This window comes from Scyliorhinus torazame, chromosome 1 (genome assembly GCF_047496885.1).
Source record: "Scyliorhinus torazame isolate Kashiwa2021f chromosome 1, sScyTor2.1, whole genome shotgun sequence".
Classification (NCBI taxonomy): Eukaryota; Metazoa; Chordata; class Chondrichthyes; order Carcharhiniformes; family Scyliorhinidae; genus Scyliorhinus; species Scyliorhinus torazame.
The window spans coordinates 184453095-184525183 of NC_092707.1; the positions used below are offsets into that span (position 1 = coordinate 184453095).

Consider the following 72089-nt stretch of genomic DNA (forward strand, 5'->3'; position numbering starts at 1 on the left):
GTTTTTAGCATTCTCATTCAAAATTCTTTTGAAATACAAGCAAATACAGTTTTCTCAGAGATTCACTTCTACTCTGCAATTGCACCATTATTTTGTTACAAATAACATAGACAGCCTCAATGATGATCTTCTCTTTTTCTTTTAGAGTGACTTTGTTGTCTCTAGTTTCATAAAAAATTAACATTCTGTGTCTTGTAAACTTCTCATCATCAGAGTGACATATATTTTTGTTAAAGTTAGTGCCTCTGATTTCACCAAGCTATAGTTATTTTGAACGTAATTAACAAAAATTTTAACTAAGGCTAACAATTGTATAGCATTCAATAAAATTGTCTCAAAATGTTGCAGTGACCTGCTGGTGGCAGTAATTCTTTGAAACAAATAGTTCCACAAAAGAGTAAAAATAACAATATCGTCCTTCTCAAACTTTGCTGCTTCAACTTTCAAACGTGGCTTTTTTGAATTTAATCCAGCTATGACTGATAAGGTTTCCTTTATATCAACAAAGTTCATTTTCAAAGCTAAAACAGCATGTGATCGAGCAGGTCACCTGGTGTCACAAATTCTTTTGACCGTCATTTTCTGGCTCCAAGTATGATTGCAATATGGTCCACCGATGCGGCTGTAGAGTCTCTTTAGGCTGAGCCGGCTGGAACCTTTGACACGTTGGGCAATTGAGGACCGTGTTGGCGATATCCTGACTGATGCCTGGCCAATATACTACCTCTCGGACTCGACCCTCATGGATTTGGCCGAGGACCAGCTCTCGCGTGCTCTGTGGGATTACTATCCTGTCCAGCTTCATTAATATGCCGTCCACTACCGCTAGATCGTCCTTTATATTATAAAACTGGGGACACTGCCCCTTTTGCCAACCATCCGTGAGATGTCACATCACCCACTGGAGTAAAGGATCCCTGGCCGTCTCCTGACGAATTTGCATGACCCTTTCATCAGTGGCCGGAAAGTTGGATGCACAAAACTTCACTTGAGCGTCTATCTGACAGAGAAAGTCCGACTGCTCACACGGCGTAGTGATGGATCTAGAGAGTGCGTCGGCCACAATGAGCTCTTTGCCCGTGGTGTAGACCAGGTCAAAATCGTAGCGGCGGTGTTTGAGGAGGATACGTTGTAGCCGTGGTGTCATATCATTAAGGTCTTTTTGGATGATGTGGACCAATGGCCTGTGGTCTGTCTCGACCGTGAATTTGGGGAGTCCAGACACGTAATCATGGAATTTGTCAATCCCTGTGAGGAGGCCTAGGAATTCTTTTTCAATCTGAGCGTATCGTTGCTCAGTAGGCGTCATGGCTCTAGAGGCATATGCGACTGGGGCCCAGGAGGAGGAATCGTCCCGCTGGAGGAGTACTGCCCCAATGTCAGTCTGACTCGCGTCAGTGGACATCTTCGTCTCCTTGGCGGAGTCGAAAAATGCCAGTACCGGGGCCTTGGTGAGTTTCGCCTCGAGCTCACGCCACTCTCGCTCATGAGCGGGGAGCCATTGGAAGTCAGTAGTTTTTTTAACAAGATTGCGGAGAGCTGTGGTGTGTGATGCAAGGTTGGGGATAAACTTCCCAATTGACCATCCCTCGGAAGCGGAGGACCGCCTTCTTGTCCTCCGGGGTCTTCATGGCGTTGATCGCCGCCACCTTGTCTGCAGCTGGCCGCACACCGAACTGCGAAATATGGTTGCCAAGGAACTTTATTTCTGCTTGACCGAACGGGCATTTGGCTCTATTGAGTCGGAGGCCATGCTCATGGATCCTGTGGAACACTCGCTTGAGGCGATCGATGTGCTCCTGAGGAGTTGTGGACCAGATAATAATATCATCGAAGTACACTCGCACCCCCTCGATGCCCTCCATTATTTGCTCCATTATGCGGTGGAACACTTCCGAGGCGGAGATGATGCCAAAGGGCATCCGGTTGTAACAGTAGCGACCGAACGGAGTGTTAAATGTACACAACTTTTGACTGGACGCATCCAGCTGTATTTGCCAAAACCCCTTGGAGGCATCCAGCTTCGTGAAAAGCTTGGCTTGAGCCATTTCGCTGGTGAGCTCTTCTCGTTTAGGTATAGGGTAGTGTTCCCTCATGATGTTACTGTTCAAATCTTTGGGGTCGATGCAAATACAAAGTTCCCCTGACGGCTTTTTGACACAGACCATGGAACTAACCCAGTTCGTGGGTTCAGTGACCTTAGAAATGACGCCCTGGTCCTGGAGGTCTTGCAGCTGCTGCTTGAGGCGGTCCTTGAGGGGTGCCGGCACCCGACGCGGTGCATGAACCACAGGTGTGGCATTCGGCTTCAGGAGTATCTTGTATCGGTAAGGTAGTGTACCCATACCTTCGAAGACGCTGTGGTATTGTGATATGATGTCATCTAATTGGGCTTGGAAGTTGACATCTGGCGAGGCCGTTGCCTCTACGGACGACATGGTGTGAACCCGTTGCACAAGATTCAGGATTTTGCAGGCCCGAGCACCGAGCAGTGAAGCTCTGTTGGTTCCTACAATTTCAAAACACAGGGTTGCTTCTGAAAAACGATGGGATACCGCAAGCTGGCATGAGCCACTGGCAGCAATGGCATTGCCATTGTAGTCGATGAGCTGACAGGCCGGTGGAAGAATGCTTGGCTTGATGCGGATGGTGTCAAGGTCAGACTTTGAAATGTGGTTCGCTGAAGCGCCGGTGTCCAGCCTGAAGCGTATGCGAGCCTTGTTGACCGTGAGGGTGGCACACCACTCATCGTCCGGATCAATGCTCATCACTGGGAGTTGTTTCACCTTCTTCGCTGAAAGCATCGTATGCTTGCTGATGATGCCCACCCGGAATGGGGATGTGAGGCCCTCGGCGTCGGAATCTGGAACCATGTCGGAGTCGGAGTTTGCAACGGGTTGCTGTACTGACCGGACGTTCCTGCGCTGCGACTGGGATCGCTGTGTATTGGGCAGTTGAGCAGATCTGCACAGGGCTGCGTAGTGGCCAAGCTTGCCACACTGGAGACAGCGTTGAGATTTCGCAGGACATTGCCACTTTAAATGGGCGGAGCCACTGTTGTTGGACATCATGGCGCCGACGTCAGGACGCTCCGTGCGTCACCGCGCATGCGAGGTGCGATCGAACGATGTGCGCACCTGCGCAGTTCGGTCGTCGGCCTCGCCGTCTCCTTGGTCGTGGCGCGCATGCGCAGGAGCCCGGGAAAAGCGCGCAAAATGGCTGCCCTCATCCAGACTCATGCTCTGGAGCTGTTTTATGGCCTGCACCCACTCCGCATCGTGGGGGCCTTGCCGCGCCATCTCTGCCGCCTTGATATGGGAGTACCGGTTGTTAGCTTGCTCGTGGAGAATGCAGGTTTCAATGGCAATGGTAAGAGTGAGCTGCTTAACTTTAACTGCTTAACTGCTGGCGAAGGGGATCGGAGTGGACCCCGAAAACGAACTGGTTGCGGACCATGGAGTCGGAAGTGGAGCCGTAGTTGCAGGACTGCGCGAGGATACGGAGATGGATTAAGAAGGACTGGAAAGGGTCATCCTTACCCTGCAGCCTCTGCTGGAGCACAGAGCGTTCAAAGCTCTCGTTGACTTCGATGTCACAGTGGCTGTCGAACTTCAGCAGGACTGTTTTAAACTTTGTCTTGTCCTCGCCTTCATCAAAGGTGAGGGAGTTGAAGATGTGGATAGCGTGGACCCCGGTTGTAGAGAGGAAGAGAACGATCTTCCTGGCATCCAATGCGATTTCCAGGTCGGTGGCGTCAAGATACAGCTGGAACTTCTGCTTGAATATCCTCCAGTTAGCATCGATGTTGCCAGCGATGCGGAGCTGCGGGGGAGGGCGGATGCTGTCCATGTTACCGGGTGGCTGATCGCTGGTCAAAGGCAGACTATCTCAAGATAGGTCCGTCAAACTCGAGCATAACTCACTGGTACCATGATGTGTTGGGTATGCCGGGTCTGTGAGGACTGCGTTTCCTGCAGCAGTGAGAGAGACAGGCTTCCAACACTTGAAGAAACGCAATTCGATTTTATTGAACTCTTTTTTAAAAATATATATTTTATTCAAAATTTTTGGCCAACCATAACAGTACATTGTGTATCTTTTACACAGTAATATAACAATATAAATAACAATGGCCAGTTTTTTAAACAAGAAATAAATAATATATAAACAACATCAAAATTAAAAAACAAAACTAAATGGCAACTGCCTTGTCCCAAATAAATACTCTCCAAAAATACAATTCAGCAGTCCAGTATACAATTACCTATAACAACAACCTATACATATTATACTTATACACTAACATCCCTGAGAGTCCTTCTGGTTCCTCCCCCTGCCCCCCCTCCCCTCCCCCCCCCCCCCGGGTTGCTGTTGCTGTCTTCTTCTTTTCCATTCCTTCTATCTTTCTGTGAGGTATTCGACGAACGGTTGCCACCGCCTGGTGAACCCTTGAGCCGATCCCCTTAGGACGAACTTAATCCGTTCCAGCTTTATAAACCCTGCCATGTCATTTATCCAGGTCTCCACACCCGGGGGCTTGGCTTCCTTCCACATCAACAGTATCCTGCGCCGGGCTACTAGGGACGCAAAGGCCAAAACATCAGCCTCTTTCGCCTCCTGCACTCCCGGCTCTTCTGCAACCCCGAATATAGCCAACCCCCAGCTTGGTTCAACCTGGACCCCCACCACCTTCGAAAGCACCTTTGTCACCCCCACCCAAAACCCCTGTAGTGCTGGACATGACCAGAATATGTGGGTGTGATTCGCTGGGCTTCTCGAGCATCTCGCACACCTATCCTCTACTCCCAAAAATTTACTGAGCCGTGCTCCAGTCATATGCGCCCTGTGTAACACCTTAACTTGTATCAGGCTTAGCCTGGCACACGAGGACGATGAGTTTACCCTACTTAGGGCATCAGCCCACAGCCCCTCCTCAATCTCCTCCCCCAGCTCCTCTTCCCATTTCCCTTTCAGCTCATCTACCATAATCTCCCCCTCGTCCCTCATTTCCCTATATATGTCTGATACCTTACCGACCCCCACCCCTGTCTTTGAGATCACTCTGTCCTGCACCTCCTGCGTTGGGAGCTGCGGGAATTCCCTCACCTGTTGCCTCGCAAAAGCCCTCAGTTGCATATACCGGAATGCATTCCCTTGGGGCAACCCATATTTTTCGGTCAGCGCTCCCAGACTTGCAAACGTCCCATCTACAAACAGATCTCTCAATTGTGCTACTCCTGCTCTTTGCCATGTTCCAAATCCCCCATCCATTCTCCCCGGAGCAAACCTATGGTTATTTCTTATCGGGGACCAAACCGAGGCTCCCGTATTTCCCCTATGCCGCCTCCACTGCCTCTAAATTTTCAGAGTAGCCACCACCACCGGGCTTGTGGTGTATTTCTTCGGTGAGAACGGCAACGGCGCCGTCACCATAGCTTGTAGGCTAGTCCCCCTGCAGGACGCCCTCTCCAATCTCTTCCACGCTGCTCCCTCCTCTTCTCCCATCCACTTACATACCATTGAGATATTGGCGGCCCAGTAGTACTCACTTAGGCTCGGTAGTGCCAGCCCCACCCTATCCCTACTACGCTGCAAAAATCCCTTCCTCACTCTCGGGGTCTTCCTGGCCCACACAAAACTCATGATACTCTTCTCAATCCTTTTGAAAAAAGCCTTCGTGATCACCACCGGGAGGCACTGAAACACAAAGAGGAATCTCGGGAGGACCACCATTTTAACCGCCTGCACCCTCCTTGCCAGTGACAGGGATACCATGTCCCATCTCTTGAAGTCCTCCTCCATCTGTTCCACCAACCGCGTTAAATTTAACCTATGCAATGTACCCCAAGAATCTTAGCGTCTACGTTCAGGAGAGAAATAGGCCTATAGGACCCGCATTGCAGCGGGTCTTTTTCCTTCTTTAGGAGAAGCGATATCGTTGACTCTGACATAGTCGGGGGCAGCTGTCCCCTTTCCCTTGCCTCATTAAAGGTTCTCATCAGTAGCGGGGCGAGCAAGTCCACATATTTCCTGTAAAATTCAACTGGGAATCCATCCGGTCCCGGGGCCTTCCCCGCCTGCATGCTCCTAATTCCTTTCACTACTTCCTCCATTTCGATCTGTGCTCCCAGTCCCACCCTCTCCTGCTCCTCCACCTTGGTAAATTCCAGCTGGTCCAGAAAACACATCATTCTCTCCTTCCCATCCGGGGGCTGAGCTTCATATAATCTTTCATAGAATGCCTTGAACACTCCATTCACTCTCTCCGCTCCCCGCTCCATCTCTCCCTCCTCATCCCTCACTCCCCCTATTTCCCTCGCTGCTCCCCTTTTCCTCAATTGGTGGGCCAGCAACCTGCTCGCCTTCTCCCCATATTCGTACTGTACACCCTGTGCCTTCCTCCACTGTGCCTCTACAGTACCCGTTGTCAACAAATCAAATTCTACGTGTAGCCTTTGCCTTTCCCTGTACAGTCCCTCCTCCGGTGCCTCCGCATATTGCCTGTCCACCCTCAGAAGTTCTTGCAGCAACCGCTCCCGTTCCCTACTCTCCTGCTTTCCTTTATGTGCCCTGATTGATATCAGCTCCCCTTTAACCACTGCCTTCAGCGCCTCCCAGACCACTCCCACCTGGTCTCCCCATTATCATTGAGTTCCAAGTACTTTTCAATACACCCCCTCACCCTTAGACACACCCCCTCATCCGCCATTAGTCCCATGTCCATTCTCCAGGGTGGACGCCGTTCTTTTTCCTCCCCTATCTCCAAGTCCACCCAGTGTGGAGCGTGATCCGAAATAGCTATAGCCGTATACTCCGTCCCCCTCACCTTCGGGATCAACGCCCTTCCCAAAACAAAATAGTCTATTCGCGAATACACTTTGTGGACATCGGAGAAAAACGAAAACTCCTTACTCCTGGGTCTGCTAAATCTCCATGGGTCTACTCCTCCCATCTGCTCCATAAAATCTTTAAGCACCTTGGCTGCTGCCGGCCTCCTTCCAGTCCTGGACCTCGATCTGTCCAGCCCTGGTTCCAGCACCGTGTTAAAATCTCCACCCATTACCAACTTCCCCACCTCTAGGTCCGGGATACGTCCTAACATGCGCCTCATAAAGTTGGCATCATCCCAGTTCGGGGCATATACGTTCACTAAGACCACCGCCTCCCCCTGTAATTTGCCACTCACCATCACGTATCTTCCCCCACTATCCGCCACTATAGTCTTTGCCTCAAACATTACCCGCTTCCTCACTAGTATAGCCACCCCCCTGTTTTTCGCATCTAGCCCCGAATGAAACACCTGCCCCACCCATCCTTTGCGTAGTCTAACCTGGTCTATCAGTTTCAAATGCGTCTCCTGTAACATAACCACATCTGCCTTAAGTTTCTTAAGGTGTGCGAGTACCCGTGCCCTCTTTATCGGCCCGTTCAGCCCTCTCACATTCCACGTGATCAGCCGGGTTGGGGGGCTCTTTACCCCCCCCCCCCTCCCCCCTTGTCGATTAGCCATCCCCTTTTATCCAGCTCCTCACCCGGTTCCCACGCAGCTGTGTACCCCCCAGGCGGTGCCCTCCCGCCCCGCCCACCCCACCCCATACCAGCTCCCCCTTCTCCCCAGCAGCAGCAACCCAGTAAATCCCCCCCTCCCACCACCCCCCGCTAGATCCCCCACTAGCGTAGTTACACCCCCCATGTTGCTCCCAGAAGTCAGAAGTCAGCAAACTCTGGCCGACCTCGGCTTCCCCCCGTGACCTCGGCTCGCACCGTGCGACGCCCCCTCCTTCCTGCTTCCCTCTTCCCGCCATAATTATCATAGCGCGGGAACAAAGCCCGCGCTTCCCTTTTGGCCCCGTCCCCAATGGCCAACGCCCCCAGCTCCTCCACCTCCCTTCCTCCCTCCCCCACACCCTGTGGAAGAGAGAAAAGTTACCGGGTCGTAGGATTAACAACATAAAAATCATCTCTCCCCCCTTTTTCCCCCCTCATATTCGCCCCACCACTTTGTCTCAAACGTTCTTTTTTAATAACCCGCTTATTCCAATTTCTCTTCAACAATAAATGTCCACGCCTCATCCGCCGTTTCAAAGTAGTGGTGCTTCCCTTGATATGTGACCCACAGTCTTGCCGGCTGCAGCATTCCAAATTTAATCTTCTTTTTATGAAGCACCGCCTTGGCCCGATTAAAGCTCGCCCTCCTTCTCGCCACCTCCGCACTCCAGTCTTGATATACGCGGATCACTGCGTTCTCCCACCTACTGCTCCAAGTTTTCTTTGCCCATCTGAGGACCATCTCTCTGTCCTTAAAACGGAGGAATCTCACCATTATGGCTCTGGGAATTTCTCCTGCTCTCGGTCCTCGCGCCATCACTCGGTATGCTCCCTCCACCTCCAACGGACCCGCCGGGGCCTCCGCTCCCATTAACGAGTGCAGCATCGTGCTCACATATGCCCCGACGTCCGCCCCTTCTGCACCTTCAGGAAGACCAAGAATCCTTAAATTCTTCCTCCTCGCATTATTCTCCAGCACCTCCAGCCTTTCCACACATCGTTTATGGTGTGCCTCGTGCATCTCCGTCTTCACCACCAGGCCCTGTATATTGTCCTCGTTCTCGGCAGCCTTTGCCTTCATGACCCGAAGCTCCCGCTCCTGGGTCTTTTGCTCATCTTTTAGCCCTTCAATCGCCTGTAATATCGGGGCCAACAGCTCCTTCTTCATCTCCTTTTTAAGCTCTTCCACGCAGCGTTTCAAAAACTCGTGTTGTTCAGGGCCCCATATTAAACTGCCACCTTCCGACGCCATCTTGGTTTTTGCTTGCCTTCCTTGCCGCTGCTCTAAAGGATCCACCGCAATCCGGCCACTTTCCTCTCCTTTTTCCATCCGTATCCAGGGGGGATTCCCTTCTGGTTTACCGCACAGTGCTTTTAGCCATTAAAATTGCCGTTGGGGCTCTTATTAAGAGCCCAAAAGTCCGTTCCACCGGGAGCTGCCGAAACGTGCGACTTAGCTGGTCATCGCCGCACCCGGAAGTCATTTTATTGAACTCTTAACTATCATACATACTTTAACTGTGGGTTGACACTATGCTGACTTGACTGGAGACTCAAGTCTAACCTGACCAGACTATCTTACGACCACATGCTGTATGTTCTAGTTGCTGCTCATGGGCTCTGACTGTCTCAGAGGCTGGATGCCAAGAGAGCGGGAAAATTAGTGCCCTCTGGCTTTATAGTGGTCGTGTCCTGTCTGGTGATTGGCTGCTGTGTTCTGTGAGTTCACTGGTCATCCTGTGTGTCAATCACTGCCTGCCTGTGCACCATCATATGCCTGTGAGTATATTATGACAAGTGGGATCCTATTTTAAACAACAAAATCATGATATGAGCTGGACACAGTTTTTTTAAGCCAAAGGTTGGTGGAATTGCGGATAGCGATGAGGACTGTCTGAGGATACAGCAGGATTTAGATTGTCTGGAGACTTGGGCGGAGAGATGGCAGATGGAGTTTAACCTGGACAAATGTGAGGTAATGCATTTTGGAAGGGCTAATGCAGGTAGGGAATATACAGTGAATGGTAGAACCCTCAAGAGTATTGAAAGTCAAAGAGATCTAGGAGTACAGGTCCACAGATCACTGAAAGGGGCTACACAGGTGGAGAAGGTAGTCAAGAAGGCATACGGCATGCTTGCCTTCATTGGCCGGGGCATTGAGTATAAGAATTGGCAAGTCATGTTGCAGCTGTATAGAACCTTAGTTAGGCCACACTTGGAGTATAGTGTTCAATTCTGGTCGCCACACTACCAGAAGGATGTGGAGGCTTTAGAGAGGGTGCAGAAGAGATTTACCAGAATGTTGCCTGGTATGGAGGGCATAAGCTATGAGGAGCGATTGAATAAACTCGGTTTGTTCTCACTGGAACGAAGGAGGTTGAGGGGCGACCTGATAGAGGTATACAAAATTATGAGGGGCATAGACAGAGTGGATAGTCAGAGGTTTTTCCCCAGGGTAGAGGGGTTAATTACTAGGGGGCATAGGTTTAAGGTGAGAGGGGCAAAGTTTAGAGTAGATGTACGAGGCAAGTTTTTTACGCAGAGGGTAGTGGGTGCCTGGAACTCACTACCGGAGGAGGTAGTGGAGGCAGGGACGATAGGGACATTTAAGGGGCATCTTGACAAATATATGAATAGGATGGGAATAGAAGGATACGGACCCAGGAAGTGTAGAAGATTGTAGTTTAGTCGGGCAGTATGGTCGGCGCGGGCTTGGAGGGCCGAAGGGCCTGTTCCTGTGCTGTACATTTCTTTGTTCTTTGTTGTTTGTATATCTAAGACTTGTAACATGCCAGCAAAAGCTGATCGCAGCAAATACCATAGCTAAAGGAGGCCAAGGTAAGTGACGTTTAAATATTTTTATTGGGATCTCGCAGATAAGGAGGAACAAAGCGATACTTTGTCCCCAGTTTGTTTGTCTCCCCTTCCCCGCGAACTGCACCACCACCCTTGTTAATCATGAACTTGTTAACCCCCCTTGCCCAAATCTTATATGCATTGTAAATGTGAGGTTATTCACTTTGAAGGCAAAAACAGAAAGGCAGATTATTATCTGAATGGTGGCAGTTTAGGAAAAGGGGAAGTGTAATAAGACCTGGATGTCACGGAGGAACAGTCACTGAAGGTTGGCATGCAGGTACAGCAGGCGGTCAGGAAAGTTAATGGCATGCTAGCCTTAATAGCGAGACGACTTGAATATCGGAGCAGGGATGTCCTTCTGCAGTTATACAGGGCCTTGGTGAGGCCACACCATGAGTATTATGTGCAGTTGTGGTCTCCTCATTTGAGGAAGGACATTCTTGCTATTGAGGGTGCCCAGTGAAGGTTCCTCAGACTAATTCCTGGGATGGCAGGACTGACATATGAAGAAAGACTGGATCGACTGGGTTTGTATTCACTGGAGGTTAGAAGAATGAGAGGGCATCTCATAGAAATACATAAAATCTTAATGGGACTGGACTGACTAGATGTGGGAAGAATGTTTCCGATGTTGGGGACCTCCAGAACTCGGGGTCACATCCTAAGAGTTAGGGGTAAGCCATTCAGGACTGAGATGAGGAAGAACAACTTCTCTCAGAGAGTTGTGACTTGTTGAATTCTCTACCACAGAAAGTAGTTGGGGCCAGTGCGTTGGATATATTCAAGATGGAGCTGGACACGATCCTTCCTTGCAGCTAAAAGGATCAAGGGGAATGGAGAGAAAGCGGGAGTGGGATGCTGAATTTGCATGATCAGCCATGATCATATTGAATGGTGGTTCAGGCTCAAAGAGCCAAATGGCCTACTCCCGCACCTATTTTCTACATTTATATGTTTGCCAGGAACCGTCTCTGTGAGTCTTTGGTGACAGCCTTACCTTGCACCAATTTGGATTTTTGCCCACTAGTGATGGCCTTTGGATGTGACTCAATGTTGTGACAGGAAAATGAGGCTTGATACTACCGGTGGCCGAATGGTTCAACAGCCACTTTGAACACTGGACTCCTGCTTTCCACTCTGAGAGGGACTCAGTCAAAACAAATGCAAATTGAAGAGCTTGGAAAGTAAAAAGATTTTGCTTGTCATGTCTAATGTCTTTGCTGTTTCCAATTAAGAACAGAAATGGAAACCCATAGTCACTTTAGGACTCTATGTTCCCAGTATTTCGAAATATGTAGACACAGATGTAATGTCCATTCACTTGACACAGATGTTTCCATTCTACTTCTTGGTACACATCCATATATTCTGAGTTCCGAAGAAGAGTTATATTTGACTCCAAACATTTTGTTTCTCTCTCCACAGCTGCTGCCAGACCTGATGTGTTTTTCCATCACTTTCTGTTTTTATTCCACATTTTCTGAGCAGGCCTGATTTCTTTGATTGACAGTCCAGCGTTGCCATTGGGAAAAACAAAACATTAATTAATATAGGCTGTATTTCATATGTGATGTTCTTGACACTTGGAAATGCAAGCCTTACTTGGTCTCCAAGCACATTAGGACATGTTTGTTTGCAAAATTGAACTCTAATTGGATTGTAGTTTTGACATGATGGTTGCCATTTTGGTTCCAAAATGGTGTCTGCGTCTCACTCGTTGGTGCTTGCCAAACAACATCTTCGTGGTGACGTGAGTGCAGGTATAAGTGCACTGTGGAAGTACACCGATTGTGACATCACTCAGGGTTGCCATTTTTGGTCTCACTATCCCAGCTAACATAACACATATCACTAACTGCGCATTCAGCAGCAGGAAGAACCCCATACCTATTAAAAGGGATCATCTTTCAGGCTAGTTGCTAATTAATTTCTGCTGGCTCTGCTTGAGGTTGTGGAAGTGTTTCAATGACTTGGTTAAAGTTAACAAAGTCAGCAGGGAATGGTGTTGCATGTGGAGAAGGCCTTGGTAGTGACCAGAAGGGTTATGGTGACCACTTGCTCCCAGCAATAGGTGCCACCATTGCAATTCTCGTTGGACTGCTGGAGAGGGAGATGAAGCAGAGCCAACAAAGAACAGGGCAAGCAACTGATAAAATGTTTAAAAAATTATTAAGGGGCAATTTAGCATGGCCAATTTAGCATGGCCAATCCATTTACCCTGCACATCCTTGGGTTGTGGGGGTGAGACCCACGCAGACAAGGGGAGAATGTGCAAACTCCACATGGACTGTGACCCGGGGCTGGGATCGAACCCGGATCCTTGGTGCTGTGAGGCAACAGTGCTAACCACTGTGCCACCGTGCCGCCCAGCAACTGACAAAGTTAGGAGTAGAAGGAAGAAGAAGGGAGCATAGAGGGAAGCCTTGTTCAACATGCAGGAGCATTTCTTTTAGCTCCACAGAAGCCAGGAGCAGTGTGAGTGTGTGCACATGAAAAAGGGCAAAAGCCAATGCAGCCAGTGGCTCGGATGATGGTGTCCTGAATTCCCTCACAGTTGGAGCAGGCAACATGTGTAACATCTCCCAGTTCATTGTCCACTGTTGGATCACAGAGATGACAGACTGTCTTTATGCCAGAAAAGTTAGTTCATTATGTCCTTTCTGAACAAAGAAACAAACAAAGAGAGCACGTGGCCTTGCCAGGATAACTGGCGCAGGGTGCCACTGCTTGCCAGATATGAATTTGTGGGTGTCGAATCTCAATGCTGAGACGTACCCCAACTGAAAAGGTTAAAGCAAAGGGCAGCATGGTGGCACAGTGATTAGCCTGCTGCCGCACAGCACCAGGGACACAGGTTCAATTCAGCCTTGGGTGACTGTGTGGACTTCAAACTCTCTTCCTGTGTCTGTGGGTTTCCTCCGGGTGCTCTGCTTTCCTTCCACAGTCTAAAGATGTACAGGTTTGGTGGATTGACCATACTAAATTGTCCCTATAGGTGTGCAGATTTGGTGGGGTTATGGGGTTATGAGGATAGGGCAGGGATTGGTTCTAGATCGGGTGCTCTTTGAGAGGATACAGACTCAATGGGCTGAATGGTCTCCCATTGTCTGAATTCTATGGTTCTATGGTCACCATTTGTTCAAAGTGAAATTGGTGTGCACGCATATGTTGGTGAATGCTGGTGAATGCCACTATCCTGGCAGCAGTCATGATGCTTTCATCCTACCTCACTGTCAAATGACTAGGGTTTTCCATGAAACGCACAAAGTGTGTTAGTGGGCATAGAAAATGTCATTCCACTCATCAGCCACAACGTATTGTGTGATTCGAACTTCATTACTTATCCATCCATCCATCCATCCACGAGGATCACGCTATTTTGCTGACAGGTGGCATCTGATTTATCCGCATTGCCATGACCTCAGCACTTCCTAACTCTGAGCACCATACTTAAATGGCAGCCAGGCATAGCATTCGCAGCCCAAGGCAGCTCCAGTGAAGACATGGTTTCCAAAGGTAGAAAGCATGCTGAATCGAAATGCTGGGCCCAATCGAGGCCAGCCACAATTTTCCCAGCAGCCACCCTCCCTCTGATTTGACAATGTGGCTAAAAACACTCACATTGCGTCAGATTAGGATCATACCCTGTGATTGCATTCTATTCCGTGACTTCTCAAGATCTTATTTATATATGACCCACACTCTTTGTGTGCTTTTAATGATCTGTCTGGCAATATCCCAGAATATTTTCCTCTGCTGTATTCAGTTAACACCATTTTGTTTCTAATTCCAATGCCTATTTTTAATAATCCTTCACATATGACTGTCTTGATGTCACAGAGAGTGAATTGAATTGGCTGAAGACTCGAATCCATGGTGGTTGGGACAACAGGAGAATGCCAACATGCATCATTCACTCAGCATTTCAAGCTGAAGATAGTTATAAATACATTATTTCTGCCTTTCCCAAATTGGGAGGTGTTGGCCAAATCCATGAGAATATTCACAAGTCCAACGATGATGCAACATCTGATAGTAGATGTTTTAGCCTTCATTAAGGATGCGGCTGTATTTCGAAGCCACCTCTTCTGGAGAGTTAATTTTCCATCACCGTTCATGGCTGGTTGTGGCAGTGCTGTAGAGCCTTTGACTTGATTTGTTAGTTGTGTGATTGTTTAGCTCTTGTCCATAACACATGACACATTGTTTGGCATGTATGCGGTCCTGTGTTGTAGCTTCGTAGGCACCTTTTATGAATGCCTTGTGCTGCTCCTGCCTTGCTCCGCAATACTCTTCATTGAATTAGGATTGGCCTCCTGATTGGACGGTAAAGCTAGAATGAGGTTGTGCTGGGCCATGAGATTACAGATTGTGGTTAAACGCATTTCTCTTACGTAGCGTAGCTCCTCATGGTTGCCTGGGTTTGAGCTGTTACTTTTGCCCTGATTCTATCCCATTCAACGTAGTAGTAGTGCCACATAGCATGAAGGTGGGCTTCCTTAGTGTGAAGATGACAGAGTCGCCACAAGGACTGTGCAGTGGTCAGCCCTACAAATACTGTCATTAACAATGCACCTTTGAAAAATAGATTGATAAGGACAAGGTCAGGTAGGTTTTTCCCTCTTGGTGGTTCTCTCACCACGTGCCACAGGCCCATTCTGGACTCAACGAGCTTGGTCAATCAACATTGGTGCTACTGAACTACTTTTGGTGATGGGCATTAAAATCCCTCACCCAGTATACATTCCAAGCCCTTGCTATCCTTGGTGCCTCTTCCACGTTATGTTCAATATGGAGGAGTTCATCAGCTGAGGAGGGAAGAGCATTAGGTAGCAATCAGCAGGAGGTTTCCTTGTCTATGTTTGATCTAATACCATGAGACATAATGGGATTTGGAGTCAATGTTGAAGATTCCCAGGGCCACTTCCTCCTGATGGTATGCCACTGTGCCACCACCACCTCTATTGGATCTGTCTTGTCGGTGGGACAGGACATACCAAGGGTGGGGGTTGCGGTGATGGTAGTACCTAGGACCATAGTTGTAAGGTATAATTCAGGCTGAAGGACAAACCTCCCAATTTTGTCGTAACTCAGTAAATGCCAATGAGGAGATTTGCAGTGAGCACCTTTATCATTTTCAGTGCTGAGGTCAATGTCGGGTGGTCTGTCTGCTGTTCTTCTTATTTGACTCTTCTGTAGAAAGTGGATACATCCGAATGGCTTGTTAGGCCATTTCAGAGGGCAGTTAAGAGTCTGTGGGTCTGGAGTCACATGTAGGCTAGACAAGGTAAAGGTCGTAGATTTCTGGCAAAATGAACCAGACGCACTTTTACGACAATCTGGTACTTCCATGATCATCGTCAATGAGGTGTGGCTTTCTTTTCTGTTATGTTCTGCACCCTTAGCACAAAACATTGAGAAGTTGTAGCACATGGGGTTGAATGCAAATAACAATGCAGGTTTATTGAATAGCAGTCAAAGGCTTGATCTAGACTGAGGCAAAGTCCGCGAAACAGCTGATGATGTCACGCTCGATACATATGACTCGACTCTTAAAATGACCACAAAACAACACAAGCCCAAATATATAACGTTTTCAGATTTATAAATTAACTGGATTTAAGTTCCACAGCTGCTGTGCTGAGATTTGCACTCATGACTCCAGGCCTCTGGAATACTGTTCCAGCAGCATCACCACTATGCTACTGTCCCCAGCATGGTCAACACTTTTAGTTTCATCATTTTATCCTTGTCACCTTTGCTATGTTTTCCATTACTCAACTCGTTATGTCAGGACTTGATGAACCTGTTTGCTTGCCGCCATCGCCACCTCGCAGACTTTAGCCATTTTTGACAGATTTGCCTTGAACCCTACCTTTTAATCATTAAATAGCAAATCACTGAGCACTAATCTCATTGGAGTCAACTGCCACCCTTGACACATCTCCATAAGCAACCATCCTTTTCATCTTCTTTGAAGCATCCAATACTTTTTAAAAGAACCTTCACATTGTATCAAACAAAATCACTCTCACGTAATTCCATGCTGATTTGTCCTGACCTCTAATCTACCCCATATGTTGTTCATGCAGTTAGCTGTGCGCTTTGGTTTCAAAATTCAACATACCTTATTTTCCGCTGGTTTGGATGCTAACCAATTGCTCCTCATCATTCTTTACCGCACTGAATGATTCATCAGCGTACAAATAACTTAGAAACCATTTATTATAGAAAGGTTGCTTTCTTTCACCAGCAAGTTTTTAATTAGACCTTTCTACTAACAGTTGGCTTACTTTACGAATAAATTGAATAACTAAATGCAGGGAGTAGGAAATGGTCAATGTGATGGATCACTAATCTCAGTTATGGGTACAGAAGCTTTCTCCAGAGCAGTTGGAGAGAAAAGATAGGGGCTAAATCAACCTAGACAACTTTTCCATATGCCTTGGCATCTCCTCTGTTGAGTGGAATGGGCAGAAGTCTGGGATAAAGTCACAAGTTCCATCTTTTTGTCAGCTATCTGCCTCAAACTGACAACCTGAAGAGCAATATCATTTATCTAAAGGAAGAAAGAATCATGCTCATTCTTAGATGAAATAAAGGAATTGTGTCACTTGTAAATCACTTGAAAATATTTATTTAATGAATGATTCACTTTATTCCAAAATATGTACAATATAAATATGGGAAAATGTACAGTACACGGTCATTCAAGAACAAGAAAACTGCGGAAAATTTGATGAATATGCATCCAGTGACAGCATTTCCATAGGAAAGTAATACATTCAGTGTTGCGGGTAAAATGTTTGATCCACATAAACCAGCAGAATGGGAATATAAATCATTACATGGAGAATGCTTTTAAAAGATTTCTTCCCCTAGCATGTGAAAAACAAGCCATAATTCCTCGTCTAACGTTTCCTAATTGTTTTCTTATGTTACACAGGATTGCTTGGAGGTAAGGCTTCCATAGTCTATGGCTCAAAGGAATGCAATGGACAAATAGGCAACCAGTATCCTTCAGAAACAGTGAGTGAAACTTTTAGCTTGAATGGGGTGTAAAATTTGCAGGAACCTATTGGCCGCCCAATATCCATCTGCCTGATTTACCTTTCAATTGACTTCAATAGAACAGACGATTGGGCGATATGTATAATGAGCAGTTGATCCATTACTACCAAAGCTGATGCTTCTGTCCAATTTGACACTATTACTCAAGAAATGCAGCAGATGATTTTCAGCTTGTCACTCGGGGGTGCAGCTGCCATTGTGAAACAGTTGTCTTGTCGGAAATTAAAATCAAGTGTTTACTATAAACAGCAATTTTATACCTGGGCGTCAAATCAAACATTGATCTGCCATACCATTTACTTTTTTCTTCATCGCAATCTTACATCCTCGATTGTGGTTTAAGCAATATCTTCCAACTCCAACTTTCAACACTGGCATTAGGCATAAAGAAATAGCAGCATGCTTCATCATTTACTCAGCCCACATTGAAACCACATGTCTATTTAAAAGTCTTTGAGAAACATTAGTAATTATCAAAGTCAAGTTGCTGTTTTAACTATTAACTCCTGTCTACTTTTGTCAAAGCTTTTACTGGTGTGCAGTCTTATCGATCCTCTTTAAATTCATGCAACATCCCTAGTAAAGTACAAAGCTAATTAAGCAAACCTCTCCAGTGGCAAAGGATATAAGGTAATTCATTAGCATAGCCCAGGGAAGTGGGATGTCTATTCCCTCTCCAGAATTACTATAAATCAGTATTTCTGAGAAGCATTGTTAATATGATACACATTGATGTCAAAAACATAAATATACATTTGAGCTATGTAAACAGTTTAGAGAAATCACAAACACTGATACTTTGTTGATTCTATCAACATTGAATTGAATCAACGAAAATTATACATTTACTGAGACTTGTAATTAAGTCATAACAAATGGTATGGCAGTATTTGATTATGATGTGCGACAGACACAAGTTTGTAGAAGATAGAGTGAGCGGCAATCATTCAAAGCTATACTCTTATGCCTCTCGGCAACATGCTTTACAAGTGCACGGTTTGGTCACGAAATACATCAGGTCTTAAGAGGATGAACAGTGAATGCCTGCATTCCCCAAAACCATTTTTCTTCAAAGTATCAAGTATAGTCATCAGAAATAGTTAAATTAACCTATTCTAACTCTGGGGTTAGGATAGCTATAAAGTTCTAGCTTTCCCGCTTCTTGACATTCCCTATCAGCATCTAGAATTCAATGCTCTGTATCCCTTGACATGCCTTCTACACTGATTGATTCTCTTCATATTTCATATGTTGTGAAATGAGCAATTATTGCTTTTTAATGTGGGAGATTAGTTTGCCATGCATGTGCATGCTAAGACCTAGGCAGATTTACCTCTCTGAATTGTTCCATAAAGGAGCTTTAGAATATTGGAAGAATCAAACTGCAATCTGTGCTGTTTAATATTTCAGCCTCTCATTTCTTCTGAAAAAATAAACTTTATTCTAAAATGTTTGAACCAACTTCATATGGTCCCTTCGGGTTCTCTTTGTTCAAGAGTATGTGCAAAATTCTGCATGCCAATTATCTTGCTTATATGTGTGGTTAGTAACAGTAGAGATCGTCACAATTGGTTTACTCTATTAAACCAATAATCAAAACTTTTATCCCTTTTATTTTTACAACACTATCCTGCTTGACTGTTTTGAAATGCTGCTCATGCATAAAGTTGCTGAGGAATGATTGTAAATGATCTTGATTTAATAAATGAATCTTGATGACATTATCAGGGCTATTGATGGAGTGGTGATAATGTATTGGAGTTTTAATACGATTACTGAATACAAAGTAATTTCAACACTATTTCAGTCACATGTATTCAAATTAATCTTCGGATTTTTGACTTTGTAGCTAATTGTTTAATTGGTGTGTTCCCCAACATTCAGAATCACCAGAAATCGATTGATGAAATGTTTAAAACCAACGGTAATATTAATTTCAAAAGTTGATACTGGAAATTAACTTTCCTTTAGCACTGTTCAGGGAACTTTTGCTTTTGTTTGCTGATGAAGATAGAAGGAAATTGTAATAAAGCAACTTTCATTCATTGCCTGAAATATTTCCTTTTCCCTCTTGTCCTCCCAGGTACCTTCCTACACGGTTGTGGGCTGCTTAACCTTCCTGAGCATGAGAATGCAACAGTCCAGTCCATGGATTTGTATGTCATTCTCCAGCCAAGCCACACTTTGGCTGCTCACCGAGAGGCCCAGATCCCTGGTATTCAAGGTTTATATCTCTCCCTCTCTGCCTCTGAGACCCGTACTAGTTTGCCCAATGCTTGTAGAAAATCCAGCCAGGTTGGGAAGAAAAATTGCACTACTTATTTGTCTGAGGAAGCGTACATTCAAATGTTGCAAAGGTTGCTATTTGATCTGATGTATCTTTGGTTAAAAAGTTCACTGTTGTGTTGTCACTTGCAAGTCACCACACCGAGAAATAGGAGAAGCACATTACATTGCGGAAAGGTTAGGAGCAGAAGCATGAATGTAGTCCAGTGACTTGCCATTAGGCAAATAATTTGTATGAGTGAGCACATGGGCATGATAGTCAGCCTTGACTTCGGACAGTACTGATTTTCTTTTCCTACAATGCAACATACAGCACCTGAAACACCTTTTGAAGATCAAGTAGATCATTTCAGTTATACTTATAACAATGCAAAGAGCTGAAGCCCCAACCATAAAATAGGTGAAAACCCTTTTCTCAGTTGGTCTGGCAATGTAACAATCTACTACATTGGGGCAAGGGTCTACCTCACATTTGACCAGGCGAGGCATATCAAAACTGTCATAAATCCGATGAAGGATGTACAAGAAAGCAATTTCAATCACAGTTTTAAAAAATAGACTGAGCAAATAGGTCCACCAGAGCCCACCATGTTTTCTTCCAGCATCCTCATATAGTTTGGTGTCGGTATCTGGGTGTTTCATATGGTACTTTTTCTCTTTGTCTTTTCTGTAGGCCACGTGCATGACGACCAGTAGGGAAGGTGTAGAGATGAAGATCAATTGCAAAGCCCAGAGCCTGATGTGGGAGATGGGAAAGAAGAAATCAAAGCACACGTTGGTGCACCCAGGTTGCTTGGTGTTACAGTCAAAGTCTTTCTGGTCATCACCCCATACTTTCTCTGCTGCTACCACATACACTAGCACGCGGAAGATGAAGACTACTGACAGCCAAATCCGTCCAAACCCTGTAGAATATTTATTTACGCCGCTAAGGACCCCTTGTAGTGTCTTCCAGTCCATGGTACCTGGAGGTATCAACCTTCAACCTATAACAAAAATAAAACTACGTAATGATTCATCTCTTACAGTTAGAATATAATAATGTCATTTCAGGCAATACACTGCATGTACATTTCCCATTTGAATGATATAAAGAGATTGAGGGTTTGACCTAGAAACAGAGAATGGCTGATTCTATTGTCGTTAACATGCCTCTGTTGAAATCTACTTCTCAGATCAGATTATTTCATCTGGTGGACAACAGATTACTTAAGGAGCATATGATACATTTTATGATGTATGTTTCATTGTTCACAGTGTCGCTATGAAAAGCAGAGTGCTTGGTCCCACTGCCAATACACTCACCCACCACCATTTCCGTTGAGGTCCACAGCATCAGGTTGGGTGCCTCATTGAAGTATGTGAATCAGGATCCTATGATATCAACTGGAACCTAAATATTCTTTCCATCCTTTTAACTCAGTTTTGGATTCACCAATTACTGTTGGGCAATACTGAGTGGAAACAGCCAAATCACTGGTGTCTGGCAAGTTGAAGGAGCTTTTAGATGAGTGTTCTCGGAGCAAACATTCTGTTTTTTCTTTGACATTTTAACAACTTGCTTCAATGAAGGATGTAATTGCTATTGGCTGTTCTTTTAGGCTTCAGGAAGTGGAAGAACAGGAGCACCAGCAACTAATGTTGGGGGGTCTACTAGGAACTGCTCATGCAAGGAGCCCAGGAAGCAAGTGGTCTTATCTATAGACTCAGAGCTACTTGGGTCTCAGTGAGGACACTGTCTTCATCTGAGAAATCAACTTGGACATCTGCAGAGCCCTGTGACGAAAACAGGAGCCCACTGTTAGTGCTGGCACTACAGTTCCCATGGTGGTTAACATGATCACTACCCTCCTCGACTTTCTATGCATCAGGGTCATGTTAGGCATGCAGCTGGAGACTGGCTTTTGACAGCACAATAAATATCCAATCTGGGTCAGACTGCACTTCATTCATGCATAAGACAAGTCATAGGTGAGCTATGGGTTGCTAAATTAATCTTGCTCCCCATGGGAAGGTTTGTTGATTTTGTTAGCACTGCAGGAATCCCGCAAGTAAATCTTTGGTCCCCTTTATCCAAACTGTAATTGACAGTGAGACATTCGTAGTGCTAACTGTTGCAACAGCAGCTTGTACTTATATCGCTCTTTTGACATCGTAAAACATTCCAAAGTGCTTAATCAGACAAGGTGTGATGCCAAGCCACGATCAGATACTAAGAATGGTGACCAATAGCTTGGTCAAAGAGTTAGGGCGAGATTTTCTGGCCTCCCCACGTTGTGTTTCTCAGCAGTGGGAGGCGGCTTGGCTTTCGCCGGTGGTGGGATCATTTGGTCCCACTGCTGTCAATGGGATTTCCCATTGAATCCACCCATGCCGCTGGGAAACCCGCGCCGGGGGTGTGCTGTCAGTGGAACCAGAGGATCCCGCCGGTGTGAACAGCCGGAAGATCTCTCCCAGAGCTTTTAAGGAGATTCTTAAAGGAGGAAAGAGCTGCGGAGAGGCAGAGAGATATGGGAGGGAATTGCGAGGCAGCCGAGACAGCTGAAGGCAATGATGGAGCCAAGGATATCGGGGAGTCAGGAGAGGTTCTCTTTAACTTTTTTAAAATAATCTTTATTGTCACAAATAGGCTTACATTAACACTGCAAAGAAGTTGCTGTGAAAAGCCCCCAGTCGCCACATTCCGGTGCCTGTTCGGGTACACAGAGGGAGAATTCAGAATGTCCAAATTACCTAACAAGCGCATCTTTCGGGACCTGTGGGAGGAAACCAGAGCATCTGGAGGAAACCTGTGCAGACACGGGGAGATTGTGCAGACTCCACACAGACAGTGACCCAAGCCGGGAATCGAACTTGGGATCCTGGAGCTGTGATGCAACAGTGCTAACCAGTGTGCTACCGTGCCACCCTACATTTCTGAGTCCCCATTCTACAGTAATTGGTTTGAACAGGCCTTTGTCCAATAAGGTGACTCACAGCGATTTTTCTGCTTCTCACATTGTATGTTCCTTGGTTGGAAGAACAGGCAATGCAATGTAATCTTTGAATCAGTTTTCTTCCTGCTCCTCGGAGAAGCAGCTGTACTATGCTTGGCAGCTGCCCATGATGGCACAGGCCTTAACTGGAAAGTTGCTGCATGGAGTATTTCGGAGGAAAACCCAAGCTGGCTGTGAATGTTGCAGCACAAACAGATTGCGCTGCTTCATTTTTTCCAATTAAGGGGCAATTTAGCATGGTCAATCCACCTATCCTGCACATCTTTGGGTTGTAGGAGTGAGACCCATGATGACACAGGGAGAATGTGCAAACTCCACACGGACAATGACCTGGGGTCGGGATCGACGCCGGGTCCTCGGGACCATGAGGCAGTAGTGCTAACCACTGTTCCACCATGCCGCCCAAACTGCTCTGCTTCGTAATATCATTACAGAAAATAGATGAAATTGAGTGACAGTGATAAGATAAAGCAGCAGTGTTTACCTCTTAACAATTTATCATGCATGCAACTGGAGCCACACAAAATGGTTGCATTAAGTCGTATTCCAACACAGCCACATTTTTATCTGTGCAATGTTGTGCATCAATGAGAAAATTTGGCTTTTGACAGCAAGATAAATATTGATATGTTATATGGTGTACACACGTGTCCTGCACTACATATTTGTTTAACAAAATTCCCTAAGCACACAGTGTAATTGTGTCAGACTAGATAAGGACGCTGTTTAAATTTTAGCTGCTGATTTCTCAGACTGAGATTATATTTCTTTTTTATTTGGCTCACGGGATGTGATTTTTATAATGTCGCTATTGTACGTCTAATCAGCTCAAATGCATGGATGGAGGGGTCTTGAGAAAGTCAGCATCTGCTTACATGCTTTGTCTCACACATTTGAAGGGAGGGAGACAGAAGATACAAAACTATAGGCCGGCTACCCTGACTTCGGTCATTGGTAAGAGTTTAGAGTGCATTATGAAAGATGAAATCACTGAGTACTTGGAAGTGCATGATAAAATAGGACTGAGGCAGCACGGCTTCGTCAGGGGGAGGTCATATCTGACAAATCTGTTAGAGTTCTTTGAGGAAGTATCAAGGAGGTTAGACAAAGGAGAACCAGTGGACGTGATCTATTTAGATTTCCAAAGGCCTTTGACAAGGTGCAGCACAGGAGGCTGTTAAACAAGTTAAGAGCCCATGTGTTAAGGGTAAGATACTGGCATGGATAAAGGATTGGCTGACTAGCAAGAGGCCGAGTGTGGGGATAAAGGGATCTTTTTCAGATGGCAGACGGTGACTAGTGGTGTGCCTCAGGTCGGTGTTGGGACCACAACCTTTCGCAATATACATTAACGTTCTGGAAGAAGAAACTGAGGGCACTGTTGCAAGGTTTGCAGATGATACAAATATTTGGAGAAGGACAGGTCGTATTGAGGAAGCAGGGGCTACAGAAGGACTTGGACAGACTAGGAGAGTGGGCAAAGAAGTGGCAGGTGGAATACATTGTGCACTTTGGCAGGAAGAATGGAACGGTAGACTATTTTCTGAATGGAAAACGGTTCAAGAAATCAGAAGGTCAAAGTGACTTAGCAGTCCTAGTTCAAGATTCTCTTAAGGTTAACATGCAGGTTCAGGGCTAAAGAGAGGGCTAAAATACAAGTGCAGGGATGTACTTCTGAAGCTGTATAAGGCTCTGGTCAGACCCCATTTGGAGTATTGTGAGCAGTTTTGGGTCCCTTATCTAACGAAGGATGTTCTGGTCTTGAAAAGGGTCCAGAGGCGGTTCACAAGAATGATCCCTTGAATGAAGAGATTGTCATATGAGGTGCGGTTGTAGACTCTGGGTCTGTACTCGGAGTTTAGAAGGATGAAGGAGGATCTTATTGAAACTTACAGGATACTGAGAGGCCCAGTTAGAGTGGAGGAGGAGAGGATGTTTCCACTGGTAGGAAAAACTAGAATCCGAGGCCACAGCCTCAGACTGAGGTGAGGAGGAATTTCTTCAGCTAGAGGGTGTTGAATCAATGGAATTTATTGCCACAGAAGGCTGCGGAGGCCAAATCACTGAGTGTCTTTAAGACAGAGATAGATAGGTTCTTGATTGAGAAGGGGATCAAGGTTTATGGGGAGAAAACAGGCGAATGGGGATGAGTAAAGTATCAGCCATGATTGAATGGCGGAGCAGACTCGATGGGCCGAGTGGTCTAATTCTGCTCCTATGTCTTATGGTCTTAAACTGCTAAAAGAGAGGAAAACATGTCAACAGCTCACAGATAAAGAGCATGCTCCAATAAGTGAAATGTCCATGGTATGCCAACGGTTAAGTTAAAGGGAAATTTCAAGGTACAAGCAGGTGATACAGAGGCATTTGTGACACTTCTGCAATCTAGTTCTTGCATTGAGTCATGTTTTAATATTTCATCACTGCGGGGAAACTGGGGCGAAATTCTCCCCCAACGGCGCGATGTCCGCCGACTGGCGCCAAAAACGGCGCCAATCAGACGGGCATCGCGCCGGCCCAAAGGTGCGGAATGCTCCGCATCTTTGGGGGCCGAGCCCCAACATTGAGGGGCTAGGCCGGCGCCGGTGGGATTTCCGCCCCACCAGCTGGCGGAAATGGCGTTTGTTGCCCCGCCAGCTGGCGGAAATGGCGTTTGGTGCCCCGCCAGCTGGCGCGGAAATGCGGCGCATGCGCGGGAGCATCAGCGGCCGCCGACAGTTTCCCGCGCATGCGCAGTGGGGAAATCAGGTCCCGCCGGTAAATACCAGCTTTGATTTACGCCGGCGGGACAGGCAATTTCTGGGCGGGACTTCGGCCCATTCGGGCCGGAGAATTGAGCGGGGGGTCCTGCCAACCGGCGTGGCACGATTCCCGCCCCCGCCCAATCTCCGGTACCGGAGACTTCGGCGGGGGCGGGGGCGGGATTCACGGCGGCCAACGGCCATTCTCCGACCCGGCGGGGGGTCGGAGAATGACGCCCCTGGTTTCAAAATAAATATTTCCCACCCACTAAGATTGATTGCTGAGGCAAGATCGATAAAAGATTTCTGTCACCATTGCTCATTATTGCTGCTCATTATTGAGGGCTAACATGCATGGCAACACTACAAGTGTCAAAGAAAGACAAATTTTAACGAAGATATTTGTAAAGTTACCAGGTTTTTGGCAGCAATGAGAAAGTGGAAGTGTGTGTCACTGACTCGTCTAATGCAAAAGGAAAATGCACTTTTTCCATTCATGATGGCCCGATTTTGCTGTAATTCCATCGAACATCATGCTTAAGTTAAAAAGAATTGCAAAACATCCATTTGCCTCTGTTAATGACAGCACTTAAAAATGGAGAAAGCATTTAGAGTGTAAACAAAATTCTAAAATGCTGGAACTCGATCCGAGAGAAGAGTAACATAAACAGATGGAAAGCTGGCAACACACAGCATCTGAAAAAAAAACCATGGGCGTCATTCTCCGCCGGCGGGAGTCTCCGTTTTGCCGGCGCCCAGGGGTTTCCCGACGGCGTGGGGCTGCCCCACAATGGGAAACCCCATTGACCGGCCGGTGTTACGGAGACTCCCGCCGGCCGGTCGGGGCAGAAATGTGGCGGGGCGGGTAGGAGAATTTCGCCCCTGATTCATAAAATCCTTACAGTGCAGAATAAGGTCATTCAGCCCATCAAGCCTGCACTGGCCCTCTGAAAGAGCACCCTACCTAGGCCCATACTCCGCCCTATCCCCATAACCCCACCTAACTTGCACATTTCTGAACACTAAGGGGCAATTTTAGTATGGCCCACCCACCAAATCTGCACATTTCAGAGAATTCAGAATGTCCAATTCACCCACAAGCACATCTTTCGGGGCATGTGGGAGGAAACCGGAGCACCCGGAGGAAACCCACGCAGACACATGCAAACTCCGCACAGACAGTGACCCAAGCGGGAATCGAACCCAGGACCCTAGTGCTGTGAAGCAACAGTGCTAACTACTGTACTACCGTGCAGCCAAATAGTCCAGTGACAATGGCATCCACATTCATTTCCAGATTGTTACTTCTAGACTGTAGGAGGAAACTGGAGCACCTGGAGAAAATCCATTGAGACACGGGGAGAAAGTTCAAACTATATATAGACACCTAAGGCCGGAATTGAACCTGGGTCCCTGGTGCTTTGAGGCAACAGTGCTAACCACTGGGTTACCATGCCACCTATGTTTGGGGTGCCACAGTTAAACAGAACCTAAAGGAGGCCAGGGAGGAGATAGCAGATGCTCTAAGGATCATTTTCCAATCCTCACCAAATACAGGGGAGGTACCGGAGGACTGGAGAAATGCAAACGTGGTTCCAATGTTTAAAAAGAGATCGAAGGAAATGCCAAACAATTATAGGCCAGTCGGTGGTGGGCAAATTAGTAGAATCAGTCCTGAGAGATAGGATTAACTGTCACATAGAAAGGCATGGACTATTCAGGGATAGTCAGCATGGATTTGTTAAAGGAAGGTCTTGCCTCACAAATTTGAATGAATTCTTTGAGGAAGTGACAGGAAGAGTTGACAAAGATAGTGCAATGGATGTGATGTACATGGATTTTAGCAAAGCATTTGGCAAAGTACTGCATGGCAGATTGGTCAAGAAAGTGAAAGCCCATGGGATACAGGGACAAACTGGACAAAAAGTTGACTTTGTAACAGGAAAGGGTAATGATTGATGGCTTCCCTTGCAATTTAAAAGTTGTTTCAAGTGGTGTTTCACAGGGCTCAGTGTTGGGACCCTTACTATTTGTGTTATATATTAACGATTTGGACATACAACTGGGAAATTTGCAGATGACACAAAGATTGGCCGAGTCGTGGACAGTGTAGAGGATAGCTGTAATCTCTATAATGATATAGATAGATTGGTGGAGTGGGCGATAAGGTGGCAGATGGAATTTAACACAGAGAATTGTGAGGTCATGCATTTAGGGAGGTCAAACAGTCGTAGGGAGTACACAATAAATGGGAATATACTAAGAAGGGTAGATAAAGTAAGAGATCTTGGTGTACAAATACATAGGTGATTAAAGGCAGCAGATCAAGAGACAAGGCTCTTAAGAAAGCATACGGAATGCTCTCCTTCACTGGCAGAGGTATAGAATATACAAGTAAGGATATAATGTTAGAATTGTTTAAAACACTGGTGAGGCCACAACTGTGGTATTGTGCGCAGTTCTGGTCACCACATTACAGGAAGAATTAAATTGCTCTGGAGAGAGTGCAGAGGAGGTTTACAAGAATGTTGCCAGGGCTAGAAAAGTGTAGCTGCGAAGAGAGATTAAATAGGTTGGATTTATTTTGCTTGGAACAAAGAAGGCTGAAAGGTACTTAATTGAGGTGTAAAGAATTATCAGGGGAAGAGATGGAGTGGACAGAATAAAATTGTTACCCTTGGTGGAGAATTCTAGAACCAGGGGACATAGACTCAAGATAGGTGGTAGATGGTGCAGAGGGGACATGAGGAAGAACTTTTTCACGCAGAGGGTAGTGTGAGTCTAGAAATCGCTGCCCGCGTTGGTGTTGCAGGCAGAGACCCTAAACCTTTTTAAAAAGTACCTGGACCTGCGCCTTAAGTGCTGTATGATACAGGGCTATGGATCGGGTACAGGAAGGTGGGATTAGATACCTGGGTGTCCTCGGGCTGATATGGACAAGGTGGGCTGAATGGCCTCCCATTTGGAAGCAAGTGGACGTATCAGTGAGAGGCAGCATGGTTTTGTGAAGGGGAGGTCGTGTCTCACTTACTTGATTGAGTTTTTTGAGGAAGTGACAAAGATGATTGATGAAGGTAGGGCAGTGGATGTTGTCTACACAGCCTTCAGTAAAGCCTTTGACAAGGTCCCTCATGGCAGACTGGTACAGAAGATGAAGTCACACGGGATAAGAAGTGAGCTAGCAAAATGGATACAGAACTAGCTCGGCAACGGAGGACAGTGGAAGGGTGCTTTTCTGAATGGGGGCTGTGACTAGTGGTGTTCCTCAGGGATCAATGCTTAGACCTTTTCTGTTTGTAGTATATATAAATAATTTGGAGGAAAATGTAACTGGTCTGATTAGTAATTTTGCAGACGACACACAGGTTGATGGAATTGCTGATAGCGATGAGAATACAAAGGATATAGATTGTTTGGAGACTTGGGCGGAGGGGTGGGAGATGGAGCTTAATCCGAACAAATGTGAGGTAATGCATTTTGGAAGGTCTAATACAGATGGAAAATATACAATAAATGGCAGAACCCTTCAGAGTATTGTAGGCAGAGGGACCTGGGTGTACAAGTCCACAGGTCACTGAAAGTGTCAATGCAAGTGGAGAAGGTAGTCAAGAAGGCACATGGCATGCTTGCCTTCATGAGTCGGGTCATTGAGCATAAAAATTGGCAAGTCATGCTGCAGCTGTATGGAACCTTAGTTAGACCACAATTGAATAGTGTTCAATTCTGGATGCCACACTACCAGAAGCATATGGAGGCTTTGGAGAGGGTACAGAAGAGGTTTACCGGGATGTTGCTTGATATGGAGGGCATTAGCTGTGGGGAGAGGTTGGATAAACTTGGTTTGTTCTCACTGGAACGACAGAGGTTGAGGGGCAACCTGATAGAAGTCTTCAAAATTATGAGAGGCATGGACTGAGTGGATAGTTAGAAGCTTTTTCCCAGAGTGGAAGAGTCAATTACTGGGGGACATAGGTTTAAGGTGTGAGGGGCAAAGTTTAGAGGAGATATGTGAGGGAAGTTTTTTACACAGAGGGTACTGGGTGTCTGGAGCACACTGCTGGAGGAGGTGGTGGAAGCAGGTAAGATTATGACGTTTAAGGATCGTATTGACAAATACATCATAGGATGGGAATAGAGGGATGCAGACCCCGGAATTGTAGAAAGTTTTAGGTAGCCTGGTTGGCGCAAGCTTGGAGGGCCAAAGGGCCAGTTTCTGTGCTGTACTTTTCTTTGTTCTTTGTATGGCAGCTTCACATAATGCACATATTCTTATCTATCCATTCTCTCTGTGAAAGCACAGAGATGATTGTGCACAAATTATGAAATGAATTACTTTTCAGGGCAGTTAGCCTCATGAACTGAATACTTGTTTCCTTTAAGATGGTAGGCAATCAGAGCCAGATAAGGAGAGACAAGAAACAGAACATTGGAACAAGAGTCAGCCATCTAGCCTCTCAAGCCTGTTCTACCAGTCAAGTAGGTCACTGGTTCGGAACTCAATGCCTTTGTTCCACATCCCTTATTACTGGTTCATATGACATGATGGGAAAGAGGAAAGCACTTGCTTTGTTTGCAATGATTGTGAATAAGACAAAAACTGGTCAGGATTTTCTGACCCTTCCCACCTCAGAAGGTGGTCCCCTTCTTCAGGTTCCAAGGTTCCTTGGCGGCGCGGCTGGCAAGCAACGCAAATGGCCATTTATTTTGGAGAGACCATAAGATACCGCCAGCGGCCAATGGTGAGCGTCTTCTGCATCGGAAAATCCACCGCGGAGGGGACGGAAAATCCCGGCCAGTGATACTCAATAAACTTTTAAGCATTAATAAGGTATGCAATTGAGAATAAGACGACCAGTTCATTCTATTTGCATAACGTACTGTTGGAGACAACAAATACTTTGGGTGGGATTCTCCGTCGGCCGACGGGGGAATCGAATAACGCGATTGGGCGGAAAATAGCCTCTGGCGCCAAAATCACGGTAGGCACAGGTTTCACGCCAAATCGCGATTCTCCGGCACCCCGAAAATGGCGTAACCGTGACACGCGGTGTTTAAATGCCATTTGCATATCATTAGCGGGCCTGACCCGGTATTCTCCGGGGCCTCCGAAAGGGCGCAGTTCACTTGTGGTTTCAAAAATCTTGAACCTGGCATGCTGGCTGCTGAGAGGGAGAAGAGGTAGCACATCGAGAGGAGCGACTGTGGGCTGCTGGACTGGACACTGGCCATGCAGGCTGGGGTGGGGGGGGGCTCCTGCCAGGGCCGGGGGAGGGGGGAACAGGACGAGCAGCCAGGGTAACCCCCCCCCCACAGAACTGGGGTGGGGCCTAGGCACTGATTTTCCTGTCGTGAAACTCCACACATGCTCCGCTGGCGTCAACACCTAGCCTCAGAAACGGAGAATCCAGCCCTTTTTGTTTGTTACTCAGGTTAATATTTCCTTTAGGTTAATAAACAGTTCATATTTCTGGAGTTATTTGTTCCTGTAAAGCTTTGCTGTTTCAGGCACATCACCAATTGTTGTATAAGGGAGGCAACTGACCCCCTGCATACACAGAGAAGAGAATGCATTTCAATCTCTCTTTCTAGAGAGAGGTAGGCAGAGCAAGCTCATGCCAGGGTAGGGGGCTTCCCCCATGGTACAGAGTACCATTTACTGCATACATTGTTCAGTGGGTGCCGCATGCGAATTCAAAGATGTACAGCAGCCGCAAAGTAGTCCAGTTCCTCAATGTACAGCTGGTATGTGACTACATTCAGCACATCATGGAAGGTCCTGAAAAGAGCCACAATGCCTTTATTCTATACCAATAGGTGGTAACATTTGAGCCACCAGAAAATAAAATGGCTATTGCGCGCCAAGGGCCATCCACTGACCATATGGCTCATGACTATGTTTTGGTCACAATACACAAATGGGCATCATGTTTATAGGAAAGCCATGCTGCCACACAAAGTGCCATCTAGCAGACCATTGGGGTGCTCAAACAATACTTTCACTGTCTGGACATCTCTGGAGGAGTCTGCAGTGCTCACCAGAACCATAATTTGTCATGGTCTAATGTACCCTGCACAACCTCACCATCCTGAGGGCCACCAGAGGTCTGGTGAGCGGCTGAGGGTGGAGGAGGAAGGGAATGGTGGAGGCAAACTACATACCCCTTTCTGACTGGGCTGTCTGTGATTGGTTGATTGAGTGTGCTACCAGTGAATTGCCCACATTCCTCTACGTCCAGCCTAAGTGCCACAAAATGCTCTCCTTGCCAGTTTTCTATTTTCCCTACAATGCAATTAATTCAAGCCTATTCTGCCATGTCCTGTCCTGCTCAAACATCACCCCATTTTTTGCTGATTAATGTCAGCTCCCAATTCCACAATGCCTTATAGCTTTATAACCCTCTGTGCCTACCCAACAACCTCTTGACCCCTCACCCCCTGACTCTGACAGTCTGTATGTCACCATTCCCTTCAGCACACTAGTGGCAGCTGTGCATTTAACTACCTGGGTTGGGTCTCCAGAATTCCTGTCTAAACATAGAACATAGAACATAGAAAATACAGCACAGAACAGGCCCTTCGGCCCACGATGTTGTGCCGAATCTTTGTCCTAGATTAATCACAGATTATCATTGAATTTACAGTGCAGAAGGAGGCCATTCGGCCCTTTGAGTCTGCACCGGCTCTTGGAAAGAGCCCCCTACCCAAACTCAACACCTCCACCCAACACCAAGGGCAATTTTGGACACTAAGGGCAATTTATCATGGCCAATCCACCTAACCAGCACATCTTTCGACTGTGGGAGGAAACCGGAGCACCCGGAGGAAACCCACGCAGACACGGGGAGGATGTGCAGACTCCACACAGACAGTGATCCAAGCCGGAATCGAACCTGGGACCCTGGAGCTGTGAAGCAATTGTGCTATCCACAATGCAACCGTGCTGCCCTTAAGAACAAATAAATCTACACTATATCATTTTACCGTAATCCATGTACCTATCCAATAGCTGCTTGAAGGTCCCTAATGTTTCTGTCCTTCTGAAACCTCTCCACCTTTCTACCTTTAACCAATCTTTTGGTCGCCCCTCCTTTGGTTTGCTATTCCTTTCACCTCATGGGTTCTGTGAAACACTGCTCAACGTTCAAGCTGCTTTTAAGTACAAGTTATTGCTGCGGTTTTAGTTGTTGGAAATGACATGCCTGTCAACTGCTTGTGGTCATTTGATGTTGCCTTTATATTTATTATACTGACACTTTCAGTGCTGCTGGATAAGAACTAAAATGGCAACACTAGATTGTGCAGGGTGTCAGTCTTTGGGCATGCAGTTCATTGCTGGTCTGTACATGCCATTATCCAACACTGGCGAGGGTGCATGGGCAGAAATATGAAATTGTACGTGACTTGGAAGTAGTTCACCACCAACCATTGTTTCCTTGTTGGCACCGATGAACTGAAAAAACTGCACCCCCCCCCCCCCCCCCCACACCCCTCTCGTCTCGCAAACCCCATTCCACACCCCAAATGTAAACAATGTAGGCAGCATGGTAGCACAGTGCTTAGCACAGTTGCTTCACAGCTCCAGGATCCCAGGATCGATTCCCGGCTTGGGTCACTGCCTGTGCGGAGTCTGCACGTTCTTCCCGTATGAGCGTGAGTTTCCTCCGCGTGCTCTGGTTTCCTCCCACAGTCCAAAGATGCGCTGTTAGGTGGATTGACCATTCCAAATTGCCCTCAAGTGTCAAAAAAGGTTAGATGGGGTTACTGGGTTACGGGGATAGGGTGGAGGTGTGGGCTGGAGTGGGGTTCTCTTTCCAAGGATCGGTGCAGACTCGATGGCCGAATGGCCTCCTACTGCACTGTAAATTCTATGATACCCAGTCTCGGAATTTTGTTGCACAACCTCAATCAAAGAGGTTTGACAATATGTACATCCCAGGGTAGAAAGAAATAAGAACAAACATTCAATAATTGAAAGAAAGGTGATTTAGCTACAGAGTAAATGTGGGATGATGCGACTGTAGAATGAGCTTGATATGCAGAGGAATCTATTTTCCTTCAACCCGGAACAGGTTTTTCCTTTTGTCTTAGGGGCTGGTTTAGCACAGGGCTAAATCGCTGGCTTTTAAAGCAGGCCAGCAGCACGGTTCAATTCCCGTTCCAGCCCCCCCCCGAAACAGGTGCCGGAATGTGGCGACTAGGGACTTTTCACAGTAACTTCATTTGAAGCCTACTTGTGACAAAAAGCGATTTTCATTTCATTGCTCTTGTATATCAGTGTTTCGTTTTGAATCATCAAGGTGGAGAAATCACAAAACCTTTCAGTCAAAGGACAGTAATTAACCTTAACATACAACCAACACAGTAGCAGGGGCAATCCCTCATTTGACAGGGAGAACCCTAGGAGTGTTGTACACAATGAACTATTCCACCTGATGAAATGGATTCCCACCTCCCCACTATTTTTGCGACTCAACATTTCTTTTAAGAATTATAGCTCGCCTGCCTTCACTGATATTTGAGACAAACTGATTTGTACTGTGACAGGTTTCTTACCAGAATGGACGGTATCTTTACTTGTACGATTATTGCAAGTGCGGAGCCTTCTTTACCTGAACAAAGTAGAAGACAAAAATGTAAATTACTTTGAACCACCACGTTGTGCAGAGAGAGGGCTTGTAGGCTGGTAGAGGGGGAGAATAACATAATTCCAAATTGCCGTTTTACAAATTATTGCTCCTCAGATGGAAGAACAGCCAGTTTGATGAAAAGTAGAAATATTGCTGAATACAACAGCCGCGATTTTAGTGATTTTTACTGCAGTATGAATTCAAATAGTATCTTATACTCCTACAATAAGTTTGGAATATCCTTTCCACCCTTCTAATAGTCAATTTCAGATTTCATTAAATGGGTCGATCATATTTTTTGCTGCTTCTCATTCTCAAAATAAAATGAAGGACTCACCCGTTTGAAAAAAGCTTTACAGGCTTTCCATCCACAAGGACTGACACAGGAAGGGAGTGGGCTAAAAGTTCCGACGCACAAGCTTCTGAGATGGACTCCCCACTAAATGTTAAACCCAACACTGCGTGAAGCAGTCTGACGCTGTGAGACACAGCTCAGGTTTCTTGTTTTCTTTCTCAACCACTATGTTCTGGGTGGGGCGTTCATAAGCACTGCTGGCTGTCTTAAAGGGCCAGTGATCTCATCAGCACTTTTTAAAGAGAACTTTGGCATTGCTGTGATAAGAAATGAATAAGCCTTTGATTTATCTGGGCACTCTCCCACCTTGTCAGTTTTAACACCTGAGCGCAGTGTTGCATTAATATCTATTTCTTAGTAATTCAGATTCTGGTTAGTTAATTTGTACCTAATTTGTCATGCTGAATTCCTTCAAACTCACATTAAAATGTGAGCTTCTGGCTATCTTGAAAAGCCGTTTCAGACCAGGACTGAATTGTCAACATAGTATGTTTGTTCTGAGTTGATAATCTCACTTGCAAGCTCCTCTGAGGTGGTGGATGTGGCAGTTTGGGGGTGGGGGTAGAGAGGTGTGCCTGACAGTCGTATAGAGTTATTTTGGCAAATAATTCAGCAACTTCTTCCAAGTATAAATATACAAAGTATCGAGTGTTGGCAGAAATTGGAGGAGGAAGAATTATGTCTTTGTGAAATAAAAGCCCAACTGCATTCTGCAATTCACCTCAACGTTTCCAATCCCAATCCCACTCCTCAAACTAATGCTCCCTGTAACCAATCCCACTTGCCACCTAACTTTCCTGGATCCCAATCCCACCTTTCGGACTATGTTCCTGATTCAGACACCGCTTCTTTGACAGACCCTTTGTTCTGGATTCTTTTTTTAAAATAAATTTAAAGTACCCAATTCATTTTTTCCAATTAAGGGGCAATTTAGCGTGGCCAATTCACCTAGTCTGCACATCTTTGGGTTGTGGGGGTGAAACCCACGCAAACATGGGGAGAATGTGCATACTCCACACGGACAGTGACCAGAGCCGGGATCAAACCTGGGACCTCGGTGCCGTGAGGCAGCAGGGCTAACCCACTGCGCCACTGTGCTGCCCTTGTTCTGGATTCTGATTCCAATTCTGCTCCTGAGACATACCTGCCTGGATTCCAATTCCATCCTTCAAACTAAACCTCACTGATCCTGATCATGTTTTGCATGAGGCAGGACGATCTTACATTGATGTCTTTGAGCTGAGTGATCACAACTGGTTAATAAACTATTTATATCGACATAATCCAGTCTCCATATTTTTTTAAAAAAATTTAGAGTACCCAATTCATTTTTTCCAATTAACGGTCAATTTAGCGTGGCGAATCTTGCACATCTTTTGGGTTGTGGGGGCGAAACCCACGCAACCATGGGGAGAATGTGCAAACTCCACGTGGTCAGTGACCCAGAGCCGGGATCGAACCTGGGACCTCAGCACCGTGAGGCAGCAAGGCTAACCCACTGCGCCACCGTGCTGTCCTCATCCATTCTCCATATTGTCGTAAAGGCTTGAATAGATGACCACCTGTTAAACTGGCTCCATGGCAGAGAATACCCTAGGGCCACAATCCCATCCCTCAGAATAACCCTGTCTCCAATTCCTTCCCTCAGGCCAACTTTCGCAATCCTGATATCAATCCACCAGGTCAATACCACCAATCTGGATCACCTTCCTCAGAGCAAACCACCAAATTCCAGTCTCACTCCTCAGATGAAACCCTCTCCTCAGATTTTGATCCTGTTCCTTAGACTAACCCACTGATCCCAGCCCACACTTTCAAGAAATAATCTGCAAGTTGATCTCAATCTCAGCCCTTCGATTAACCCGCCCGCAAAACATATATGAGGCATTTTCCCAGCAAATATGAGCATGGGGTGTGACTGATCGTATTCTACAACATTCAATTTACAGTATCTGTGTGCAAGAATCAGGCAAGAGGGACACATTGTTGAATGTAGGTAAACTACATTGAAAAAAATGACTGAAATATCGATCACCAAATTGCTTAGGCCTAAATTTAGCCTTAAACCATGAATAGATTCTTAGCTGAAAATCACCAAACTTGGTTTTAAAGGAACTCTGTTAATGAATAGTCATGAATGCTCCTTAAGTCAATCACTTTATGTTGAAGGAAAAAATCTGAAAGTCTGTAGCTCTACAAGAGACATGGGCCGGGATTCTCCGATCCCGTGCCGGGACGGAGAATCGCCGAGGGGGCGCGCGAACCCCGCCGCTCCGGCGCCGGGACTCCGATTCTCCGACCCGGGAAACACCTCGCCAACGGGGAGTGCGCCGCGCGGGTCGCAGAATCGTCAGAATTGTTGCGATGTGCTGGTCCCTGGGCCTGCAGTGAATCTCCGGGCCGGATGGGCCGAAGTCCCGCCTTTTGAAAGGCGTCAACCTGTCGTGCTGGCTGATGCCGACGAAGGAAGAAGTCGGGGTTGGCATGGGGGGTTCGCCACAGATGTCGAGACAGCATGGCCGTGGCTACGGGGGATGTGGTTGTCAGGGGCGGACTGCCATGGAGGGGGTCGGGGGGAATGGCCGGGAGGGGGTTGGGGGGGTTGGGGAGTGCCGTGGAGGGGGTCGGGAGGGTTGGGGAGTGCCGGGGAGTGGTTCTGGAGGGGGGTGGTGGGACGTGCCGGGCAGGGGGTCAGGGGGTGGGGTGGGGAGTGTCAGGGATGGGGGGGTTGCGTGGCTAGTTGCCAGCTGGCAACAGTGGCGACCATGTAGCCCATGCCAGCTGATTGCGGAGGGGGGTATGTGCAATGATGAAATGTCGTCTACCGCCCACTCCCTGCAGACCGTTACGTTTGGCCATCACCCAGCGATGTTGGCCGCCGCTGCCCTGCATGTAGCCCTATGGGAGCTGGAGCAGGGGCGTGCCAGGGAAGCAGCGGAGGCTGCCGCAGAGTAACGTGCCGCAGAGGGGCAGGTGGCAGCCGCCCAGGCTGGAGAGCCGCCTGCCCGTCAGGACGAGGAGGAGGAAGAGGAGGAGGAGACAGCGTGGAGGCGTGGAGGAGTGCCACGGCGACGGAGGCACCCAATGAGGCCTCGTGTGTACCGGCGCCGCATGTCCTTCGAGGACCTCCCGGACAGGGCATGCAGGAGGAGACTCCGGATGAACCGGGAAACCATCGCCCATATCTGTGATGGCACAGCTGGCACCGGGTGGGACTGGGGGTGGACATCCTTGCCCTGTGGCCATCAAGGTGACGGTCGCCCTGAACCTCTACGCGACGGGGTTGTTCTAGTCGCCGAGTGGGGACCTGTCCGGCATTTCCCAGGCGTCAGTGCACAGGTGCATCCGTGCAGTGATCGACACCCTGTACGACATCGCGGGCCACTACATTCAGTTCCCTGTGGACCACGCCCACCAGGATTCCCGGGCAACGGGCTCTTCCGCGGTTGCCAGAATTCCCATGGTCCAGGGTGCGATCGATGGGGTGCACATCGCCATGCGGCCACCAGCAGATAACAGGGCCATGTCCTACTCCATGAACGTTCAGGTGGTCTGTGGCCACCGGTTGAAGATCCTGCACGTCTGCACCCGATACCCGGGCAGTGTGCATGACTCGTTCATATTGGCACAATCGTTCATTCCCGCCATGTTCGAGGGACACCCCCCGGCTGAGGGGCTGGTTGCTGGGTGACAGGGGTTACCCGTTGAGGTCGTGGCTGATGATGCCTATACGGAGGCCACAGACCGGCGCGGAGAACCGCTACAACGATGCCCATGCAGCGACTAGGGCAGGGCTCACACGGTCGCCTGTGGAAGCGTGTCTACTGCAGGCCATGGAGGATGATGACAACCTGCTCTGCGATGAGCTCCGGGCTCCACATCGTTAGACAATGTCTGACTCATGGCCACAGTACCACCCTCCACCTGGATTGTCCTTGCAAGCGGCCTGGACACTGCAGCGCACGGACCCATCGTCTGCCTGGGGGCGGGGTGGTGAGGAAGACCCGGGGGGCGCACGCCACACTCATCTGAGCTCGATGTCTTATCACCCCTCACACACACTGCCGCCCACTTCCCACCCCACCCCCGCATGCATCGGACAGAGCACAGAGGCAGCTTCCGCAGGTGTAAAAGTGAGTTTAATGACAAAAGGTTCATACACGTGCCGTAGCCCCAAGAACTAGTCTGTGCCCTGCACCCGTGCCAATTTTCTCAGTGTCTAATTTTCTGGCCTTAGGGGCCCTATGACTACATCTAAGTGCTTCCCCAGATGGTACACCAGAACTGGAGGCGGACTACTGTGACACCTACCCTGTGACTAGGGTCCCCTTTGGAGGCCGTTTCCTAGGGCGGCCAGGCTTGGATGGGCCCGGCTGTGCCTCGGGTGAGCGGGATGTTGTGCTGCCAGCCTGTTCTGCCCGTTGCCCACTAGATGCACCTGGGACGGAAGGGGGGAAGTCTGAGGTGTCGCGGTGTTCCGGGACCTCCTCTGCAGGGGGACCCGGAACTGGTCCCAGCACCTCCTCCTCCCTCGGGGTGCCCGATGGCCCTCAGGACTCTCCATGGGATGGGCGTGTGAGCGGATCCAGCACCCGAGGCACCCCCGGCATCTGGCGCTGCCAGTCCTGGAGGCCCGCCCTGGTATCGACAAGGGTCTTCAAATTTGCAGCCATGGAGCTCAGGGAGTTGGCCATCCCTGTCTGTGTCTGGGCGACGCTGGCCAGCACCTGGGCAATGGCTGTGATGCCCTCAGAGATGGCCTGCTGAGACTGGGCCATGGCCTGCTGAGACTGGGCCATGGCCTGCTGAGACTGGGCCGCGGCGTTGAGCGCCTCTGTGATGTGCAGCTGGCTCTGGCTCAAGGCTGCCTGTGAGAGGGCAGCCATGTCCTGGGCCTTGGACACTGCCTGCACAGAAAACCCCAGGCCTTGCATACTGCTACCCATGTCTGACACCATCGCACCCATTGCCTCCACCGCGGACGGCCTGGGTGGCATGCATAACCGGCACCCACCCCTGCTCCTGTACGTGGGTGGACTCCTTGACCTGCGTCTGCAGGTGCTGCAAGCCGGCCATCACCCCCTCCATTTGTCCCAGGGTCCCTGACTGCATCGTGTCTATGGGTGGGGGTGGGAACGCCAGGAACCCGGGACCCATCTGGGCGGCAGCTGGTTACTGGGGCCAGGCTGCCCTCCGACCGTCCAGTCCATCGGCTTCTCCTACCTCCACCTGTTGTACCGGGACGGCTGTGTTCTGCGCACCAGTGAGTGTCCCAGAAGCCTCATCGCTAAAGTGACCAACCGACGTGAGTGTCTCTGCGATGGTGGAGGGTGTGGGAGACAGCAGTGGTGTCACGTGGAGGTCCTCATTGAACACAAAGTCGGGGGTCCCCTGGGGTGGTGTGTCCTGTCCGTCCGTCCCCAGTGTGTGTGTGTCCTGTCCGTCCGTCCCCTGTGTGTGTGTGTCCTGTCCGTCCGTCCCCTGTGTGTGTGTGTCCTGTCCGTCCGTCCCCTGTGTGTGTGTGTCCTGTCCGTCCGTCCCCTGTGTGTGTGTGTCCTGTCCGTCCGTCCCCTGTGTGTGTGTGTCCTGTCCGTCCGTCCCCTGTGTGTGTGTGTCCTGTCCGTCCGTCCCCTGTGTGTGTGTGTCCTGTCCGTCCGTCCCCTGTGTGTGTGTGTCCTGTCCGTCCGTCCTCTGTGTGTGGATGTCCTGTCCGTCCATCCCCTGTGTGTGTGTGTCCTGTCCGTCCGTCCCCTGTGTGTGTGTGTCCCGTCCATCCATCCCCTGGGTGTGTGTGTGTGTGTCCGTCCGTCCCCTGTGTGTGTGTGTCCTGTCCGTCCGTCCCCTGTGTGTGTGTGTCCTGTCCGTCCGTCCCCTGTGTGTGTGTGTCCTGTCCGTCCGTCCCCTGTGTGTGTGTGTCCTGTCTGCCCGTCCCCTGTGGGTGGGTGTCCTGTCTGTCCGTCCCCTGTGTGTCCTGTCCGTCCGTCCCCTGTGTGTGTGTGTGTCCTGTCCGTCCATCCCCTGTGTGTGTGTGTCCTGTCCGTCCGTCCCCTGTGTGTGTGTGTCCTGTCCGTCCGTCCCCTGTGTGTGTGTGTCCTGTCCGTCCGTCCCCTGTGTGTGGGTGTCCTGTCTGTCCGTCCTCTGTGTGTGGGTGTCCTGTCCGTCCGTCCCCTGTGTGTGTGTGTCCTGTCCGTCCATCCCCTGTGTGTGTGTGTCCTGTCCGTCCATCCCATGTGTGTGGGAGTCCTGTCTGTCCGTCCCCTGTGTGTGTGTGTCCTGTCTGTCCGTCCCCTGTGTGTGGGTGTCCTGTCCGTCCGTCCCCTGTGTGTGTGTGTCCTGTCCGTCCATCCCCTGTGTGTGTGTGTCCTGTCCGTCCGTCCCCTGTGTGTGTGTGTCCTGTCCGTCCGTACCCTGTGTGTGGGTGTCCTGTCCGTCCGTCCCCTGTGTGTGTGTGTCCTGTCCGTCCATCCCCTGTGTGTGTGTGTCCTGTCTGTCCGTCCCCTGTGTGTGGGTGTCCTGTCTGTCCGTCCCCTGTGTGTGGGTGTCCTGTCCGTCCGTCCCCTGTGTGTGTGTCCCCTGTCTGTCCGGCCCCTGTGTGTATGTGTCCTGTCCGTCCGTCCGTCCCCTGTGTGTGGGTGTCCTGTCCGTCCGTCCCCTGTGTGTGTGTGTCCTGTCTGTCTGTCCCCTGTGTGTGTGTGTCCTGTCTGTCCGTCCCCTGTGTGTGGGTGTCCTGTCTGTCCGTCCCCTGTGTGTGTGTGTCCTGTCTGTCCGTCCCCTGTGTGTGGGTGTCCTGTCTGTCCGTCCCCTGTGTGTGTGTGTCCCGTCCATCCATCCCCTGGGTGTGTGTGTGTGTGTCCCTCCGTCCCCTGTGTGTGTGTGTCCTGTCCGTCCCCTGTGTGTGTGTGTCCTGTCTGTCCGTCCCCTGTGTGTGTGTGTCCCGTCCATCCATCCCCTGGGTGTGTGTGTGTGTGTCCCTCCGTCCCCTGTGTGTGTGTGTCCTGTCCGTCCGTCCCCTGTGTGTGTGTGTCCTGTCTGTCCGTCCCCTGTGTGTGGGTGTCCTGTCTGCCCGTCCCCTGTGTGTGTGTGTCCTGTCTGCCCGTCCCCTGTGTGTGGGTGTCCTGTCCGCCCGTCCCCTGTGTGTGGGTGTCCTGTCTGTCCGTCCCCTGTGTGTGGGTGTCCTGTCTGCCCGTCCCCTGTGTGTGGGTGTCCTGTCCGTCCGTCCCCTGTGTGTGGGTGTCCTGTCCGTCCATCCCCTGTGTGTGTGTGTCCTGTCCGTCCATCCCCTGTGTGTGTGTGTCCTGTCCGTCCGTCCCCTGTGTGTGGGTGTCATGACTGTCTGTCCCCTGTGTGTGTGTGTCCTGTGCGTCCATCCCCTGTGTGTGGGTGTCCTGTCTGTCCGTCCCCTGTGTGTGTGTGTCCTGTCTGTCCATCCCCTGTGTGTGGGTGTCCTGTCTGTCCGTCCCCTGTGTGTGGGTGTCCTGTCTGCCCGTCCCCTGTGTGTGTGTGTCCTGTCCGTCCGTCCCCTGTGTCTGGGTGTCCTGTCTGTCCGTCCCCTGTGTGTGGGTGTCCTGTCTGTCCGCCCCCTGTGTGTGTGTGTCCTGTCCGTCCATCCCCTGTGTGTGGGTGTCCTGTCTGTCCGTCCCCTGTGTGTGGGTGTCCTGTCCTTCTGTCCCCTGTGTGTGGGTGTCCTGTCTGCCGGTCCCCTGTGTGTGTGTGTCCTGTCTGTCCGTCCCCTGTGTGTGGGTGCCTTGTCTGTCCGTCCCCTGTGTGTGGGTGTCCTGTCTGTCCGGCCCCTGTGTGTGGGTGTCCTGTCCGTCCGTCCCCTGTGTGTGGGTGTCCTGGATTTGTGTGTCCTGTGTGTCGGTGTCATCGGTGTTGGTCCCCTGTGTCGTGGTGTCCCGCCCATCTGTCCCCTGTGCCTCCGTCTCCTGTGTTGTGGCGTCGTGACTTGACTGGGCCGGGGGGGGGGGGGGGGGGGGGGGGGGGGCGCGGGGGGGGGGTTGCTGTCAGTGTGGCTGCCCTCCCCGTCGCTGGATGAATCCCTACAGCGTGGCCGCACTGGTACTGGATGGGGGTGGCCTCCGGCTGACGGCCCGGGTCGATCCCTGGCTTGTGGTCGCCCCGGCACTGGCTGGGGGTGGCCTCCATCCGCTGGGATGGGTCGATCGCCGTGTGGCCCTGCAAGACACAATACAGCGTGCATTGTTGGACACGCAGATGGGGCTGAGGGGGTGGTAGGAGGAGGGGCGGATGGGGTGGCAGGTGGAGGGGGGAAGGGGTGGTGGGAGGAGGGGGGAAAGTGTGGTGGGAGAAGGGGGGGAAGGGGTGGTGGGAGGAGGGGGGAAGGGGTGGTGGGAGGAGAGGGGGAAGGGGTGGTGGGAGGAGAGGGGGAAGGGGTGATGGGAGGAGAGGGGGAAGGGGTGGTGGGAGGAGGGGGGAAGGGGTGGTGGGAGGAGGGGGTAAAGGGTGGTGGGAGGAGGGGGGAAGGGTTAGTGGGAGGAGGGGGGAAGGGGTGGTGGGAGGAGGGAGGGAAGGGTTAGTGGGAGGGGGGAAGGTGTGGTGGGAGGAGAGGGGAAGGGGTGGTGGGAGGAGGTGGAGAAGGGGTGGTGGCAGGAGGGGGGGAATGGGGGATGGGGGGTGAAGGCGGGATGGGATGGTGAGGACGGAGGGAGGCCAGGCATGGGGGGTGTGGTTCTCACTTAGTGGAGCCCCCCGATCTCGGCATCCACAACCTCCTGGTCCTCGGGTCCGCCTGCAAGGTCCAGGGCCCTCTTTTCATACGCAGTGAGGGGGCGCAATTCCGGTCCTGGCACGCTCCGGTTGTTATGGGCGTACTTCTCCTGGGGGGGGCACAAAAAGACCAACAGTGTTAGGCGCACATATACGTGCAGCCCAGCGGTTGTGTGTATGTTGGCATAGGTTCATAGACCATCCTGCCAATGCAGCTTGCATGGGTGGGAGTAGCCATGTGGGTCTCAGCTAGGGTTGTTCCGCCCCCCCCTGCGAATGGGGGGGGGGGGGGCTGGTGCCACATGTGTGGGGTGTTGATGCCATGGGCACAGTTGGTGGTACTCACCCTGGCTGCCGTGACTAGGTCATTGACCTTCTTGTGGCACTGGCTGCCTGTCCATGGCGTTATGCCTGGGCGCTGACTGCTTCTCCCACTTCCCTCCACAGGCGGCAGGTGGTGTCGGCTGCGACCCTGCGGCCGTGCCCAGGGTACAGGGCCTCCCTCCTTTGCTCCACGGCGTCCAGGAGCATCTCCATGTCACAGTCCTGGAACCTTGGCGCTGCGTGGCGGGCGGCCATCTTCCCGCTTTGGCCTTTGTTTGTGCTGGTGGCGTCTATTTAACAACGACGCGGCGTAAATTACACCACGCCCGTCTATGACGCTGTTCTGGGCCGCGCCGTTGCACTACCCGTGACGCCCGTGCTGGCCCCTTCCGTGGCGCGGAATATGTGCACCTTTGCTCAGCTCGACGCCAGAGTCGCTCACGCTGGTTTCGACGCCAGCGTCACAACTTGGCCGCGATATCTGAGGATCCCGGCCATGGTGATCTTAAATTAATGTCGTCTTGCAGAGTGATATCAACTGGTTAATAAACTATAAAGATCAACATCATCTGTCCTTCATATTATCGTAAAGGCTTGAATAATATCGGCATTCAACATTTTCTCTCCTGTAAAAAAACAGATTCAGTGAATTTCAGCCCTCAAATCATTTACGCCGTTCTCCGTAGCTGCCTTGGTCCATCCACATCTTTTCCAAGACAAGAAATTTAAAAGAGTAGTTGTAGGGTGTTTACGATCGTCTGAGGGTCGTTCATCTTTACTGGTCACAACCGAACTTACTCTTTTACGGTTAAAAGTCTGGACTTACATGAATGACCACGCTGAAGGATGATGAATATCAACACAGGATTCAAGTTTTGAATAATCCGAATGTGTTTACTACGTCCAGCGAATCTGTAGCCTGCTGGGTACTCAGCCCAATGCCATGTGGAGAGTTGTCTCACATCTCCCAACCAACCAAACCTGGTGGCTGATAAGAAAACAGATTACTTCTCGTTGGACTTCACAAAGCGAAGCCCATCTGGGTTCCCTTGCTCATGGCTAAACCCTCAAAATTACCCGAGGTCTGGTCGGGTGATGCGAGGTGACTCTTCACATGGTGATGGGCTGAGTTTTCCACAGGCTACAGATGAAGCGTTCACTTCATCGTGTCCTCTCTGATCAAAGTCCTTGGGCAGCACCTGTTCCTTGAGGTATGAGACTTCCTTCGGTTCTGTTTGTAGAAGGAGGGTGAGAGAAAGCACCAGACACTGCTCTGATGTACCGATCTTGTCGAGCTGTGCGCCTCGTGTTCTTTCCTTTTCATTTCACTCCCTGGTTTGACCCACTTTCCATTTCAGAGGCTATCCCAATTTTACCGCTTTTCTGCCTGATCTACCCAGGCAGCAAAAGCAAACCCAAAAATTGAATCGATAGGTCCCCTGGGACCGAAAGCTTTGATCGAATGTGTATTGTTTGCCTGCCCCTCAACTAGCTGGTATTGTAGGAACTCCTTATCTGGAATATTATACAATGTGTGAACTGTCTTCTGATGGGCTCTATTATCTCTTTGATTCCATCAGACTGGTGGATATCATTTGCCTGAATTCTCCAGTCATTGGGATTCATTTTTCCTGCTGGTAGCGCACTCCTGCCCATAGGTTTCCAAGTGATGTGAGGTGTTTACAATGGGAAATACCATTGACAAGTGGTGGGAAGATAGAATCCCACTGCCAGCAAACGGCAGGTGGTCAAGAAGCACATAGCTGGGGAACTGGAAAACCCCGCCCAATGTCTCCCTCACCAATTTGGAGCCAGCGATTAGGTGATCACAATTTCTGTGGGGTGGGGTTGGATTTGATTTAGCATCAGAAAAACTCTTGTCCCTTCAGGTTTTGGAACCAACAGCACGTGTTTTAAACAGGGTCCCCTTTTCCAAAACCGGGCTTTTCTCTGGCAAAAACTTGCATAAAATAATGATGACCCGACAAAGTTGAGAAACTGTTCCTCATGAAAGCTGGGGCTCGAAACGTTAAACTTCACACAGCAGTGGATGCTAACCAGGAGCATTACAATGGACAGAGAAGGATTTGACCACAAGACACATTCGGCCTCCTCTGACATTCAATAAGATAAAAGCAAATTACTGTGGTGCTGGAATCCGATACAAAACAGAAAATACTGGACAATCTCAGCAGGTCTGACATCTGTGGAGAGAGAACAGAGCTAACATTTTGAGTCTGGATGACTCTTTGTCAATAGGATCTTCCACCTGAACTTCACTTTCCCACATTATCCCCAATTGCTTGATTCCTTTACTATCCTAGTTTTGAAAATATTCAAGGATTGAACATCCACAGCTCTCTGGGGTAGAAAATGTAAATTTATTATCTTGAAAATGATATGGGTGGACCAAGGAAGTTACAGAGGAGGACTTAAACTCAAATTAATCAAATTAATAGATTTATTGAACAGAATATGTTTTTTACAGGAGAGACAAGATTGAGTGGTGACTCAAGCCTTTATGATGATATGAAGTATAGATGATGGTGATATAAGGTTTACAAGTCTCCGAGTGAAGGAATTTGTCCTCCTCCCAGTCCAATAAGATCTGCCCTTATTCTGAGTTTAGGATTCTAGTCCTTGCTTCCCCAGCCAGGAGAAACAAGAGGCTGGATTTTCTGGGCCACCCATGGGCAAGAAAGTAGGTGGGTATACGTGTAAAAAAGGGCATCATTCCATTTGTGGTGTGCCAGCTGCTAGTTGGCACACACGGTGCCCACAGTTTTATTAATGGCAAGGAAGGCGTCGGGAGGGCTGCCTACCTGCAGAGCAATAGGTGCCCTCAATGCCCACTTAAGGGCCTTCACCTGTCACTGCTCAAATTTAACTGATGACACAAAAGGCCTGTGCCCAGCCTGCAGCCTTGTATTTTAGATCCTGCTGGCTCCTGGCCAGTGAAGAGGGGGATGCCTCCTATCCGGATCCATGCTGCCAATTGAAGCATCCTCCCACCACTGTTTTTCCTCCCTGTGTCCACCTTCCCACTGTCTTGTCTCACGTTTCTTCCCATCACCCTCACCCTCCTCACCGGCGTCTGCCTGAGATCCCTGGAGGTCCTGATCCATGGCTGCTCTCCTCCTCCTTAGCTTTGCTACAGTACCGGCTTTGGCCACTGCTCCAAGTGGCACTATCTGCACTGTTGAGGTGCAAGGCTTTGATGCCATCAGAATGGTCTCGATGTGGGGCAGCACGGTAGTGCAATGGCTAGCATTGGGACTACGGCGCTGAGGACCTGGGTTCGAATCTCGGCCCTGGGTCACTGTCCATGAGGAGTTTGCACATTCTCCCCGTGTCTGCGTGGGTTTCACCCCCGCAACCAAAGATGTGCAGGTTAGGTGGATTGGCCATGCTAAATTGCCCTTTAATTGGAAAAAAAATAATTCGGCACTCTAAATATGAATAAAGCTATTCAGCTATAGCAGGCATACCTCCCAAACACAGTGCTACCTAACCACTGACATTCTGCTCTCTCTCTCTCTCGCAGGACAAGGGGAAACACAATCGAAGGGGGCACAGTAGAACCAATGGGGGACATGGGCATCTGTATTTCCAGAGCCCTACACAGGAGATGGTTCTCTGTCCTATGTTACCAACTGGAATGGGAACCATGGTACCCACCTTCATTGAATGATCAATAGTCCCACTCAAATGTTTCTACTTTCCTATTCTTGACATGAGGTGACCATTCACTAAGTACACACAGTTCTTGTTTCCTGCATTACTACTAATTAACTTAATTGTAATAGCTTGCACAGGGACTATGGGATGGGGATGATTATCTTCCCCATGGTCCTTGTGTAGTACCAATTCACCCGTTAGGGGCAGGGGATCTCTATTAACCTCTGCATAAAAGGTCGGCCAATAAGGCACCAACCAGAAAAGGAGCCCGGTCGGGATCTACTGGGCAGCGTATATATTTTGTTGTAAATAAAACTACGTTTCTTTATTTTACTTGGTGTGAACTCCCATGTCCTTATTAAACTAACCTTATTAGCATTAAACTTCACATTCCATAATTTATCCAGCTCAATTTTAATGCTTTCTACCTTCTCTATACTGAACAGTTGATCATATGACATAATATTTTGAAATGCATAATCTCATTAGCTGTTATTGGGCCATAAATAATTTTAAAAAAATGTTTCTGTGAGTGGTCCAAGATACAGTCGAAGTTTAATGAGAAAAACCTCACCTAATGGCTTAGAAATGTGGGTATACTCATTGTGCAGGGTACAACCCCTTCAGCTGAATGGTGAGATCCAAGTTGTCTAACAATGAACATTTGTTTCCAGAAAGTGGAACAAGAAGAAAGAGCAGTGGGCAGGGATTAGGAAGGTGGAAGGTTAGGCCTCGGGCTGAGGACGAGAGAGATTGGGCTTCAGTGGTGGTTGGGGATAGGGGAAATTCAAACCTTGGAGTAAGGAATGGAGAGATGCACCTTGAGCTGGGGAAATAGTGACTGGTGGCCAAGTGAAGAGCATTGATCAGGTTTTGAGATTGGAAGTGGTGGGGAGAAGATTGCACCTCCCACTGGAGGGTAGAGTGCTGGTGGGGGGAGATCTTGTCATGGGCTGGGTGTGTGGAGGTTGTGGGTGCACAGATGGGCCTCACACTGGGTGAAATATTGGGCCTGTTCCAAATGGCTTCCCATCAAGAATAGAGATGGGGACCTTCCTGTCAGTTGATGTCATGTTGTGATGGCCGAATTCAGTACGTGGTCAATGACCTGTTAGTCAATCTCTTCTCCCCTCAGTCCAAGACCTGCTACAGTTGTGTGTTACACAGTATTACTCTTCCTCCACTCAAGATCAAACTGTGCAGATTCTCCACTCTTCTAATTTCTTGGCTGAAATTACTGTTGGCACACTGTGCTGACTATGAGCAACCAACTGGCTGTTTCCATAGTATAATAAAATGTGCATATGAATATAGTCACAAGCAACTCACTGTGACGTGAAGCATCTATTTGCGTGATGTAAAATTATCTTTGTTGGCATCCAAGCTGAGCTGATATTGGCAGGAAGTGCGCAGCTCTCAATAACTAGAACTCGCCCTAGTATTGATTCATGCAACTTGATTGGGTGTTTATCAGCAAGATTGAATTTCATTTTAACAATGACATGGAGCAGACAATACGTTTATTTCAGTTAGAAACCAAGGCGCAACCTTGAGAAAAATACTGACTTTAAAAGAGAACAAAGGTTAATTATTTTTGATTAATTATTAGTATGGTGCATGCCATACCTCATGTGCATGTTAATATGACCTGCAAAAGCTTTGAGAACTCGGATTCCCTGTGTGTGCTATGCACCAATAAAAAAGCAGTCACTCCAGGAGAGGGTTACACCTTCAGTTGATTCATTTCTTCAAAGTAAAATACTACTTTTTCTGACCGTTTTAACATTTTTCTGTGTAATGTTGACCTTGCTGGGCAAAATAAACCAATGGATACATAAATCATAAAGTTCTAACTGCCCCGAGAGCTCCAAATGGGCGTGGCACACTCAGGGCAAATTTCATCTGACGCCATGTTGTGAGGGTGTCAGCGTGTGTACAGTGATTGGACATTGGAAATATGCAGAGCTTGTGCTGAAGGGGATTTTGCTGAACTCAAGGCTCCTGCAGAAATCAGTCGCTCTCAGACGTGGATGCACTGGTATACAGCATGACTGGTAGAATGAAAAGAGGTCATAAAGAGCAAGGGAAGCTTCTAAAAGAGGGAAAAGGGCTCTTGGAAGGTGACCATCCACCCAGGGCTCAGGACTAAAATCTCCAGCGGAAACCCAGCAAGGAACAATACAGAATTTCAGTAAGGACATCCTCACCGAAAACTGCCTCCTGTTGCACCCATAATTGCAATTTCAGAGCAGGGCAAGGATCATATTGTCAGTGACCTTGTGAGGGTGACTGTGGCAATAAGCGTTTCAGCATTTGCTTCCTTCCTAGTTAAAGCTAAACACTTTTGAATATTGCTGTAGAGAGAGATATGCTGCTGAAGCACTGATCCGGACAAACACAAAAATGCCAAATTTCAGAAATCACAACTTACACTACAGGAGAAAAGGGTCCTTATTGTGCTGACTCTAATTGGCCAGGGTGCTGCCATGGAGAATGCAATGGGAAGCCAAAAGCTTCCAGGGAATTTTAGCCAATAGTTACCTGTTGCTTTCTCCATGGGAATGTCTCAGCCAATCAGAGTTGACTTGCCAACCAATTAGCATCCTTTTCTCCTGTTGCATAGATTTTGATTGCCAATGCTATCTTGCGGTTTACCCTTCATCGTGGACAGGTGAGGCCACGGAGGCTGTTGACAAAATGAGGGATAACAACATTCCATTGTCTCTTGCCAGAATGAATCAAGGTGAGTGAGCACCCAGCTTCAAAAGGATTCCCCATAGTGCAAGGTTAAAACACATCACTTTATGGTATATATATCAACTCTGAACTGCACTGGAACCAGGAGAGATTTCTCCTCTCAACATCAAGCTGATGTATGTGAGACCTTAGGTCATGAATCATGCAGGTCACTGCCTGGTATTCTGACAGGTTTCATTCTGTGGCAGTCCACCAAACCAGCTGCATTTCAGACACCATGACAAACTGAAGAGTGGCTAGTGGGCAACAAAGGTTAGCGACTGACGACATGATTGGTAACTGATGCACAATCCGCTATACTTACGCAGTAAGCATATGATGTAAACCATGCTGCCATACAAAATGTGATAGAGCAGATCATTGGCATGCTTAAGAAATGTTGCAATTGCCTGGAGCATTCTAGGGAAGCCCTGTAGCACTTGGCAGAGTGAGTGTCAAGATCCGTGGTGGCTACTGCAGCTGCCGGGCATTGTTGGCTAATAGGCAGTTGGGCACTGTGGATTAACAGTGGCGAGCGAATAAATATTGTGTCCCCGAGAATAGCAGGTTCTATAGAAGTACTGTCACTCCAACAGGATTGTAGGCATTTGGACTCTATACTAAATCCCTGAATAAGAAAATTATTGTCGTGAAATGACCTTATTGGCAGTTAGAATGCAAACTAACCAGGTTTATTGATTCAGAAAGATTAATACTTAACATTTCACTGGCTGATACATGGCACAAGTTCAACATGTGTCAGTCTGTCTTTCTGTAGATTCTGGGGTCTTCTCTTTTTCTTGGTTTCTTTGATCTGGTCTCTTGACTCACAACATCCTTCAAGATTTTAACTCAGTCGATTTAACTCGAACATGCATACAAACCCCTTTGCAGCTTGCAAACGTCAACTCGGGTTTCCCAGTCTACCATAACTGCTGGAGCTTTCAGTCCACCTTAACTGCAGAAGCTCCACATTTCACAGCTGCTTGCTGAATGTTTTATTTTTCTCCCAGGCTACTTTCTCTTAAAGTAATTATCTTTATCCTTAAGACTGGATTCTAATACTGATCCCTATATTGGATTCTTACAGCAACTCTCAATCTGTGACAATTATTTTAGCCACTTCTGTGTTCTTGGGGCAGCCCCAACCTATGGCAATTATTTGTCGACTGGCAATGTCCTATGTAAATGCTAACTTCCTAACAGGTGCCCTGCTCCTAATTTTACTGTCCCGACAAAATGCTTCCAAGCAAGTGTTACCCCTTGGTAAGTGCAAAGACCCTGATTGTTGCAATCCCTATTGCGGACGGTTTTTGTAACATTCTGCCCAAGGCACCTGTGTCAGCAAAGCTAATGACTCCGAGCTAGTTTGTTTTTGTATTTTGTCGGTGTGCTCCTCTGTATTAACTACATCCACCAATTTGGTGCCAACTGTAAATTTTGAAAAGCAATTCCTGAGACCACATCATTTATGTCAATGTAAATTGTGACCAATAGTATCCATGCGCTTTCCTACTATCAGTGTTAAGCTAATTGGTTTACAGTTCCCTGAAAGTTCCATCTCCCTTTCTAAACGTAGGTGTAACATTAGCTCCCCATTCTTTGGCACTCTTACTGTTGCTAATAATAATAATAATTATCATCATCTTTATTGTCACAAGTAGGCTTACATTAAGACTGCAATGAAGTTAGTATGAAAAGCCCCTGGTTGCCACAGTCCGGCTCCTGTTAGGCTACACAGAGGGAGAATTCAGAATGTCCAAATTAACTGACAGCATGTCTTTCGGGACTTGTGGGTGGAAACCGGAGCACCGGGAGGAAACCCACGCAGACACAGGGAGAACGTGCAGATTCCACATAGACAGTGACCCAAGCCGGGAATCGAACCTGTGACCCTGGCGCTGTGAAGCAACAGTGCTAACCATTGTGCTACCGTGCAGCCCTTTAATTTATATGTAAATGTAATATTGCTTCTGACAATTTTTCCTACTTCTTTTAATCTGTTCATATTAAATCTCTCCAGTTCACAAATTTTATTCTCTCTATGTTTAATTAGGTTATCAGCTATCTCATCTATTTCTATGGTAAATGTATTTTTATCTGTGATGCTCTAATGTCATGTGTTGCTAACTTTGCCTTAGTTTAATTGCTCTGTTTTATTACCTTTGCTCTTGAGTCGCCAGGTATCTTTATGATACCGCCACGAGGTTCAAGTCCGAGTAATGATCAATAATCCAATACACCGATTAGTAAGATTTAAATCAAAGCACATTTATTATACACAGTAATCGCTACTCATGCACAAATTCTACGTCTAAGCTACTTCTACAACTAACAGGCCTATACTTAACTTGGAACTGGCCCACCAGGTCAGGGAAACAAATGGCCTTTAGTTCGTGTTCTGAGCCTGCGGGATTCGAAGTTGGTACAGATTGGTAGCTAGGAGCGCCTATCTCGTAGCGAGCGTTGAATTAAGACTTACGGGTTCGATCTTCACTGCTCCGGTCACGGTCAATGTTGGTTCGTTGTTGCTGGGTGACCCGGGCAGGAAGAAGAGCTGAAGAGGAGCTGCTGAAGTGTGAAGAGTTGGAGAAGAACGCGATTTGAACTTGCGGCTCAATTCTTATAGTCCCCAGGGGCTTCCCGCCTTTCGGGGTGGACACTGTACCTGGTCCCAAGTGATTGGACTTTGTCCCAATCGCTGGGTTCAATTTTCTCCAATGCTGGAGCGGTTCCCTGATCGATGGGCGGTCTTGAGGTGCTCGTTCACCTCCTTTTGTGTCGGCTTCTGCTGGCGCCGAAGTGTCTGGTTTTCCTTTGTGTGTCTAAATGTTGCTTATTGTTCCCGTGGATTGCTCATTAGTATGCAGATGGCTGTTGTTTTGTTATGCTGATGGTTGCTGGTATCGATAGTGTCTGGCCTTTCCAGAAGTAAATACACAGCCAACCTGCAGCTGCTCGTTTTTGTCTTGTTGGCTGACTTTCCCATCAGCCTTTGCCGTTCGCCACTTTGAATCTGGAGTTGGCCATTTTAAGTGGCTACATTCCCTCTTTGTGATCCTAACGCGAAGCGTGAAGGATCACATAACTATGTTGCTTTCCATTCCCCGACCTGGGGTGGGGGGGGCACTCCCTTCATGGCCTCTGCACTGACCATAGCTATGCAAGAATTTTTTAACTGACAATTCTAAGGGCGCTATGTCAAACAGGGACATGCATTACAAAACAATAAACTGGGAACCTCTAACTATTCTTAATACTAGTTAAGTATTAAAGTATTAAACATTTCATCATTCTACCTTCCTCAACCATACAACAAAATCATAGCAGTTTATACACAGTTTTCCTGGCTTGGCAGTCAAGCTCAGGATCGTACAATTTGCTCATGAACAGTTCTTTACATTTCTTTATTTACAATAAACGCAAGGGAATGCTCTTTATTATAGATCGCGGGGGTCGGGGGTCTGGTCGTATCCGAAAATAGGTGATCTGATCCTATATACCGGGATTCGAGCGCGGTAGGCTCTCCTTCTCCATTTTCTCAGGCGCATAGTCTGCACGATGCAGCAGAGTATCGCCAATACCAGTAAGGTTTCTATTACATATGACAGAGAGTACCAGGTTATAGACCTGGCACACCAAGATGGTGTGGTGTCGCTGGTGACTGGGCTCTGGGTACTGTGGGGAAGTGAAACATTAACGGCTGGGGGGCCTGAAGTCATGGGGTTCGCGTTCACTCACAACCAAATGTCCATTAGTATGATGCTGATCCATGTGGAGGAAGTCCTCATGGCTCTTCTCTTTCCTTTTCTTTTCTTCTCCGGTCCTGGAGCTTCTGGAGTTCTGTGGAAACAAGCATAATGTCTGTAACTATCTTTGTTATTCGTACGATAGTCTGTCTGTCCTTTAGTGCCAATTACTCCCTTTATAATTGGTCACTATGTGTGACTCCCTCATTTTGTTTTCTTCAAAAAATCGAATTTTAGGACAAGACACACTTCCAAATAATGAGCCAGTGCGAGCCGTCTCACAGACTGTGCGATTTACCATCCAAATGTTTCAGGATGTAAATAGCATGTGGGTGGCAACCTAAGGGTTACCTGAAACAAACCAAAACTTTTTGAACTGAAAGTGCCAAAATGAGGTGCGTATGGGCCGCGACGGGTAAGAGTTGGATGGAGTCCCCGGGTAGGACGGCTACCAATGACGAGTCTCTCCTACCTGAGCGTAGTTGACCAGAGGGGGGGGGGGGGGGGTTCTCAGGCAGAGCGGGTCCCAAGCCGTTTCTCCACTGCCTGAGCCACCGACAAGAACAGGCAAAAAATGTAGTCATCGTGGTGGGGCTGTCGTAGTGGTTCTTCCCTCAAACCAGAAGGGCAGTTATGAATGGGCGTCTGGCACCTTAACCAGTCTCTGCAGACAAGCTAGTTCATCTGAACTAGTGTCTGGCAATAGTGAGTCTCTGTGGGCAGGTCCTCAGAGGTTTCTGCTGATGAGCGTGCGGACAAGTTCTCAGAGGTTTCGGCCGAAAAGGCGTGGGGCCGTGAAGAAAAAAAAAATTCCTGTCTGACATACAACATTTAACAAACTTACAAACAACATAAACCATGCGGCAGGTTCCATCAGAAAGGATACCACTTCTCCCAAGCGGTTCCTTTTAAAACATCATCTGACACCTCAGTTCTTGGTTGCGAACAGGGTCGCAAAGGGGTTCTCGACTGGAGTCAGACCCAAGGTCGTCATCTTCTCCCGGGTGCCAAACTCTTGAGTGTATCAGGGTTGAAAGGGCTGCATGGTGTTAGGTGAGGTCGCTCTCGTCGTTGCGGACGAGTCGGAACGAGTTATCTCGGTGCCAATAATTGGTGTCTAGTTGTGTGGGGACGTAATCAGGGTCGTCATGGTAGTTCGGTGGTCGGTGGTGGGGTTTGTTCAGGAAAGTGATCATGAAGGGATCACTCGGATCGTAGTTGTAATTGCTGGGTGTGGGTCCTGTTGCATGGGGATAGTAGGGAGGCATGCTGTGGCTAGAGTCCGAGTCACAGTCGCTGTCTCTGCTGCTGCAGTCTGTGGGTGTTCCGGGGCGGAGTGTATATTTCGGGGGTGGAGTCGCGGTCGAGTCCGTGGCTGGGCTGGACGTGTTGGGGGATGGTAGGGTTACGTTGGCTGTGGGCGGGGCGTGGTGTGCTGCGTCGAGCATGACGTGGTGTGCGTGGTTCGACTGTGTTCCATATGCCTTCACCTGGTTGATATGGAACCACGCAGTCTTACCGTTGGGATACTTTATTTTATATACGGAAGGGCTTAATTTATCCGCAATGGAGTACGGACCCGAGTATTTTGGTGACAGAAATGTGCTGGGGTTATATACGGAGAGCATAACTTACTGTCCTATACTGTACTCAGTCGCATGCACTGTCTTGTCGAAACAAGCCTTGCTCTGTTTCTTCATGGTGCCCAGTTTTACTGCGGCTGCTAGCTGAGCCGTTTTAACATTTTCCATTAATTGTTCTACTGCTTTCTCGTGTGTGAGGGCCGTCACTTCGGGGCTGGTCAAGTCTAAACCTAATAAATATTCTGTGCCTTTCATGGGGCATCCGGTCAAGAGGGTGTGTGGGGTGTAACCTGTGGAAGTCAAAATTGTATTACGCAAAAACAGCAGCACAAAGGAGTGGACTGAGTCCCAAGTGGTGTTGTTCTGCTGGACCATTTTTCTGAGGGTGGATTTTAGGGTCTGATTCATGCGCTCCGCGATGCCACTCGACTGTGGATGGTATGCTATGTGGAATTTTTGGATGATGCCAAATATCGTGAGGACGTTCTGCATGACACGTCCCGTAAAATGGGAACCTTGGTCTGATTCAATGCTGCGGGGGAGTCCCCACCTTGTAAAGATGTGGTGGGTCAAAATCTTGGCTGTGGTTTTTGCAGTATTTGTGCGGGCTGGGAATGCTTCCACCCATTTTGTAAATGTGTCAATTACCACAAGTACATATTTATAGCCATTCCTGCAAGGGGGCAATGGTCTTATAAAATCAATCTGGAGGTTAGTCCAGGGGCCATTAACGGGTCGGGTGTGGCTGAGTTGTGCCTTTTTGGCATATCTGTCTGGATTATTCTGGGCACAGATAAGACAATTCTCGATGTAATGGTTTACATCTTCCTTTAAATTCGTCCACCAACAATGCTGCTTGAGATGGGCTGTAATGGGATCGATCCCCTGATGTCCATGACTGTCATGGAACAAACAAATCAGTTGATTCCTGTCCTGTTCAGGAACCACATAAAGGATGTCTTTTAACACCACACCGTCATGTGTGGTCAGTGCATTTTTGAACCTCTCATAGGAAGCTGGATATTTTCCTTTTACAATCTCCCTGAGATTGCTGTCCTGCTTCTGGGCCTCCACTAGATCCTTGATCTTTGTCTGTGAGACCTGAACTGTACTCACTGGTGCGCTTTCGGGGGGTGTCCAACAATATCTGTGCCTGGAACCTGCTTTAGCCAGTGCGTCGGCTTTCACATTTCCAGCGGGGGAGGAACGATGGTGATTTCTAACTTTGACTGTACCAAAAGTCCTGTTCTGTGCTCTCTCTAAGATGTGACGGAGCAATGGGGCTGAGGGGAGGGGTTCTCCGTCTGCGGAAACAAATCCTCTTGCTTTCCACAGGGGCAGAAATTCCGTGAGGCTGTTACAGACATAGAGGCTGTCCGAGTATATGTCTGCTGGGCTGGGGAAGGCATCTGGGTGTTCCACTATATATGCGATGGCTGCGAGCTCTGCTGCCTGCGCGCCTAAGTGGCCTGGAAGTTTTAACGATATTTCCTCAAGGGCGCGTCCCTGCGCATCCTCGACATATATACCGCAACCTGTTATGCGCTTCCCATCCAAGACTGTGGAAGATCCATCCACATAGATCTTTATGGGCTCAAACGTGTCTGTGTGCTGGGGCCTCTGGGTTGAAGTACCTATCTTTTTTTGGGGGGGGGGTTTAGCGATAAAGGGGCCTGTGTTGTGCTGTGGAAAGATTATTTCGCATTCATGGGGGGTTCCGGGGCACTGTAAGTTGTCGGCTAAATAGGTGTGCATCTTTGTCCTTTTAACAGTGATGTCCCATCCCTGCAAGAGAAGGGTCCATCTAGCTGCTCTAATCTGGCTTACTGTACCGTCCTTGAGTTGTCCGTCCAGTAAAAGTTGGGTGGGGCTGTGTTCGGTGAGAATTGTGATAGGGTTCAGTCCGGTAATATATGAAAAATACTGCACTGCCCAAAATACTGCGAGCAGGTGCCTCTCACAGGCTGAAAATTCCTGTTCCACAGCATCTAAAATTCTGGAGGTGTCAGCTACGGGCCTTAACTGGTCGTGCCGTTCCTGGAGGAGCACGGCCGAAAAGGTGCAGTCTGTGGTCACTACCTCTGTGGCGTAAGGGAAAAGCGGGTCTGGAACTTGTAGTGCGGGGGCTGCTATGAGTGCCTGTTTTAAAGAGTCCACAGCATCCGTATGCTGCGGAAGCCATTCCCAGGGGGCTCCCTTCTTTAGGAAGTCTGAGAGGGGCGCTGCCTTGCTGGCGAAACCGTCAATGTGGTCTCGACAGTAGCCAACCAGTCCTAAAAATGACCGGAGGGCTGAAACTTTCTGGGGAAGGGGTAATTTAGCAATCGAGTCAATCCCTTTATGCTCGATCTCGCGTTTACCATGTGTGATAATTGTTCCCAAATATATCACCTTTTCTTCCAAAATCTGGGCCTTTCTGGGATTGACTTTACAACCGATTGAGTGTAAGAGTTCCAGGAGTTCGGACAGAAGCTCAATGTGCTCTTCCTTGGTGTCTGTCTGCAGTAGTAGGTCGTCTACGTACTGTACCAGACATCGGGGCGAGAAAATTTGGCTACACCATTTGCCAGCTGTCGGTGGAAAATGAAGGGGGAGTTGTGGAAGCCTTGTGGAAGGCATGTCCACGTGTACTGTTGTGCTTTAAAAGTGAAGGCAAATTTGTACTGGCACGCCTTTGCCAATGGAATGGACCAGAATCCATTACTGACGTCCAAAACCGTAAAGAATCGGGATTGAGTCCCTGCTTGAGCATGGTCTCGGGACTTGTTGCTACTGCGGGGACTGCTGCGGGGGTGATTTTGCTGAGTTCCCGGTAATCGATGGTCAGTCGCCATGATCCATCGGGCTTTCTCACTGGCCAAATCAGGGCATTATTAGTGGAGGCTACTGATCTAAGTACGCCCTGCTCTAATAAGCTTTCTATTATCTTTGAGATTTCTCCCTCTGCCTCTTGGGGAAATCCATACTGTTTTTGGGTTTAGGGTCAGGTCCTGTTATCTATACGGAGCCAGTCATCCGTCCACAGTCGTGCTTGTGGGTCGCGAATGCTGCCCTGTTTTTTTGCAGAACTGCCCTAACCTGCTTGTCCGTACTAAACGTGGTCGGGTTGAACCAAAATTCGCCTTTGGCGCTAATTCTGTTCTCTCCTATGTTGAGCGTTGCGGGGGCTCTTGCGGATTTTGACATCTTCCAGACACACTGGTTAACTGGATCAAATGAAAGATTATGGGAATTCATGAAATCGATTCCCAGAATGTGCTCTGCTGTGTGGGTCAGGTCAACTAAAACTACGGGGTGCTTGGTGGTGATGGTACTGATTTGAATGGGTGCAGGGGCTGTGATGTGTCCCTGCTGTGAGTGGCCTGTAAAGTCTGAGGGTGATAGTGGCTGTAGTGAGCCACGTGTCTTTGTGAAACAGGGTGGAGGAATTTATGGTGGTGCGGGACCCTCCTGTGTCCCATAGAAATTCGATGGGCTGTCCCCAAATTTTTGCTGCAACTACCGGTTGTCCGGACCTATCCCAAAGGGTGTCGCAGACCCAACTGGGGGAGTCCGTACACTGTCAGTCCTTTCCGGTCAAGTCCGTCTGATCTGAACGGGTGCTAACATTATGAATGGGCTCTGTCTTTTTCTTACTCAGAGTGCCTGTCTGCTGGGCTCTCTGTGGCTTTTTAGGGGCATTACACTCTCTTGCGAAGTGTCCCAACTGTTCGCAGTTGTAACACTCCTGTGACTTGGGTGGGGGGCTGTTCTTTCCCTCATTCACCCATACGGGGTTCTGGTGTGTTTTTACTGCCTGCATATCTGCGCCGGCCTGCTTTTCCTCGGTATTCTTAACAGCGGGTTTGCTTTGTACAGATTGCTCCCAAGCGCGGGACAATCTTTTCACTACCCATTTCTCGTTATGGGCCTCCTCTGAGGGATCATAACTCGTGCAAGTTTTCTGTCCTGTTTCTGTGGCATGAGAGATAAGGGTGCGGGTCCATTTGGCCATGTTGTCTGGGGACAAATGGGCGCGGTCTAAGTCTCCAAAGACTGCTGCAAAGTGGACCACAGGCGTCCAGCAAACGCTGTGGGGTGCTCGGATTTCTTTTGCCTACATTTGTTGAGGCCATCTACGGGGTCACCCCGGTTATACCCGATTGCATCCAGGATCGCGGTATGCATTTCTGCAAGGGTGCCTCCTCCTACATTCTGTGGGTCGGGAAGGGCTGCTGCTACTGAAGGGTCTAAACTTAAAACGGTGAGCTTTACATGCTCTTGCTCATCCAGGCCGTACATGGTCGCCTGATGCTTAACTGTGGCAAAGAAATGGTTGGGGTCTGAGGTGGGGAGGAACGGTGTGATTTTATCGCACGCGTCCCGTAATTGGGTCACTGTTAAGGGGGTGGATGATAGAAATTCCGCATCGTCCGATGTGGCTGTGCGGTGGGTGGTTACTGGGTTCATTGGAGCTTGAGCTATCTGCTGTGTGGGGGGTTGGGGCGCTTTCCTCTTTTGTGGCTTTCCCTGCGCACATGTTCCCTGAACATATCTCTGCGCTGTTTCGTTCAATTCTTCCCAATCAGGGCCGTCTTCCTGATCTAATTTTCCTCCAAAGGTTTCCTAGAAACCTTTCTGAACTGAAAGCAGAGATTGCTGCTCTGCAATCTGCTTCCGGCACTTTGCGTGATCTAGCGTGCTTTGTCTTTGTTCCGTGGAGGCAGCATGGAGTGCTCTTAATGCTGCCTTGAGGTCACTGCACTGTCTCTGTAATGCTGCTACCTGCTTCTTTGTTTCCTCACGTACCAGGACTGCACGTTGCGTGTCCTGATAGGCCTTTTCATATTGAGACTGGAAGCTGCTTAAGTGCGCCAGACAAGACTGGTGAGCCCTTTTGGCATCCTCCATCTCTCCGTCTTTTGCTGCCAACTTCCTTCTCAATTCCAAATTCTCCTTTTCTACCTCGCTTACATCGACCTTACTCATCCGATGTATGCCCTCAACTTCTTTCCGGAGCGTCCTAACAACCTCCTCTGTGCCTCACAATTGTGCCAAGCAGGACACGATTGCATCGGCTTGCGAGCTTTCCCTAAGCTCTTTTTGTGGATCTCGCTCAGGTTCTCCCACCTAGTATCCCCTATACTCCCGGGACCTGATTCCTCGTTGTCACAGAATTCATTCCAAAAGGGCCATCCTTTCCCTTTGAGATATTTCCTGATCTCTTCCTCCCAAATGGGACATTGTCCCACTCTACTGCTGCTGGTCGCTGCGACCGCAAATTCCTCTGGGTTCATCAGGCGCTGCATTGCCTGCATTGCCATCTTTCCTATCTGAATGCTGCTCTTCAAATTTGGGGACAGGGGTATTAATCCGAATGCTGCTCTTCAAATTTGGGACAGGGGTATTAAGGCGGTGCTGTAAATACGGGTACGGCTTTCGCTACTTTCCGATATACAAACTTCCGACAGTTTTGTCGCAACAAAAAATCTATCAGTTTTACCTTATCGCCCTGTTAGTTACACATGCATACACACTTCCGAATTTATAAGTATTGATCAGAACTGCTTGAACACTAGTGGTTTTCTGTTTCCAATTGGATCTCTAATTCAAAATCTTGGGTTCTCCCGGAGTGGTTTTCCACTTCCAGATCGGGTCCCGTCAGGATGTCGCCAAATAATGTTGCTAACTTTGCCTTAGTTTAATTGCTCTGTTTTATTACCTTTGTTCTTGAGTCGCCAGGTATCTTTATGATACCGCCATGAGGTTCAAGTCTGAGTAATGATCAATAATCCAATACACCGATTAGTAAGATTTAAATCAAAGCACATTTACTATACACAGTAATCGCTACTCATGCACAAATTCTACGTCTAAGCTACTTCTACAACTAACAGGCCTATACTTAACTTGGAACTGGCCCACCAGGTCAGGGAAACAAATGGCCTTTAGTTCGGGTTCTGAGCCTGCGGGATTCGAAGTTGGTACAGATTGGTAGCTAGGAGCGCCTATCTCGTAGCGAGCGTTGAATTAAGACTTACGGGTTCGCTCTTCACTGCTCCGGTCACGGTCAATGTTGGTTCGTTGTTGCTGGGTGACCCGGGCAGGAAGAAGAGCTGAAGAGGAGCTGCTGAAGAGTGAAGAGCTGGAGAAGCGCGCGATTTGAACTTGGGGCTCAATTCTTATAGTCCCCACGGGCTTCCTGCCTTTCGGGGCAGACCCTGTACCTGGTCCTAAATGATTGGACTTTGTCCCAATCGCTTGGTTCGATTTTCTTCAATGCTGGAGCGGTTCCCTGATCGATGGGCTGTCTTGAGGTGCTCGTTCACCTCCTTTTGTGTTGGCTTCTGCTGGCGCCGACGAGCCTGGTTTTGCTTTGTGTGTCTAAATGTTGCTTATTGTTCCCGGGGATTGCTCATTAGTGTGCAGATGGCTGTTGTTTTGTTATGCTGATGGTTGCTGGTATCGATAGTGTCTGGCCTTTCCAGAGGTAAATACACAGCCAACCTGCAGCTGCTCATTTTTGTCTGGTTGGCCGACTTTTCCATCAGCCCTTGCCATTCGCCATTTTGAATCGGGAGTTGGCCATTTTCAGTGGCTACACATATCCACCATGTTGGCCTCGCCAGCAAGTACTGAGGCAAAGCATTGGCCGGGATTCTCCGTTGTGAGTCCGGCCTGCTACCACTGCTAGTGAGGACGGATAATTTGACGCGCCATTCACTGCCGGAGAATTCCGGCCATTGTATATTTCTGCCATTTTGTCATCATTATCTGAGTTTGGCATGTGTATCTTAGTCGCCCGATCTCTAACCTGATTTATCTTCTGTTATTTATGTGCTGTGGAATGATTTACTATTTGTAAAAATTCCTTGATAGTATTTTACTTTTGATCCGAATTGTTTCTCAGACTTCCTTCCGAACCTTTCCATTTTCCTCTTTGTTATCCTTGCCTTTGTTGTCCATGTGTTTTGTTTTTTTTTCCATTCAAATTTTACCCGATTTCATTATTTATGAGTGTCATTACTGGCTCATTTGTTCCTGCATGTTTGTGGACTTGATTTTACATGGATCAATCATCGTTTTAAATGGTTCCCACTGCTCTTCTATTTTTAGGTTTGTATTTACCTAGTTCCATTCTCAACCCCCTGTAAACATGTTTTTCTAATTCATTACATCGATCTTTATCTTACTTATGTCCTTCTTAAAGATATTATTTTGTTGTGACTGTTATTGCCGACTTGTTCTTTTCTGTTTACTTTTCAAAAATGTTCTCATTCATTACCAATCACTAGGTCCAGCAGTGTTTCCTCTACTGATAGGCATTTTACTTATTGATTAAGAAAGGAGTCCTTCATGAACACATGAGAAGTCGTAAAGTGGTGTAAAATGCTGAGGATAGGAAAGGAGTGGCGTGCTTGTCACCTTCATGATTCCAGAGACATTTAACAGTGACAAGGAAGGTGAGGCCCAGTAAAACATAGTGACCTCCCTGTGGGGTAAGAGTGGAGGTCCTCCTAATTGGTCATCTGTGCTCCACAGAAGGCCAGCGTTTGACAAGTGCTCTGGGTTCATAGAGTCATAGAAGTTACAGTGCAGAAGGAGGCCATTTGGCCCATCGAGGCTGCACCGGCTCTTGGAAAGAGCACCCTACCCAAGGTCAACACCTCTACCCTATCCCCAGTAACCCAGTAACCCCACCCAACATTAAGGGCAATTTTGGGCACTAAGGGCAATTTATCATGGCCAATCCACCTAACCTGCACATCTTTGGACTGTGGGAGGAAACCGGAGCACCCGGAGGAAACCCATGCACACACTGGGAGGATGTGCAGACTCCGCACAGACAGTGACCCAAGCCGGAATCGAACCTGGGACCCTGGAGCTGTGAAGCAATTGTGCTATCCACAATGCTACCGTGCTGCCCAAGTTGGCCAAGGAAGGAGTGTTCACAATACGGTTCAAAGGGCTGATAATCAGCTCCGGAATCCTTCCCCCACTATTCCCCAGAGGGTAAAAAACAAGTGAGTGGGTGTGAAGGTACTCTTAAAAATAAACTCATCTCATACATTTGTTTACATATTACTTTCCCCACTTCCCTTTCTGTACTCTACCACTTTTACTTGGACTAATCTCTTCCCACCCAATTTTTTCAATCCATGTAGAATCATAGAATCATAGAATTTACAGTGCAGAAGGAGGCCATTCAGTCCATTGAGTCTGCACCGGCCCTTGGAATGAGCGCCCTACTTAAGCACGTGCCTCGAAACCGATCCCTGTAACCCAATAATCCCACCTTGAAACATAGGACAGGATTTTACAGCGTCGCCAGTGTGTCACCCAGCAGCAGATGCGGCGAGCTGTTTAAATTCTTGTTTAATCCGGCGGGACAGTAATGTCTCGTTGGGCAGGAGGGGCTGTGAAGTCCTGTCCGCATAAAATTCAGACGGGGCAGGATGCAAGGATGTTGTTTTCTCTGGCTGGGGGGTCTAGAACAAAGGGTCACACTCAGGATACAGGGTAGGTCATTTAGGGCTGAGATGAGGAGAAACTTCTTCACTCAGAGGGTGGTGAACCTGTGGAATGTCCCTGCCACACAAGGCTATGGGAGGTCAAGTCACTGGGCACGGTCGGCAGTGCAGCCGGTAGATGCCGGGAGATCCTTCTTCCGGGATCTACCCGGCTCGCCACGTCTCGCAAGATCCAACGCAATCTCGCGCAATGCTGCAATCTGAATCCCACCTATTGTGGCCTACGATTCGATGAGTACCTTTCTCATGCTTCTAAACTCCAGTGACACAGGCCTAGCTGACCTAATCTCTCCTCATACGACAATCCTGCCATTCCAGGAATCAGTCTGGGAAACTTTCACAGCATCCCCTCTCTGGCAAGTAGGACTTAATAAACTAGTAAGATGGAAATAGAGATCTAGACAGCTAGTTTCACTCTAATATATGCTCCCCTGATCTACCTGAGGCATTGGGAACTAATCCCTGCGCCCCGGAGACCTCGGGTGAGGGCTGGTCCCCACAAACCAGACCAGACGGAATGGCACTTTTTGGGGTCTCCCAGGGGATCGGATGCCTCCAGATGCTTGCCCTCTTGGCAGGATGGCACCCTGGCACTGCTGGTACTACTTGGGCACCCTGGCAGTGCCACCTGGGTGACAGCCTGACACTACCAAGGTTCTCAGCTGGCACAGCCAGCTGGCAGGGGCACGGCCAGGGTGCCAGGTTGGCATTTTTCCCATGGCGGGGATCGGGCTTGGGGTGCCCTGCATGTGTGGGGTGGCTTGTGGTGGGCACGAGGACCGCCTTATATGTGTATGTGTCTTTGGGGATTTCTGGGTGGCCTCAAGGAGTCGAGAGATCGGGACGTCATTTAAAAATGGCGTACTGATCTCTTCCTGCACTGAGGAGTTCTGGCAAGTGGAGCTCTTCTGTGCAGGAAACTGGACTAAGTGTGGCCTCGGTTGGGCATTCCCCGCTGAGGCCTCGAATTGAAACAGAGTCCCGTCCCAGTAGATAGTGTGCTGTTTTTCGGCGCTGCGAGCACCGGGAAACACATGACTGAATGTACTTGCCGCGGGACTCTGTTCCAATTTGGTTAGGTTAAGCCCACTGAATATATTTAGGAAGAAAATAGATAGATTTCTAAACTCTAAAGGTGCAAGAGGCAATGGGAAAGAGTGGGTGTATAGTGTTGAAATAAGAGGATCAGCCATAATCCTATTGAATGGCTGAGCAGGCTCGAAGGGCCAAATGGCCCACTCCTGCTCCCATTTTCCATGTTTCTTGATTCTATTGACAGTTTGTTTTATCTTTCCTGTTAGGATATGAATCACAGTCGAGTTCAGATGGAGGTGGTCGAGTGGTACAGCTCCTTCTTGGCCTGGTATTCGTGCTAAAATTGAGTGAAATGGTACTCCTCCTTCCCATATCAGTCTTTCAGCCGCATATTCACATTCCTGGTCTGCCTATGCCTATGAAAACTGAGCAGGGCAAACAAATGCTGGCTGTTATCCTGCCTATGTCTGGGTAGGTGGTTAACATTAAGTGCATATCACTGCACATATTTTACATCCTGTCTCATTTTTGTGGTCTTTACAGACAGTGGCAAGAATGATTAACATTTTTGAGGAGGATGAACTGACAAATTCATGACATCAAGATTTAAAATATACAAGTTAGCAAGCTGCTGATTGACTGCTACTGTTTTAAAAAGAGATGGCGCGGAATCTTCCCAATGATGATTTGGTGTGCGATCTACTGGTCCACACAACTTGTACCAGGGGAAAAGGCATCTGGGGGGGAGGGGGGGGAGCGGGGGGAGGGGGGGGGGTCCCCCAGGCAATTAGAGGCCCCTGGTGTGGTAAACCACTGTTATACCTATATTAGGTGATGTATGGTAGGACTGTACTACAGGTACGATGGTAGTCCCTGCCTGCTGGCTCCGCCCAGTAGGCGGTGTATAAATATGTGTGTCCTCTGTGCAGCAACCCAGCTGCTGTGGGAGGCCACACATCTTAGAGCAATAAATCCTCAGTTGTATTCAACTCTCGTCCTTGTGCAATTGATCGTGCATCAATTTATTGCTCTAAGATTTTCAGAAGATGGACCTCCGTATCAAGCCGGATCGGCTGCAGCTGGATCCGCAATCAAGCGATGCCAAAAAGGACTTTCAGCACTGGCTAGCTTGTTTCGAGGCGTACATCAACTCTGTTCCGGAGGCTCAGAAAATACAGATACTGTACTCGAGATTGAGCTCCAACGTCTTTCCGCTGATCCAGGACGTGCGAAAGTACGCTGAAGCCATTACGCTACTCAAAGAGAATTATGCCCAGAAGACGAACACGCTCTTCGCCAGGCACGTACTCGCCACTCGCTCTCAACTCCCTGGTGAGTCCATAGAAGACTTCTGGCAGGCCCTAATCCCACTAGTCTGGGACTGTGACTGTCAGGCCATTACGGCCATGGAACATTCAAACCTCCTTATGCGGGACGCTTTTGTTACGGTGATTGGGTCGGGCCTCATACGCCAGTGACTTCTAGAGGGGGCCACGCTCGATCTCATAGAGACAAATAAGCTAGCGCTCTCTATGACGGTCGCCTCGCGCAATATCTAGGCCTACACCCCCAGCCGCGCAGCCCACCCCTCCTATCGTGGGCCCCACAGACGGCCGCCCCAACGGGGGCCCTACCCAGACAATATGCCTGCGCCATGCGCCAGCCAGCTAACCCCGGGGGTCCCCGATGTTACTTTTGCGGCCAGCAGAAACACCCCCGCCAACGCTGCCCGGCCCGCGCTTCCCTTTGTAAGGCTTGCGGTAAGAAGGGGCACTTAGCCGCGGTGTGCCAGGCCCGCGCAGTCACCGCTCTCACCCCCACCCCCCTCGTTTATGGACAGTGGGCGCCGCCATCTTCTCCCCCTCAGACCTCGCGCGGCCAGTGGGCGCCGCCATCTTCCCCTCCGTGCAACACGTGCGGCCCATGGGTGCCGCCATCTATTTTAACCCCCGCCACGTGCGGCCCATGGGCATTTTGTCATCCCCAAGATCTTCAGGCACTGCCATCTTGTCTCCCCCACGGCACATGGGCACCACCAGCGTCCTAGGACCCGTGTCCCCCGGGCACTCCATCATCCAACACCAGCGATGATCAACCACGACTCACCTCAGTGACCATCAACCAGTCTCGTCCGCACAACCTGGCTACCGCATCGACCAGCGTTAAAATCGATGGACACGTGACCTCTTGCCTGCTGGACTCCGGGAGCACCGAAAGCTTCATCCACCCGGATACGGTAAGGTGCTGCTCCCTCACGGTACACCCCGCCAATCAAAGAATCTCCCTGGCCTCTGGATCCCATTCCGTGGCGATCCGGGGGTACTGTACGGTCACACTCACGGTCCAGGGCGTAGAATTCAGCGGCATCTGCCTCTACGCACTCCCTAATTTCTGCGCTACCCTACTACTCGGCCTGGACTTCCAGTGTAACCTCCAGAGTCTAACTCTGAAATTCGGCGGGCCCCTACCACCCCTTACTGTGTGCGGCCTCATGACCCTAAAGGTCGATCCGCCTTCCCTCTTCGCCAATCTAACCCCGGGTTGCAAACCCGTCGCCACCAGGAGCAGACGGTACAGCACCCAGGACAGGACCTTCATCAGGTCCGCGGTCCAGCGGCTGCTTCGGGAAGGCATCATCGAGGCCAGCAACAGCCCCTGGAGAGCCCAAGTGGTAGTAGTTAAAACTGGGGAGAAACACAGAATGGTCGTGGACTACAGCCAGACCATCAATTGGCACACGCAGCTCGACGCGTACCCCCTCCCACGCATATCTGATATGGTCAATCAGATTGCACAGTACCGGGTCTTCTCAACGGTAGACCTCAAATCCGCCTACCACCAGCTCCCCATCCGCAAAGCGGACCGTCCATACACTGCCTTCGAGGCAGACGCTCGTCTCTATCACTTCCTCAGGGTTCCCTTCGGCGGCAACAATGGGGTCTCGGTCTTCCAAAGGGAGATGGACCGAATGGTCGACCGGTTCGGTTTGCAGGCCACCTTTCCGTACCGAGACAACGTCACCATCTGCGGCCATGATCAGCAGGACCACGATGCCAACCTTGCCAAATTTCTCCACACCGGCACTCTCCTCAACCTCACCTACAACAAGGAGAAGTGCATGTTCAGCACAAACCGCTTAGCCATCCTCGGCTATGTGGTCCAGAACGGAATTCTGGGTCCCGATCCCGACCACATGCGCCCCCTCATGGAGCTCCCCCTCCCCCACTGCCTCAAGGCCCTCAAACGCTGCCTGGGGTTCTTTTCATACTATGCCCAGTGGGTCCCAAACCATGCGGACAAGGCCCGCCCACTCATACAGTCCACCCATTTTCCCCTGACGGCCGAGGCTCCACAGGCCTTCGCCTGTATCAGAGCCAATATCGCCAAGGCCGGGATACACGCAGTAGACGAGACGCTGCCCTTTCAAGTGGAGAGTGACGCATCAGACGTTACCCGAGCCGCCACCCTCAATCAGGCAAGCAGACCCGTGGCATTCTTTTCTCGCACCCTTAATGCCTCAGAAATTCGGCACTCATCCGTCGAAAAAGAGGCCCAAGCTATCGTTGAAGCTGTGCGGCATTGGAGGCATTACCTGGCTGGCAGGAGATTCACTCTCCTCACTGACCAACGGTCGGTAGCCTTCATGTTCAACACACAGCGGGGCAAGATCAAGAATGATAAGATCTTGAGGTGGAGGATCCAGCTCTCCACCTATAATTGCGAGATTTTGTATCGCCCCAGCAAGCTCATCGAGCCCCCAGGCGCCCTATCCCGAGGCACATGTGCCAGCGCACAAGTAGACCGACTCCGGGCCCTGCACGACAGCCTTTGTCACCCGGGAGTCACACGGTTGCACCATTTTGTAATGGCCCGCAATCTGCCCTACTCCGTCAAGGAAGTACGGACAATCACCAGGGACTGCCAGGTCTGTGCGGAGTGAAAACCACACTTCAACCAGCCGGATCGTGCGCGCCTGGTGAAGGCCTCCCGCTCCTTTGTGCGCCTCAGCGTGGATTTCAAAGAGCCCCTCCCCTCACCGACCGTAACACGTATTTTCTCAATGTGGTCGATGAGTACTCTAGATTTGCCTGCGCCATCCATGCCCCGATATGACGTCTGCCACCGTCATCAAAGCCCTCAACACAATCTTCGCTCTGTTCGGTTTTCCCGCCTACATCCACCGTGACAGGGGATCCTCATTCATGAGTGATGAGCTGCGTCAGTTCCTGCTCAGCAGGGGTATCACCTCCAAAAGACAACAAGCTATAACCCTCGGGGAGACGGACAGGTAGAGAGGGAGAACGGGACGGTCTGGAGGGCCGTCCAACTGGCCCTATAGTCCAGGAACCTCCCGGCCTCCCGCTGGCAGGAGGTCCTCCCTGATGCACTACACTCCATTCGGTCACTACTGTGCACCGCCACGAACAACACACCCCATGAAAGTCTCTGCCTTCCCCAGGAAGTCCATATCCGGGATGTCGCTCCCGATTTTGCTCGCAGCTCCAGGACCCGTCCTTCTCTGTAGACACGTCCGACTCCACAAGGCGGACCCGTTGGTGGAGAGGGTGCAGTTGCTCCATGCGAACCCCCAGTATGCCTACGTGGTGTAACCCGACGGCCGCCAGGATACTGTCTCCCTCAGGGACCTGGCACCAACAGGTTCCCCATACACACACCCCTCCGGCCCGGTGCCACCCTCCCCTCCCCCGGCGCTCCCAGCAGCAACCCCCCCAGGACCATACGTCCTCCCCTGCCCACGCCCGAGGACAAAGAGGATTTCAGCACGCTCCCAGAGTCACCGAAGGCCAAACCAGCATCGGCATCGCCGCCACCGCTGCGTCGCTCCCAGCGGCACATCAAAGCCCCGGACCGGTTGAATCTCTATCTGGTCCACTGGACTTCAAAACACATTTTTTTTCTCACAAAAATTGTATGTGTACAATTCAGTTGTTGTATATAATTCTCCACCATCCCCGCCGGACTCAATCTTAACAGCAAGTGAACGTGGTAAACCACTGTTGCACCGTTATTAGGTGATGTATGGTAGGACTGTACAACAGGTACGACGGTAGTCCCTGCCTGCTGGCTCCGCCCAGTAGGCGGTGTATAAATATGTGTGTCCTCCGTGAAGCAGCCACTTCGCCAACTGCTGTGGGAGGCCACACATCTTAAAGCAATAAATCCTCAGTTGTATTCAACTCTCGTCTTTCTGCAATTGATTGTGCATCACCTGGGAGGTCAGGGACAGGACAGGGTGGCACTCTCTCCCCTGGAACCCAGGACATCTTGGAACCGCCACCCTGGCACTAGTACGGTACCCGGGCATGCCAGCTTGGCAGGAGCTCTGCCAGGGTGCCAGGGTGACAGTGCCCGAGTGCTCAGGTGCCAGGGTGGCACTGCCAAGGGTCAGATCCTGAGGGGGACCATGCCCATGAAAGGAGGGATGAAAGGTGGGTGAAGGGTGGGTATGAAGGGGCCTCCGGAAGGTAGGGTGGGTGAAGATGGGGGTCCTGAAAGTGGGTGGCCCATAAGGGGACGTGGGAAAGCCTGAAAAGGGTGGCCCTCAGCGACCCCATAGCAGGATGTCCTCACCTGTGGGGGGGAGGGGGGGTAATGCCCACGTGTGTGGGGGTGACATTGCCTGTGTGTGGTGAGTGTGGGGGACCCTCAAGCTCACGAAGAGATCGGGACACCCTTTCAAAATGGTGGCCCAATCTCTGAGGAGCCAAGTGGTGAAAAAATTCAAAGGCACCATTTGACCAAAAAGTTTCTAAGTGTGGTAGCGAGCGGGAACTGTCCCAAGCTTCCTGACTCGTGACGCTATCATCGCAATAAGATGTGTGGCTTCTCGCCACAAATCGTGGTCCAGCCGGCTGATTCGCTTAGACCGCGCTCGGCAGCCCCCTTGCTAACAAGGGAGAGCAGCACTTAAACCGATCGAGCACAGTCAACCCCACTCAGCTCGCGGCCATGCCTCCGAAATGACCAGACCCACGATTCGGGAATGCCGACCTGGACAGACTACACAAAACGGTAAAGGCCAGACCGGATGCCCTGTTGCCCCGAGAGTCAGACAGGGCGGCCAGTGCCGCCTGGGAGGAAACGTCAGAGATAGTCAGCTCGGGGAGCGTGGCCAGGAGGACCGACACCCAGTGCCACAAGAAGTCCAACGGCCTCCACCGGGCTGCTCCAGTGAGTTTGCAGCGGATCCTCCAACCACTCCCCTCTCCCCCACAAATGAATGCGCCTGGCACTGTCCATGCCCAGCACCGTTCCATGCCACGGCCCACCCATGTCCAGCAGTGCCACCCACGCCTTCCCATCCCCCCCCCCCGATACTACCCCTCTTTTATACTCCCCATCCCGCCCCATACTCCCCATCCCTCCCATACGACCCATTTCCCCAAGCCCCCTCTCCCAGCACCCCCCTCCCCCCCATGATGAACAATGCGTGCGGTTAACAATGCCCCCTCTGTGTCCCCACAGGAGACGTTGTCCCACCATCGGCGGGAGAGGATCCAGATGGGTGGCGGGGTGCTGGACATCAGGGGCGCGATTCTCCGACCCCCCACCGGGTCGGAGAATCGCCAGGGGCTGGCATGAATCCCGTCCCTGCCGTGTCCCGAATTCTCCGCCACCAGAGATTCGGCGAGAATCACGCCCCGCCGTTCGGCGGGAATTGCGCCGGTCGGCGGGCCCACCGCTGGCGATTCTCCGGCCCGCAATGGGCCGAAATCCTGCCGTTGTCAACCCTCGCCAGCCGGCGTGGATTAGACCTCCTTTTCAGCGGCGGGACAAGGCGGCACGGGCAGGCTCCGGGGTCCTGGGGGGGAAGCGCGGGCCAATCTGGCCCCGGGGGGTGCCCCCACGGTGGCCTGGCCCGCAATCGTGGCCCACCGATCCGCAGGCGGGCCTGTGCTGTGAGGGCACTCTTTTTCTTCCGCCTTCGCCATGGTCTTCGCTATGGCGGAGGCGGAAGAGACCCCCTCCCCTGCGCATGCGTGAGGATGCCGTGAGCGTCCGCTGACGCTCCCGCGCATGCGTCGCCCGGCGAAGTCCTTTTGGCGCCGGCTTGCGTGGCGCCAAAGGCCTTTCCCGCCAGCCAGCGGAGCGGAAACTGCTCCGGCGCGGGCCTAGCCCCTCAAGGTGAGGGCTTGACCCCTAAAGGTGCGGAGAATCCCGCATCTTTGGGGCGGCCCGACGCCGGATTGATCCGCGCCGTTTTTGGCGCCGGGTAGCGGACATTGCGCCGTTTGCGGAGAAT

The 72089-nt window shown here is 49.3% G+C and overlaps 1 protein-coding gene across 1 annotated transcript; it reads right to left on the bottom strand.

Annotated features, from left to right (window-relative positions):
* Window positions 1-17028: 17028 nt before the first annotated feature.
* LOC140418191 (gap junction beta-3 protein-like) lies at window positions 17029-34650 on the bottom strand. The gene is made up of 3 exons (XM_072501615.1): window positions 34466-34650; window positions 34055-34110; window positions 17029-20750 (listed from the first exon to the last, which is right to left on the bottom strand). The coding sequence occupies exon 3, from the start codon at window positions 20722-20724 to the stop codon at window positions 19927-19929; it is 798 nt and encodes a 265-aa protein (XP_072357716.1). The 5' UTR covers window positions 20725-20750; window positions 34055-34110; window positions 34466-34650; the 3' UTR covers window positions 17029-19926.
* Window positions 34651-72089: the final 37439 nt, after the last annotated feature.

Coding starts and splice junctions, on each gene's coding strand:
- LOC140418191 (XM_072501615.1), bottom strand. CDS start 20,724: ATGGACTGGAAGACACTACAAGGGGTCCTTAGCGGCGTAAATAAATAT.